General features: G+C 37.9%; 1 non-coding gene and 2 pseudogenes across 1 annotated transcript; 2 read left to right on the forward strand and 1 right to left on the reverse strand.

The window, feature by feature from the left end:
- The window catches only part of LOC150056837 (sperm motility kinase 3A-like), a 17,316-nt pseudogene extending 13,080 nt beyond the window's left edge, over positions 1-4,236 (forward strand).
- Positions 4,237-17,766: 13,530 nt separating this feature from the next.
- On the forward strand, positions 17,767-17,891 carry LOC150056838 (U2 spliceosomal RNA; annotated as a pseudogene).
- Positions 17,892-26,119: 8,228 nt separating this feature from the next.
- Positions 26,120-26,227, reverse strand: LOC150056839 (U6 spliceosomal RNA). Its single transcript, XR_016537199.1, has one exon. It is a non-coding gene; the product is annotated as a U6 spliceosomal RNA (small nuclear RNA).
- Positions 26,228-72,089: the final 45,862 nt, after the last annotated feature.

The raw sequence follows: 72,089 nt of genomic DNA on the forward strand, positions 1-72,089 counted from the left end.
CATGTATGGATGGGGAACAGTTTAAGTGAATCCTGGCATTGCCATATATTGATCTATGTCTTAACTGCTCTAAGCTCAGTTCCCTCATTGTTGCCTTTCTCATTATGCCATTAGGATGAGTAAGGGAATACACAAAAAAAGTAGCAAAAAAGCTACCATATAGTATTCAAATATAGCCCAACTACTAGCATTGGTGTATGATAAAGACCATAAAATCAAGTTTCATTTAAATGCTCATGTATTTTATTTTCTGGAAGGATTTTATTTAATAATGGGGTATTTTATAAAGGATTAAGATTAAATGAAAAGCTAGATGTGATACTCCACACCTGTAATCCTAGCTATTCTGGAGGCCAAGCTCAGGAGATCATGAGTTCATGACCAGCTTGGCAGAACTATGGCACTCTATCTGAAAGGCAAACAATAAAGACTAGAGGTGTGCCTCAAGTGGTAGCACACTTGCCCAGTAAGGCAGAGGTCCCAAGTTCAATACCCAGTACTTAAAGAAAGAGTTAAAGCCCAAAGCCTTGCAGTATGGCCAGGAGGGATCACTACTACACTGTTGGTAGGATTGTAAACTCGTTTAACCACTCTGGAAAGCAGTGTGGAGGTTCCTCAAAAGACTAAACATAGAGCTCCCCTATGATGCATCATTCCCAGTCCCATTTACCCAAATGTCCAGAAACAAGGGCATACTGAAGCTACTAGCACAACCATGTTTGTTGCAGCATTATTTACCATAGCTAAGATATGGAACCAATGCAGATACCCCTCAGTGGATGATTGGATCAAGAAGATGTGGTATTTATACACAATGGAATTCTATGCTGCCATCGGAAAGAATGGCAATGCTCCATTTGTAAGGAAATGGAAAGACTTGGAAAAACTCATATTAAGTGAAGTAAGCCAGACCCAAAGAACCATAGGCTCAATGGCTTCCCTCATTTGTAATAATTAGTACACATCTAGGACTCTCCTATCACATAAGATTAACTATAAGAGGTAAAAAAGAGAAAAGAAATAACTTTACATAATACATTAAGAACAGCAATAACAAGTGGGTGGCTCATGCCTGTAATCCTAGCTACACAAGAAGATGAGTTCTGATGATCCCAGTTCAAAGCCAGCCCAAATGGTAAAGTCCATGAGAGTTTTACCTCCAATTAACCACACAAAGCCAGAAGTGGAGCTGTGGCTTAAGTGGCAGAGTGCTAGCCCAAAAAGCTCAGAGGTAGTGCCAAGGTCTAAAGTTTAAGCCCTAGGATTGCCCCCCCCAAAACAACAACAAACAAACAAACAAAACCTAGATATACAAGGACATATAGAATGAGGCTAAATGAAAGGACCTCCAGAATATAGAAACAAGAGCCTAAATATGTGATTGTTGTTCTTAATGTACTATGTTATCTCTCATCTCTTTTGCTGTTCCTTGGTTATCTCATATTGTTACAGTATCTTACCTTTGTTACAGTAACTTACCTTGCTATCTGATATATTGTATATATGTTTATTTGAAATAGGATAGGGAAGGGGGAAAACAAGATGAGGGGAGGGGGTGAGGGGGAAATAGGGACAAAAACATGAAAAGGGGTAGCAGTGATTGTTAAGCAATGCACCTTCTATCTGGCGAATATAATGTAACCCTTCTATTAATTACAATAAAACACTAGAAAAAAGAACCTGAGACATTTATCTCCAATTAACCTCTAGAAAATGGGAAGTGGGGCTTGGCTCAAGGGTAGGGTGGTAGCTCAGGGACTGCGCCCAGGCTGAGTTCAAGCCCCATGACCAACAAAAACAAAAGAAGAGGAAGAAGAGGAAGAAGAAGAAGAGGAAGAAGAAAAAAGAAGTTTGAAAGTTAAAAGCAGAAAATATTAAAGTAAAAAGTAGAGATAAATAGAATTTACATATACAATGTGCTTGTTCTAATCAAGAAAAATATGGTATAAATTTAAATAAATAAGACACAATAGATCTATAAGAAGCAAGAAATTAAAAATGATAAGAGAAAAAAAATGTCCACCTCATTCTTTATCCAGCAACTGGAGCAGTCTTTCTTCTGGAATATTTTAACTGCCACCTCGTTGCCTGTGAGGTGGTGGTGGGTCAGCTTCACTTGTCCATAGCCATCTTTGTCAATGAGCTCTTTCATTTGGTATTGTTCGATGATCTCTCTTTTCCATGAGCTTGAGGAGACTTTGTATTCTGGCATCCTTCTGCTACAATGGCCAGTAGCAAGTCTACCTAAAAAGTAACTGTTGGAAAAGGTGTTATACAGCACAAACATATCATCAGCTTGTACCTGGTGATGGAGAAGGAAGAGTACATGTATCTCATCATGGAACTGGTTCCTAGGGGACACCTCCTGGGGATGATCAGAAAATCCCAGCGCCTGTGTGAATAGAAAGCCAGGAGACTCTTCAAACAAATTGTAAGTGCTACTTACTTCCCCCATTAGAATAGAATTGCACATGAGACCTTAAGCCCAACAACATCCTGTTGGATGCCAAAGGCAACATCGAGGTCAGTGACTTTGAGCTAAGCATCTGCTTCTCCCCGGGGCAGTTGCTGACCAATGTATGTGGTGCTGTGCTATTCCATCCCCCTGCGAAAAAATATGATGCCTGCAAGGTGGATGTCTGGAGCTTAGGCGTCCTTTTATATTTTATTACAATGGGAAAATTCCCTTTTGAGGGGAGGCATGTGACCCAGGTATGGTCAATAGTCCTCAAGACCAAGTATGTTGTTCCATATTACCTGTCAGCAAAAGGAGAAGATGTAATATCGCAACTGTTAACTGCAGACCCAAGGCAGAGGCCTAATATTGAACAGATAATGGAGCACCAGTAGCTCAAAGCAGTTGAGGAATGCTCCTTGTGCCCTGATGAGCTGTTACCCAGTAAGCTGGACCCCATCATTCTTAAAGTAATGTGTGACATGGGGTACCACATATGTGAGATCCAGAGATCTATTTGGGGCAGAACATTCAATGAGGCCATAGGCACATACCTTTTGATTAAAGTAAACTTAAAACAGAAAAAAAAGATAAGAGAACAGTTTCCACAACTCTTCAATAATCTATTTGGAAATCTTGATGAAATATACATATGTATTTTTTCAGAAAATACATAAATTTAAAAAAATAACCATAATAGAAATTAGTAATGTTGTCAAGGATTAATCCCCTATCCACATTTCACATGGCAAATGGTAGGTTTGGGGGAAAATATGTAGAATGAACTTTGCTTATCTCAATGAACTATGATGGAACACATAAAACTATGCACAATTTTATATAGTGCTTCCATTACAGGTGGCTAGCCTAATCCACCACTAAAACTTAGCCAAGATAGCAAGCAAAACTAAAACTAAAGAATGTAACATCATAAATAAAAATGATCAAATCCACCAGAGCATTAAAAAGTATATTAGGCTTTCTTTTTAAAAGCTCTTATTGTAGAAATACAGCGATAGTATAATTTAGCACACTGGTGGGATTAAAGGGAAAAAAACCTCCTTTATTATAATAAAGATTAGGAATGCCTTTGATAAAATTAAACTCTTTTAAATTAAAAAACTCAAAGCTAGAAATAGAAAGATACTGTCATAATATGACAGCATAAAAATTTAAGCCAGCATTATTTTATAATAGTAAAAAAATAAAGAAATTTAGATAATAACCATAGTTGCTAATTTTCAATGTTGCTTTGGAAGACTAGTTAAAGGGAAGAAAAAGCATGTTACACTGCTTCAATCCAGTTTTATTTTTATATTTTGCTCAATTGTGAGGTTATTCTTTGGAATAAGTTTTTTTTCTGATAAGAGATGTAGATTTATAGCAGGAAGGGGAGATCTCTAACACCCCTACTTACCAGTCTCCAAACAAACCCTTTCAGCTCTCCCTTCACAATGTATTGTAACTCTCCTTACAACTCACCATCTACACTGCTGGAACTGTGGTCCACATCACCTTGTCATACAAACAGACTCCACCTTTGGCCCTCTTTCAGTTTCTGTTCACATAGTTGAATTTCAACAGGAAATATATAGCTACAGAAAACTCAAGTCACTCCTTGGTATAAAACATGACATCAGTATCGCATTTCATGTAAAGTAAATTCTCAAACCATTATTGTGGTGTGAATAACTGTAGTTTGCAAAGATGGCTACACAGTTTGTCACATCCCTTACACTTTTCTACAGCTAATCATTCTTCAATCAAGAAATGGAGTTTGACCAGTGGTGGTGGCTCACGCCTGTCATCCTAGCTACTCAGGAGACAGATCTGAGGATTGAAGTTCAAAGCCAGCCTGGGTACTAAAGAATGTGAGACTCTTATCTCCAATTAACCTCTAGAAAACTGGAAGTGGCTCACAGGGTAGGGTGGTAGCCTTGAGCGGAAGAGCTCAGGGACAACACCCAGGCCCAGAGTTCAATTCCCATGACAGACAAAAAAAAAAAAAAATGAAGTCTGTGTTTCTTCTTAGTAGACATGGCTAGACTTTTAGTCTGACAATTGCAAGAGTAGATTAGAGTACATACACATATTTGTGACTTCCAAAGCTAGGCCACAGACTTGGAAACCAGCCATCATCACTCTTTTAAGAAACCCAAGATACCTATAGAGAGATTGTGAAGAGCAAAATGATGCCCACAGCCCAAGTTTCCAGCTGCTACAGCAGATTACAGATCCATCAATGAAGTGGATGCTCTAGTCCCTTGTCAAGCTCCCCTTGAACTGCATATCACTGGGATAGACACAAGCCATGTCCACAAATTCCTGAGTAAACTATAGCTCTGTAGGCAATATAATTATCCCTAATATTTGAACACATCAGTTTAGCTTAACATTGGTGTCTAATGCCTATAATCATACATAATTAGGAGGCTGAGACTGGAGGATTGAGGTTTGAAGGTGGCCCATGCCACATGAGACTCTTTTATCATCAATAAACTAGTGGAAAGCCAGAGTGGAGGTGTGGCTCAAGTGGTAGAGTGTTAGTTGAGCAAGAAAAGAAAAGGCAAATGAAAATACAAGGCTCTGAGTTCAAGTCCCATTACAGGAGAAAGCAAGAGAGCAAGAAAGCAAGACAGGAAGGCAGGAAGGCAGGAAGGCAGGCAGGCAGGCAGGCAGGCAGGCAGGCAGGCAGGAAGGAAGGAAGGAAAGAAGGAAGGAAGGGAGAGAGAGAAAAGACACTAAAATTGAAGGCAGATAATTACCTAGAAACAGAAATTAATACATATAATCTATAAGATCCTTCATAAAACTGACAGTAACCTCTTTAATCTTACTTCTTCCACATTTTCTGTCATCTATTTTCCTCTAAATGTCATTTGAGTGTGTCAAGCATGCCCCAGCTCAGGGCCTGTGTTATCTATCTGGAATATATCCTCCAGGTCTTGTTCCATTACCTCCTCTAAGTATGAGCTCAAATATAATTTAATAAGTAAGAGCTTTCATTATTGCCCCAATTTTTTCATGAACTTATCATCAATGAGCATATTTTATTTAGTTTGGCCAATTGTAGATATCTCCCTATAAGAACAAAATCTACAGGAAACAATAGGATTTTTTTTGAGCACTAAGTTGTTCTACAAAACAAATAGTTGGGAATCAATACCTTCTTAACAAGTAATTGAATTTATTTCAAATTTTGCTTTCTTAAACATTACCATTCTCATCACAGTTTGAAGTCTGCCCACAGAGGACTGTCTGTGAGACTCTTATCTCCAATAGACTATCAGAAAACTGAAAGTGAAACTGTGGCGCAAGTGTGCCATCTTGGAGCATAAAAGCTCAGGGACAGGGATCAGGCCCTGAGCTTGCGCCCCAGGACTGGTACCAAGGGGAAAATAACTTTTCCTCTTTCTTACTCATTTTCTAATGTGACTAGTAGAAAATATAAGATCACATGAATGGCTCTCATTTTACTTCTATTAACTATAAGATAAATACTGAGAAAGGGAAGGGGGGAAACAAGATGATTGGGAGGGGGTAGGGGAGGGAAATGGGGACAAAAACATGAGAAGGGGTATCAATGTGTGAAAAGTAATGCACCTGCTATCTGGAAAATGTAACTAGACATTACCCTGACAATAAAAAAATAAAAAATAATTAATTAATTTTAAAAGGGTAAGTACTGATTTACCATGGTCTCAGGCAGACATGAAATAGAGCAAAAGATACATGATAGAAATCAATGTCCAAATGGACCCAAATTTCCAAAAGACTGTATAGAAGAGAAGTTATCAGGATAACAAAGCATGTCAGTGTTCAATGGGAACATTTTCTGTCTTAGTGAAGGAATAATTGTAAAGAACTATGTGTGCAGACTCCCAAATAGGCATGTCACAACCACCATGGAAGTCCTTTGTTTTTTGTTTTTTTTCCATATATTTTTATTGTAATTAATAGAAGGATTACATTATATTTGCCAGATAGAAGGTGCATTAATTCACATACATTGATACCCTTTCTCATGTTTTGGTCCCTATTTCCCCCCTCCCCACTCCCACCCCTCATCTTGTTTTCCCCCTTCCCTATCCAATTTCAAATAAGCAAATACAAATGTATCCAATATATCAGATAACAAAGTAAGATACTGTAACAATATGAGATAATCAAGGGACAGCAAAAGAGATGAGAGATAACATAGTACATTAAGGACAACGTTCACTCATTATATGGCTTTTGTTTCTATATCCTGGAGGTCCTTTCATTTAGCGTCATACTATATGGCCTTGAGACAAAAGCCAACACACTGAAAACTTTACAAGAAGGAATAGGAGATACACTAGGCCTCCTTGGCACAGGTCGAAACTTTCTTAATAAGGACCAAGAATCACAACAAATCAGAGAAAGTCTGGATAAGTGGCACTGCATTAAACTGCAGAGCTTTTGTATGGCAAGGACATTGCTAGTAAATTAATTAGGAAGCCTACAGAATGGGAGAAGATCTTCACCAACCACACAACGGATAAAGGCCTCATATCTAAAATATATCAACAGGTCAAAAAATTGAATCACTCCAAAACTAATCTCCAAAGAAACAACCATCCCATTAAAAGATGGGCTAAAGACTCAAAGAGAGTCTTCTCTGAAGAAGAAACAAAAATGGCCTTTAGACACATGAAGAAATGCTCAACATCTCTGGCCATAAAAGAAATGCAAATCAAAACAACTTTGAGATCCTACTTCACTCCAGTTAGAATGGCCAGGATCAAGAAAACTAATAACAACAGATGCTGGAGGGGATGTGGCCAGGAGGGATCACTACTACACTATTGGTGGGAGTATTAATTCATTCAACCACTATGGAAAGCAGTATGGCAGTTCCTCAAAAGACTAAACATAGAGCTTCCCTATGACCCAGCTATTCTACTACTAGGCATTTACCCAATTGTCCAGAAACAAGGACATACTAAATCCACTTGTACAACAATGTTCATTGCAGCACTATTTACCATAGCAAAGATATGGAACCAACCTAGATGTCCCTCAGTTGATGAGTGGATCAACAAGATGTGGTATTTGTACACAATGGAATTCTATGCTGCTGTCAGAAAGAATGACATCGCCCCATTTGTTAGCAAATGGAAAGACTTAGAAAAAATCATATTAAGTAAAGTAAGCCAGACTCAAAGGAACATAGGCTCAATGGTTTCCCTCCTTTGTCATAATCAGTAGAAACCTTGGTCTCTCCTAGCAGAGATTTGCAATAGAGCAAAACCTGGGTACAGATGGAAGTCCTTTGTATCCATCCTAAATCCATCTCCTCCCCAACTCCAACCTGCCCCATCTTCCATGGGTAACTACCTTCCAGGAGCATATGGTTATTACTCTTCCTTTGAATATTTTTCAGTTTTCTTACGTGTATATATATCTCCGCAACATATTGTCATTTTTCATGCATTTGAACTTTATATACAGAAAAGCACCTTGTAGATCGCTCTGGCAGATTAAAAAAACTTCCCATTCTCCATCTCTGTTTGGTATATGCACATTCATTAGATGGGTAGGTTATACACAGCTGATTGAAGATTTCCTGGAAAAATCTATCTGCTAGATGTACTCAGCAATCTCAAAGACCTTGTTTATCACACAAGCACATGATCTTGGATGCCAATTTCCCTAGCCCAAACTACATTTATTAAGTTTCAGATGAGGCAAAAGATCTTTATAGTTTCTCATGAAAGCTTTTCTCCCTACTTGCCTGTCAAGTACTGTGACAGCTTCCGTTCCTATCTTTCAGGAAGGAATAGATGGCACAGATTATACAGTGGCTCTTGCTTGTACATTGTATTTTTCATCAAAGATTATATTTTATAAAGTTTCCAGAGTGAAGAGAAAGTTGACTTTTTTAGTCTTTTTTCTCCCTCTATTTTTCCACCTACTTTTCCTGCCTAGCATCGAGTGTCTCTTCTGTGTTCCATGGGTCCAAAAACTGTCTTTCCATTTAGCTCTAATACCTACTGTTTTGTGTTTTACAATTGTATTACATATCTTGTGAATATAGATAATTAGACCATAGAAATAATCTCAATCTTTCCCTTGAATACTGAGAAGTAAAGTATCAATTAGAAGCAGTTGATTGGAACAAAGATATTTCTTTCTATTCTTCATGTAAGTAATTGATGGGAAGGAAAAGATAACAAGATAAATGAATTAAAATGACCAGAATTTACTTATATATTATTATGTGCTCTTTTTAAAACAGATATTTTGAAAAAACAATTTGTCTTTAACAGTAAGCTATGAAGGTCAATGAGTCTGGGGCTAAAGAGATAATAGATAATAGAATAACAACCACTTGACAAATTCTATCATTATAGCTCAAAAGATCTGCTCTTTCTAGCTTTTTTTTTTAATGGTTAGAGAGTTATTTAACTAAAGAGCTTCTGGAATAGAACTGAAAAGGATTCCAGATTTCATTCCGATTCTTTGCTTATTTGGTGATTGAGGCTCTGCAAAAGGGATTTTTTTTTTGTTCTTAGCTTTCTTGTTAAGTCAAGTTGTCATTCTAAAATTAATCTGTTCGGTCAAAGGATAGTAAATGCAAAAAATTTTTATGAAAAAAAAAGGATTGTGTGAACCTCACAAGTGGTTAGACTGCCAATCAAGGAGCAAAAGTACGACTGTATTTTGCATGAATATGTCATCTTCTTACATAATTATAAGTGAAATTATCATTGGGAAAACATGTTTCTGTAAAAGTGAATTCAGAGGCATGACTAACACTTAAAAGGTGAAAAATTAAGGCTGACCAAAGGATATATGACTGTAGTCTAAACTAAGTAACTAAAGATGGCAGGAGGAAGGTGGTAATCCAGTCAAAGGATGGGCTTACAAAAAGGATGAGACCCTATTTGGAAAAGCAAAGAAACAACCTGAAAACAAAGAACAGGATGCATAGTTCAATTAGAAGACTGCTGGCCTATCAAGTAATGCCAAAATCAAAGTTTTAAAAGGTGCAAAGTTTAAAAAAAAGTAGTGAAATGGAAAGAGAATAGAGATTTATTATAAATGAAGTTTTGTCACCAGACCCAGGAAGAATGCATTGACAAATGTATTTGCTTGATTACTGATTTCTTAAAAGACTGAAGTACCTGCTTTCATTTTGTTTTAAAGATATTTTTCAAAAGTTCAAAAGGAGCTCTTCAATTTCACTTTTCCAGTTTGTACTTCAAATGGAGAAGAAAGAATTGCTGATTCTGGCATTCGATTACAATAGAAATCTTTCTCACTATTTTATATTCCAAGTCTCTACTGACATGCAAACTCCAAGGATTTCTGAGCTTCTGACTGCACTAGTCTTTTTTTTAAAGTAAAATCTTCACTTGTCCCCATGTTGATGATAAGTACAAAATAGGATAATTTCTTTCTTGGATAGGAAAGTCTCACTCTGAATGGGAGCTGGTCAGAAGTCTTTTCTAGGAACCCCTTTCTGCAGTTGTTCTCAATGGTTCCTCAAGCACCCTTAGCAGTGCCCTTGCAGCGGCTTCCCTCTCTATTGTCAGTAATAGCTGACAATAAGTGATAATAGTATTCTCTTGTAGCCAAATCTGTTAAGATCACCACTGTTTTTAATTTCCTCATTCAGCCAAGAATGAGTAGAACCCTCTCAGTGTTTTTCATAGCACTCCATACACAGAGCCCTTTACTCTGTTGAGCCCACCAAGACCATGTACTTCTTATAAATAAATCTACTGTTTTTTTGAAGTTAGTTATAAACTATAATATAGATGATGTTGTAAGCTATCATACTCTTAATGGCTGACATTCATTGGCTTTTCCCCACTTGTTTTTTCCTAGATCCCACAGCTCTGTTTTATCTTGGAGTGAGTTTCTAGACTTCCCCAAGTTGTCCCAGCAAGGCCCAGGCATGTAGAGTTCTTCACTTCCTGTACAAGTGGCAGACCTCACATGACTGGAGTATTTGGCAAACAAGTTACAGTTCCCTTCAGACATTCCTTCACAGGGCTCAGGAACAAGATGTACCTGAGTCTCACAATCATCAGGTGTTCATAGTTCCACAAGATAGGTATGCAAAACAAATTTTTATATATTATGACAAGACTTTATGTGCATATATATAACTCTGCAATATTTGCACATGCATGTAAGTACATAGAAAATATTTAGTGTTTGGATTTATATGTCTCTCATTATGCATGTGCATAATGTTAAACCTGTTGATATAACAAATGCAACTCCTACAAGGGTCTAATGTGCTCCTTCTCCCCTCCCCCCACCTTTTTGAACTGATCTGAGTACTTTCCTAAGTCATAATACTAGGCAGTTAACATGATATTATAGGCCAATTTTAGAGCAAAGAGACTTATGGATCATTGTTTTCTGATCAAATAATGTAAAACCTCTTTAGAAAAGTCTTCATCTTTGCTCAGATAAAATACAGAAAGTCTCTTTCTCAAACTTTCTCTCTTTTGAAGGATAAGGCTGAAACAAATAGAAAAGTGTGGTTCAACTGATTGTGGAGGCAGGAAGGAGACTGGGCTGGATACAGATGTTACCTTAATGTCTCTTGCCCTGTATCCCTGCTGTGGAGGCTAAGGCTTATATAGGTTCAGGGTTAATCATTCAATTTGATGTCTAGCTGTATTCTCCAAACTCATGGTTCTCCTCACCTTTTTATTGATATGTTTGTGATTTCAAATTTGTTCCTGTCGTCTCTTGAATTGGCATTAATTTCCCACACAAAACCAACTCCAATCAAATGTCTCCATGTTGGTTGTTACTACACAAACTTAAAGTTCTCTTTTGGGTATAGACTAAGTCCCAGCACCACATAGTACTATATGATTACATCACTCTGCAAGGGGATTTCCTCTCAGATTCCAGTGAGAAGCTCGGCAGAAGCCTTTCTTCTCTGAGTGCTTTCCACAGTGTATTTCAAGGGTTTTTCCTCACCTCTTGAACTTCCACATACAGAGAAGAAGAACCTAAGATCATTTACCTTTCTGTCTCATCTTACTTTTATAATTGAGGAGAGGAGAGGAGTAGTGTTGGGAGGGATGGGGGAAAATGATCAAAGAGGTAACATGAATAAAGATGTGTTGTATTCATATATTGATTTCTTGAATGGTAACTCCTTTGTACAACCACTTAATAAAAGGGGGGGAACAAAACAAATGGTTTTCTCTTGAACAGTATATTTAGTTTGAAATGTTCCCCCGACAATGCTGGAGTTGCAAAGCATCATTCACTACTGCAGCCCTTCCTCCCATCATAGGGCAGATATTGATTGAGTCCCTACTATATTCTAGCTACTCATTTAGATGCTTGGGATTCATTAGGAAGGTTTAAATCCACTTGTTCATGGAAGCTACATTGAGCTGTGAGACTTGTACCAGGGTGGCTTTAGCTTCAATATCTACTGAGTAATCTAACTTTATCAATACTTGAAGAAGGGAAGGGTATTGAGTTACCATAGACTCAAGATGCAAGGTGAGCTTACGTTCTTTAAGCTACTAGGGGATAAAAAGGAACACATTGAATCTTATAAAGCATGTATTTTACCAGAGACTTGAAAAAATAGTATTTGCTATGTATTTATTGCTTAAGCATCCAGTATTAATATTAGTATTTATCAAACAATGCTTCCAACTTCTCCCATCTACTTACTATCCAATAACAAATTATAGCTGGTAATAAAACCTGGAATTTACCACTGAAATGAATACAAACACTCTAAAATATATATTTAACTTAATAATACTCCAATATACATTCTTCAAAATTATTTTGGGAATTGAAATAATTTCTGGGACTGTCTGAATAGCTTTAAGTATGTAGTTGCATCTATAGTTATAACAACATTCAGTATCAAGTAATTTTTTCATAAATATGAGAATGACATCCAGGCTTGGTGAAAAACAACAGTAGAACTGTAGATAACTCTCTATAAGGCCCTTTCCGTTTCATACAGTTATATACATGCTGTTATTTTATCCAGTCACTCAATGATTTGTGGGAGAAGTGAGGCAATGGTAAGTTCCCTTAACCTCAGGCAATATGGTTATTGTACAGTGAACTATGGAAAATGAACAATTGGAAAATGAACACTCAGTATTATTCCATCATTGAATTGCCATGTCACCTTGAGCAGGCTTTTTACTCTCTGCTCCTTAATCATTTACCATCTGTTAGATGGGAATACTTCCTCCATGGTTTTATAAAGATTAGATAATAACTATAAAGTACTTTCTGGAAAAATGTCTCTTGGCAGAGGTGTAAGCAAGGGTAGATAATAGTTTATTATTAACTGACAGAATGGAATCAAACTATCCAAATCATGGGCAGCAAGAATCCTTAAGAGACCCAGAGCACTCGATTGTGCACAACAGGTGACAATTTCACCTCATGGGCCCTGAACTTTCCATGTCACAGGGATCGAGTCTTGCAGCAGAAACCAAGTAAGAAAAGAAAATAACTTGAAAATGCGTCCTTCAGCATCAGTACTTAAACTTCTTTGGGAAATAGAGCAATTAAATATATTTGAAGGGAAATAGATTTGGAGTGAGTCCTCCTACATCTAGCCAGCGTTTCCAGAATGGATGAACAGCCAGGTTAGAAGATACTAAGAACAATGCCGAGTCAGGACACTATACTTGAAAGTCTGGAAATTTTGCTCCAAAGCTGATGAGTCTTCAGTGTGATTTTCCAACAGCAGTGCTTTGAAGGAAGGATAGCTCCCTTGAAGGGGATTAGGTCATTGAATTAGAAACAAACTGGGGCTACCTGACCCACAAGTGAACTTAGATTAGGGAGTGAGACTCTAGATAAGATCACTTCACTGAGAGCCAACCAGGAAATCTCCACTGGAAAAATGAAGATACAGTATGCTTACAGGGCCAGTATACTAATTGGACTTTATATATTTCAAGAGAATCCCAATAAAAACATGATAATGCTCAAGAAGACAGAATCCTAGGAAGGTTTATGGATGCAGGTGTGTGCTGTAGGTGTGTTTTGCAAATTTTCCATGTGATTGTGTTTTCATTTGAAGATTCTGGATCCCTTCTCATTTAAAGGATTCTTTTGTAATGAGCAGAAACTTTTGGCAAAGAAAAAAATCACCAATCAATCAATTGGTTCTTCTAGGTGTAATGTTTGCTTAAAGTATGATACATACTGTCAGTAAGAAACTCTCTATACAAATATAGTCAATAATATTTAGATTGGCTTCTACTACATGAAAGGTGTGTGTTTTTATTTGTAAAATTTTAAAAAGTACCAAGGACATTAGCTCTCATTGAGCTCACAATTTAATATGGAAGAGATAGGCTCTGTATAATGAATGATGTGAAATCTAGCCTATTACCATATAATTTTATTCTAAAAATACAACCAAGAAAACGTCACTAGAGATTAGGTGATTTCGCTCTGGAATTCCTGTGCTGTGGAAGGTAGAGTCAGGAGGATCATGGTCTGAGGAAGACCTGCTTGGGTAAAAGCATGAGACTTCATCAGAAAAAAACACTAAAGCAAAAAGAGCTGGAGGCAGAGCTCAAATGTGAGGCCCTGAGTTATGTTTTTTGTTGTTGTTGTTTGTTTTTAAAGAAAGATTGCTAAGCACGGACTGCCAACTATTTCTTAGACATATAAGTTACAGCCGGAAGAATGAATAGGATTTTTAAGAAGTAGAAAAAGGAATTAAAGATGTTCAAGACAAAACACAAAATCTGTACGAGCCAAACCAGGTGATCATCAAGCCTATTTTGCCTTGCACACTGGAGAAGGGAGACAGAGCTGCTGGATTACAGATCTGGTGAAGGTCAGGGTGAGGCCACTGTGCTGTTCTTTCCCTTTATTATGTAGATAATGGAGGATCATTAAATGTCCTTAAGCATGGAAATGGATTCATTAGGTTTGTGTTTAAAAATAATTAAATGGCAATGTGGTGAATGAATCGCAAAGCAGAGAGTTTGTGAAGAGAGCAAATGAAGTTTTTATCCAGTTAATTGCAAAATGTTCAAGGAAACATGAGTACATTTATAAACACCCAAGCTGCTGAAGTTATTATTATGACGATTAATATTGCCAAGGAAAGACTTGAAATGATGAATATCTACATAACAGAGGTATCTAGAGTATTAGGTAACAGCAAATATATGAGGGAACTTTTAGGGTTAACGATGGTAGTAATACAAGTGAACCTTTAGTGAGTGGATATTATGTTCTAGGCACTATTGTGAAGTACTGCTGAATGCAGTCCTTTATTGAGTTCTTACAAACTTTTCAAGAAAGGCCAAGAATTTTAAATATCTAAGAGCAAGCAGAAATTTAATCCTCAGGTTTCTCAACTTGTGATTGATATGGAGGTCAGTTCAGTCAGGAGAATATCTTTTTCTGGATCTACTCTAGGTAAACTACAAAGAGAAATAAATTTCATGCAGCAATCTAGTAATGGCTGGAGTAAAACATCTGTAGTTACTGTTGTAAAAATGTCTTGTATCCACTAATTTTTCAGAATATTAGCAGATGATATACAAGAAAGGAGTCTAACATCAAATAAAATACTGTGATAAACAAAATAACCATGGTTTTCTACTTCAGCAGACTTAAGAGCCTTTAGCTCCCTCCCTCCCTCCCTCTCTCCCTCCCTCCCTCCCTTCCTTCCTTCTTTCCTTCTTTCCATATGTTTCTCCCTCTATCTTTAATGACATTAAAGTTTGAACTCAAGGCTTTGTGCTTACTAGGGAAATGCTCTATGAATAAAATGTAGAAAACATGCTTTCAAACCTTTTAGCTCTGGTTATTTTGAGATAGGGGATTCACTTTTCTTTTGTCTAGCTCTTCTAGATTTAGATTCTCCTTTATACTTCCTTCCCCAGCTAGGATGGCAGGCATTCATCATACCCAGCTGTTGGTCAAGATGGCATCTTTCAAACTTCTTGCCTGGACTGGTCTTGAACCATAATCCTTGTGATCTCTACTTTCCAAGTATCTAGGATTACAGGGATAAACCACCAGCACTCAAAGAGAAGATTACCTTTCCACCAGCATACAATTAGAAGATTAGTTTTCATTGAAAATCTCTAAGAAATGGTGATACATTTATGTGAAATTTCCCAGACTTGTCTGACCATAAATCTCATTTATAATTAAGCTTTTGTGGGTTTTGTGTTCCTAGAAGCTGCTGATGGAGACGCCCTACTGCAATAGTGTTGTGGATAAAAGGCCAACTTGATGTGGACATCTTGAATTCCATGTGTTCCACAGAAAGATGAGGAGTGGAAGGACATGGATTTGAGTTTTGAAAGATGGGCCAGAATTGTGCAAGTGCCTGAGATGATGTGGGATGGTAAAGATTTGGGCTTAGTGGCAATGGTTACGCTTCTTGAGGGGGAGAACAAAGAGAGGGAAAGACCAATGAGCATATTCTGGGGGCCACCTATATCCAACACCAGCTTGTGGCCAACTCAGATGATGTTTAAAGATACTGACATTTGAAATTTTGCTAAATGATGTTTATTTGCAAATTGTTAAGTTTTAACATATCGGCAAATAAAATTTGAGTCAGAGATAGTATTCTAATTCTTGTTTCTCTAGTACAGCAGGTGCATGAATTTGTAAAACTCTTAGGCTGGTTGATTTTATAAGACAGTTTTTAATATTTACCAGCGCAACTCAATCTTATATACAGAGATGTGGACCCATGGCTTCTGTTTCCAATGTCACTTACTGCTAATATAAATGTAAGGAAATAATATTATTTTCTAAAAGTGTTTTTTGAATTTTAAATAAAAGGTCCCTGATTAATGCATGGCTTTGAATGTTAAGTAAAAGGTCTCCTATTAATTCATGTCAACAGATATTTTTTCTGGAAACAAAGAGTTCCAGAAGGATCAACTTTAGCAGCAACATCTGTAAACCATTCTAAAGAGTTCCAATAAAAAATAAAATCATATAATATCCAACCAGAAATATCAAAAGCCAAATTGGATTCCACTCTGGAAAATGAGCTTCAAATTATGCTTTAAACCTACAGACTTTAAGAGGAAAAGGTAAAAAACCATCTTTAAAACATTGAAAAAATAAGCAGTTTGAAGCAAATGCATGCATGAGTCTCAGCTTTTATTTGAACATGTTTCCAATAAGACCGACATTAACCTGAAAAATGACAGGATTAAGGAGAGGAAAAGAAGGGTAACTATTTTTTAACATGTTTTTAGCCTTTCTCCAGTCCATCTCATAATCTTATCTGGATGACCATACCTAAAGCCCAACTCTATGTCCTATAACTTTTTCTGCCTGTAAAATCTTTATACTTCTCTCCCTCCTAGATCCTGAAGTTCCTACCCTGTAGAAGAACATTGGGGTCTTGCTGGTCTAGGCCTTTATGTAGGTTTCCAGTTTGATCTTGCGTTGCTCTGTTTCTTGACTGGATGTTTTCAGCCAATTCTACTGCTTACTTACCACACTCAACCCACACTGCCTTCCTCATGCTACCCCTTCTTCAATTCCTTTTCTTATCTGACCAGCTCCAAATAGAAATCTCTTCTTTGGCTTCTACATTAATGCACTAACTCCTAATAGAACCACCTTCTAACGTGTCACTCTTCTATAAGAAGGCTGTATGGTGTGGCAGGAATTGCTGAGCTGCCTTGGAGGTCAGCCAGACATACCCTCTCCATGTTTTATTAGCTCAGCAGCCTTGGAAAGTCTTTCAACCTGGCTAATCCTCAATTTCCTTATCTTTGAAATGGAGAAAACTGTCATGCGTAAGATTCTCCAGCACTCTGCTTGGCGCACAGACACTAAAAGACATGGCTCTCATTGTCAATGCAGCTTCATCTCATTTTTTCTTTGCAATATGCCCATGTCATCTCCTAACACTGGAGAAAACTTAGTTATCCAATTGTTAAAGTAATTAAAGGCATGATATACACAAAGCAAATTGAATAGTTCCTGGCATAGAGTATCTTTAGTAAAAAGCAAATCTATTATTATTATCATTTGAAAGTACAAACTTCCATTAAGTCATGGTTTTTGGGAGAATCATTCTTGACTACTGGCCATTGTTTAATGGATGCTCAACTATATTCATGAATGAGGTTTATAAAACTTCTGAATTAGGCAAACTTAAAGATAAGTATATGGAGTATGTATTATTTTGAAAATAACAAAATAAGCATTTGTAAATTTGACACTCCAAAGAGCATAAAGGACATAGCACACAAAAAAAACAAGTTCTAAGTTACATTTCAAAAAATAGTTGTGACTTACAAAATACCCCCACCAATTTAGCTTCTCAGTCTTTTAGCTAAGATCAAGTATAGTATGTATTTTTTATTCATTTAATATCTGATACATTCTCTCTGAGTATAATGTATTAAATGTATTTTTCGAAAAAGAGAGAGGAGCCTATTTTAAAGTCATGGAACTTAAAAAAATACGTAAAGACATGATATAACATTTGCCACTTTAGTGATTGTGAAGTGTACAGTTCAGTAGTGGTAAGTGCAGCCACACTATTATGACTAGAGCTCTATAGATCTCCAGGTCTTACACAATTCAAGTTCTATCCTCATTGAACGACAGCTTCCCAATTCACTCCCCTCCTCACCCCTTGGCCCTCACTGTTATATTTTCTGTTTCTAAGGGCAGGGGGATATTTTTAAAAAAGAAAGAAGAAACATTCTATCATAAATACCTCACTCACTGATTAGCATACAAGGTGAAACACAACAAAACTAGAGAACACAGAGCAGTTTCCAGCAGAGGCAGCCTGTCACATGTTGAGTTAATGAGACTGAAACTTGGAGCCGGCTGGTTCTTGGCTGGGAAGCCAGAGATGAATATCATATCCTGTCTAGGAAGCAAAAGGTGGAGCTGCACAACAAGAAGAGAGTCAGTCTCTGGGTATCAGAGGAGAAAAAGTTCCAGGAGCTGAATTAGGGGACATACCAGAGCCACAGTCTGAGAACACACATGAGTCACTGATGAGAAGACAGGGAGGAAGTGCAGGAAAGAGATGAAGAAAGAAGAGAAATTATCTTGATTTCTCGACTATATCTGACTGTCTTACACAACCTCTAATGGGCTTTGTGGGTAGTATATAAGAGTGCTGGGCAAGGGCTGGGAGTTTGGCCTAGTGGTAGAGTGCTTGCCTAGCATGCATGAAGACCCAGGTTCGATTCTTCAGTCCCACATAAATAAATAGAAAAACTAGAAATGGTGCTGTGGCTCCAGCGGTAGAGTGCTAGCCTTGTGGAAAGCATAAGGACAGTGCTGAGGCCCTGCGTTCAAGCCCCAGGACTGGCAAAAAACAAACAAAACAAATGAGGCTGCAGGGCAGCCTCGTTTCTTGGATAGTATATGAGGCTGCAGAGTCTGCAACCAGGTTGGCTGGAACTCTTCCTACTTGACAACTGATGCGTTGCAAGAATTGAAGTTCATAAATCTTTTCAATTAATTTCACTACTATAAACAAACTTTTGGAAGAATGGAGAGATGTTGGAAAATACACACACACACACACACACACACACACACACACACACACACACACACAAACAGCATTTGTCCAGGTCTTGCTCACTTTTAGATGAGTCAGGCTAACTAAGGGAAAAGAAAAGGTGCTTAAGGGGTGGGGGAAACTCAAGCTCCCAAATCTCTATACTGAAAATTGGAAGTCCTGGATTTACTTTTCCAGCTCCACCCAGTCTTTTTATACATGACCTTTGGCTGGTCTAATCTAATGGCCTCTGGCTCCCTTTAGAATCAATTTTCTTGCAATTTTCAAGGACTTGGTACATTAAGGAGATCCATTGATTAAAGCCAGATATTTTTCTTATCATTCTACGGTGACTGTGTGTCTTGATTCTCAAGATTGTTCCATGATCTTATTAAAGTTAAGATTCAATAGTGCATATATCTGAAAATTTAGGCTAATCCAAAGAATGAAACAATATGAAATCTAATCAATAAGTGAGGTACTTTAATAAATCAATTGCTTCACTATGAAATACTAGATAGCAAATTTCCTCCTTTGTCATGTTCATCTTTCTTAGAACATGGGAGTCTGTGTGTACAAGAGGAGAGAGGAATAGAGCAGATAATTGGATTGGCAGGTGGAGAAAAAAGCTCCCCCCTTCATTTCTCGTAGTAAGAAAGCATTAGAAACACAATGAAGAAGAGGCAATTCTTTTCTTCTTGGATCTTAGAGTCTAATGCTTATATTTTATCATGAAATAAAGCATGAACAATAATCCATAAATGAAACAAAATGCTAACAACCTATGAGAGTTATAATAGTATAATAAGAAGCCACAGTGCTATGCAAGGGGAGAGAGACAGAGACAAAGAGACACAGAAAGAGAACCAGAGAGAGAAATATGCCCCCAGAAATAGAGAATCCAATTTTAAGATAGAATTATTGTTTTTATCTTCCCAACTTTAATTTTTCTCCCCAGCCATGAGCATGATGCTCATATAGTGCAGCCAGTAGATCAAGGAGGGGAACTGAGATCACTCAACTTCCCATGACTCTTCTTCCTACCTCCTTCCCTAATGTCTTTGCCTTCTTGTCCCCTGCCTAGTTGCTCTTAGGTCTGCTTTACAGATTGAATTTTGACAAACAGGAACATCTGCTAGTCTTTGTTAAGACATTCCTGTTACATTACATATATTTTCTTGTGAACTTGTTTCTACTGCACTTTTACCCCTCATTGAGAATGGACTACAACCCATTTCAGCACCTAACACTGTGTTTGGCTCAAGACCAGTATCCTGTTTGAATAAATGAATGAGTTCTTGTCTAATTGGCTGTGCTATGAATGTCCCATGACAGAACATGATCCCCCTATCACCACTTGTGGAGGAGCCGGGACTTTACTCATAAGCCACCACACTTGGCAACTTTCATACTTGTTTACAACTTGGAGAAAAACTTGTGAGGATTTTTATCCTTGAATTTTCAGTTTATTCATATATTTCCCTTTTGCACAGAGGTTGTTTGTTGTTGTTGTTGTTGTAATGTATAGAGGGCTCAAGATAGTAGGTGCATTACTTCACACACATTGATACCCTTTCTCATGTTTTGTCCCATTTCTCTGCCCCACCCCCTCCCAATCATCTTGTTTTCCCCCATTCCCTTTCCTATTTCAAATAAACAAATGAATATAGAATATACCAGGTAACAAATTCAAATATAATAGCAAGAAGAGATTAACCAAAGGGCAAAAAAGAGAAGTAACATAGTACATTAAGAGCCACAATCACACAAGATAAGGCTCCATATCCTAGAGATCCTTTCATTTATACACAGAGGTTTTGTGATAAATATTAGCTCATAAAAACTACCAAGTGGCGGGCTGTTAGTTTAGCCTAGTGATAGAGTGCTTGCTGAGCATGCATTAAGACCCGGTTTGATTCCTTGGTACCACATACATAGAAAAAAAAGCAAGAAGTGGTACTATGGCTCAAGTGGTTGAGCACTATCCTTGAGAAAATGCCCAAGGACAGTGCTCAGGCCCTGAGTTCAAGTCCCAGGACTGGCAAGAAACAAAACAAAGCAAACAAAAAACAAAAACACTACCAAGTGGCTTTCAAATGCCAAGAAATAATTTGTCATGTAGTCTTTTACATAAAAAGTTTGTACTTTAAAAAATAGGAGTAGAAAAATATAGTTTCATAAGTCCCTTTGGTTATATATTTAGGAATGCTAGGAAAATGGGTTGGGTAAAAGCAACACTTGTTTCAGTAAGCATATACTGAGATTCTCCCACCTGGAAGCCATGTTAGATACAATGATAAGAATGACTTGCCAAAATGATTTCCTTCTCCATAAACACATTATTGCCTTTAATTTCTCGAGGCACATGCAAGTAATGACAATTTTCCTAAGTACACAAGACTCTTTGGTTATTTGTATAATAATCTTGTTGATAACTAAGTTACTAAGCTCTGGTGAGAGTTGCTTGAGCCCTAGCTAAGCCAATATTTAACTGCAGAATAAGAAAAACATAGCATTAGAAATTGAATTGTGTCAATTCATGACAACTAATCTCAGTGCTGTCATTTGAAGTGCTGTCTGCCTACACCACAGAAGAAAATACAGAAACACATTTTCCAAGAGAAAAGGAGCCTTGGAGATGAATGGAATACAGACTTTACCCAGATGATGCTTTTGTCTGGCTGTGTCTATCTGTTGCTTTGTTGTTTCTTTGTGATAACATGGTGGTCTACCTTATTAGTGGCATGCATTAATAAGTGTGAAAATTATAGAACACTGAACACTAGAGGGATGAAAACTAGGGTCAGAAAGGAGGTAAAACTAGGGAACGTATCCAGGCACTGGGATACATTTAGACAGTGAAGATAATGGGGTGGAGAAAGTAAGGCAGGATACAAAAGAGAATGCCAGGGCCGGGAGTGTGACCTAGTTTCAGAGTGATTGCCGAGCATGCACGAAGCTCTGGGTTTGATTTATTAGTACCACATACACAGATAAAGCTGGAAGTGGTTCTGTGGCTCAAGTGGTAGAGCACTAGCTTTGAGAAAACCCAAGGTCAGTGCCAAGGCCCTTAGTTCAAGCCCCATGACTGGCATTAAACCAATAAATAAAAAAAGAAAGAAAAAGATCAAGTTATCCAGGGAGCTGGTAATGCTAGCTACTCTGAAGGTTGAGATCTGAGGATTGCAGTTCAAGGCCAGCCTGGGACAAGAGTCTAAGGAAGACTCTTTCCCAAAAAAGCCAGAAGTAGATTTGTGGCTTAAATGGTAGAATACGGGTCCTGAGTGAAAACACTAAGGGTTAGCACCTAGCTTGGCTTGAGACGCTGTCTCAGAAATAACTAGTGAAAAACAAAGCTGGAGGACTTTCTCAAGTGGCAGAGTGCCAGCTTAGTAATCACAAGACCCTGAGTTCAAACTCTAGTAACTATAACCCTGCCTCACCCTCCCAGCACAAAAACAAAAAAAAGCAGTGGAGGAGAGACAAGAAATACAAATTTCCAAGTATCAGATTCTGTGATTAAATGCCTCCTATTGTCATAGCCAGTTGATAACATAGTCATAGGTCTGTTAACAAGGAGACAAGTCATAATTTTCAATATCTGTGAGCCATGCAAAATACAATGTCTTCCTTACTGCTATCTTTGCCTTGATCTCTGGCTTCCTTTAAGAAGCTTAATAAATAAGACAGCGGACAGCATTCTCTTGGCTGCTAGGGATGAGTCAAGATGGACCAACACACTCACACAGAAGGACAGCTGGCTGTCCCTGACTACCTACCATCATTTTAAATACTTATTTATCTCACCACTGAGTACAATATATCTCTCCATGTTGGTAGATTATCTCTACTAACTTTCAATATTGTACAATAATTTCCTAAATGGTCTTGTCCATACTTGTTACATTTATTCCTAGGTCTCTTATTTTTGTTATTAATATTATACTTTTAATTGAATTTTCTGGCTTGGAGACTATAAAGGAAAAATACTGTTTTGAATAAAAATTACTTACCCTTTAGCTACTCTGAACTCCCTTATTTGTTTTAGTTTCCTACAGGTTTCCTTGCCTTCTGTGAATTTAGAAAACTATCACCTATAGTGGTGAGTTTTTCTTCTTTTTTTCACATTTATGATTTGATTTTTATTGTACCAGATAACACAATATCCAGAGCATCCAGCTACTCAACACAATGAAATCAAATGTCATCAGGCCGTCTTCTCTCACCAATCTACTTCCATACTTTAACTGAAGGCTTTGAATTTTTCCAGCAATGAACAATGCCTCTTTGAAATTATTTGCAAAATCTTTGCTATCAAGATAAGGAAATCATCCTTACCCCGAATTTTCTATAAGCATTTATCTATTCAGAAGTTGACAAATTTGGGCCAGGAGAGTGTGGCCTACCGGTTGCACAAAGCCCAGGGTTCAATTCCTCGGTACCACACAATAGAAAAAGCTGGAAGTGGCACTGTGGCTTAAGTAGTAGAGCTCTTGCCTTGAGAAAGCTCAAAGACAGTGCCCAGGCCCTGAATTCAAGCCCCCAGTCTTACAAAAAAGATGTTACCAAATTTGATTTTCCCCACATCCTTTGGAGTACTATTAAGATTTGTCATCTTTTAATCTGTAATATGGAAAAATACCTTACTAGATTTGGCTTAATCTATTGAAGGTAAAGTTTGTATTTATGAGGAAAGAGGTAGAAATACATTTTTTCTTTCTCATATTATACTTTTCAGATTTAGATAACAAATTCCCTGGAACCTATACCAAGGTTTAGGTCATTTTCTCAGCATTTTCTGGGTGGGGTAATCTAATTCATGAATATTTGGTAGAATGTGTAAAATAATCTAACCAGTGACATGTAAATATGTATGCATGCATATATGTATGAATGTGTGTGTTTGTTTATGCTAAGAGTTGTACTTCTTGGGTATTTTGTGTTTTTCATGAGTTGCTGTTGACTTTTGGTAAATTATTTCTTCCCGGAAATTGCCTACTCAGTCAAGGATGTAGACTTATTAACACAGAATTATTGGTGGTATTTTTATATTATTTTCTATCTTGGCTGCATCTGAAGATATGTTCTTCCTTTATACTTCTAATATTGTTTGTTGTTTTTTCTCTATTTTTTTCCTTGGGAAACCGCACCAAAGATTTATCTATTTTATTAGCTTTTCAGAGAACAAGCTATTGATTTGGTGCTTTTCTGTACAGTAATAAATTTCTTTTTCAATTTTTGTTCATTTACTTCTTTTTTTAGTTGTTCTTTTTTAAACTTCTTGAGTTCATCACATAATTCATCTACTTTCAATCTGATATAACATTTAAAGCTAAAACTTTCATTATTGCTTTGGTTTCTTCCCTCAAATCTTGATATGTTCCATTTTTTAGTACTTTTTAACACTTTTTAATACTTCTCAGTTCTAGGTATTTTACATTATCCTATACATATATACCTTCTATCTATTGGTTTCCAAACATATCGATTTTAAAAAATTCAGGCATATTTTCATTCCCAATTCATAAGTTACATTTTTAATCAGAAACATAGTTCTTCCATACTTGGCTTGGATTCCAATTTGGGTGAGGGTAGTTTGAGTCTAGTCCAAATTTTATACATTCTCTATGTTTCTGGAAGGAAAGAGAAGAATCTTGTATACTTCCTGAAAGTATGGAAGGATGGAGTGTATGAAATCACTGCATAATGTGATTCATTAAACCATTGCTTAAAGTTGCTTTCCTTGTAAGCTCTCCTCATCCATTCTAATGTCAGTTCAAAACCTTTGCTCGCCAGAGTTAGCCAATAGCTGGTTACAAATGGTAAATCATTCACCATTATACATTAGCTTCAACACCCTGAACACTGCTGGGTTCTTATCCACCTGAAAGCTACTTTCCTTCTGTGAGCAAGCAGGAGACTTTCAGCTGCACATGAGAAATGGTATCACATATAGGGTCATTTTGTGACACTGAATAAATAAGTAATAAAATGTCCTCAATTTTCCAGAAACCATTTGAAAATTGTCTACTTTGATTAATAAATAGGAGCTGATAGCCCTGAAGACTCTTAATTTTGCAAAAAAAAAAAGTTTACTTTTATTTCTACTCATAGGAAATATTCTATAGTCACCTATTTGGAGAGAAATTTAAAACAAAATTGATGAAGTTATTCTTTGTTTAGGTTTTTTTGTTGTTGATTGCTTTCGTGCTGAAAGTGGTTTTAGAGATCAGCCAAGACTATTTAACAGACGAGGAAACTGAGTTCCAGGAAGAATCAAGAATTTGTCCTTAATCAATATCCCTGGTTCCTGGGGTAAAAAAAATCTTGAAATGGGATCCAGTGTTTTTCTTGCCTCATCAGTATCTTTTCTTAAATATTTTTGAATCGTTTCTAAAGATGAGGGTTTCTTTTTTCTCCAGCCCAAAGTTAACTTTTAAAGATCCTGATGAGCTTCAAGCTTGGCAGTGCTGTGAAGCCTGCAAATGAATAGGGGATGGGAATTTTCCATACTTCTGGGACTATAAGAGGCTGAAATTAATGACATATGCTCTTGCTAGAAATACTCAGATCCTGCCATTATGATGTAAAATGTTTCCATTCTTTGTTAGAAGATAAAACAGGCTTCTTTAGTAGAGGCAACTGTTAGATATGATGTAAGATAAACACATGGACCCTCGGTAAAAGCTATTGAAAGAGTATCTAATAATGACAAGCTTCAATACAAATACAAATTCAAAGTGTATGTTGATGGAGGCAAAATAATATCAAGCCTAATTACTGCTGGCCATCTAAGATTATATTTTTTATTAAAGAATTTATTAACATTGATTTTTACATCATATTTCAAATGATGTGTTTAACAAACAAGTATTTAAGAAGGGAATCTATACAATCACTGGCACTTTGCTTTTAGAACATAATTAAAATTAGGCTGAGGGTTTGTATGTCATAGATACATGTTAATCTATGTAATAAAACATTATGTCTATAGAGTCATAAGTTTTTATGTCTATGTAGTTGTGTTTATATTTCCAATACCATATCCATAGCATTGGGTACACAAATATTGAGTCCTCAGTCTTGTACTGTTTGGATCTAATAGCCACATAATAAGGATACCATGCACCTTTTGTTCCAAAACTCTGGAATGCTTTATGAATTTGCATGTCATCTTTGCGAAGGGGCCATGCTAATCTTCTCTGTATCATTCCAATTTTTAGTATATGTGCTGCTGAAGCGAGCAATAAGACTATATTTTGAGACATGATAAGAGCCAGTATGTTCTTTTCCTTGAGATGTTTTAGGCCTTTTCCCACCCTGACTATGGCTGGACTATAGACAGCAATAGTAGGAAGAAAAAGAATACAGGAGTTGAGCAGAAGGTGATCTGTATCAGGTGTGCCACACTGGGTAAGAGCACTCTAGGGTCGTTAAACAAAGAGGAGCTCCTAATGGGTTTTAGGTAGATAGGTAATTTAGTTAAATTAGAATTTTCAAACAACTATTCTAGCTGAAGTATAGGTAAGCAAGTAGCCGTGACTAGAAAAACTAGATGGGAAACTAATAAAAGTCTACAAGATTAAGAGAAAAGTGAGGAGGATCTAAACTGAAGCATAGAAAGGAGGATGGAATTAATGAGGGTTGGGAAATGTTAAGGCTTGACATGATTGATGAAAGAGAGACCTAAGCCTGCATTTGGTCCTGAATTACTTGGTGAATAGATAAATATGCAACTCACTAAACCAGGAAAGATGCTAGGAGCCTACTTGGGAGGAAAAAATATAGTTTATTGTTGACTTTTACTTCCTTTTGTTTATGACGATAGAGAAGAAACTGACCTAGAAATATGCACTGGAGCACTGAGCACAGAAGTGGGTTACGTGGGAGAAGGAATGAGATTCAGGTTAAGAGTGGAGAGGGATGAGGGTAAGGATAGAGCCCTAGCAAACTGTGAAACAGAGAGAAGTGTGGAGAGGAAGCCTAGTATGGGGAATTTAAAAGGCAGACAGAGCAGAGTGCCTATAATCCTAACTTGAGAGGCTGAGACCTAAGGATTGCAGTTTCATGCACAGGCAGGAGACACCCAGTCTCTGAGACACTTATTTCCATTAAACTAACAAAACAGAAATGAACTCAAGTGATAGAGCTCTATCATCAAGTAAGAAGCTCAGAGACAGTGCTTAGGCCCTGAGTTCAAGCCCCTGGACCAGCGCGCGCGCACACACACACACACACACACACACACACACACACAGAGGGAGAGAGAGAGCGAGAGAGAGAGAGAGAGAGAGAGAGAGAGAGAGAGAGAGAGAGAGAGACAGAGACAGAGACAGAGAGACAGAGACAGAGACAGAGAGAGAGAGAGAGGAGAGAGAGAGAGAGAAAGAAAAGGTGGAAAAAGAGACAATGATGTTCTAGAAACCAATAATGCAAAAGCATTTCAGGAATAAAATTAATAAAGTCAAGCAAAGCTGTTATTAAAGGTAGAGCGTTTATATGCTTACTTGAGAAAGTGTTTCGAGAAAGGATGGGAAGTTTGAGTTGAAATGATGAGAGTAATAAAATAATGAAGGTGAGCTTCTTGAAAGTAACAAGCTTTTGTGGTGAGCTACAAAAGGCAAGGAAAAATATTGTCAGAAAGCACATAGTTGATGATGAAAAACTCAAATTTCTGGTAGCAAGAGGAAATTGAGCCCACATCATAATCAGGACATGAAAACATGGACAAATACAGATTCTTATACAGGTAAATAAAAGAGCCTTTGTCTCAAGTACCAAGGTTACCCTTTATAATGATTGGAATATTTATTTTTTTCCAAGTTACTTTCTTTCCAAGTTCCTAGATTGAAGAAATGCTGACAAATTATGCTAAAAAAATAATTCTGAGCCAGGGCCAGGAGTTTAGCCTACTGATAGAGTGCTTGCCTAGGTTACATGAAGACCTGGGTTCGATTCCTCGGTACCAAATACATAGAAAAAACTCCAGAAATGTTGCTGTGGCTCAAGTGGTAGAGCTCTAGCCTTGAGAAAGCTCACGGACAGTGCCCAGGCCCTGAGTTCAAGGCCTAGAAACAAAAAGGTGACCTAATGCCAACAAATGTCCAAAGAGCATAAAGCTGCTGAGCTAACCACTCAAAGGGAAATCAAGGAGTTAAAGAAATCCACACATGATCTAAAACAAGAGATGCAAGGCATCAAAAATGAACCGTTAGAAGCAAGGGGGTTGAAGAATAAAGTAGAAAGCTTTGATAGCAGGTTAGACAATGCAGAAGAGAGAATTTCCGGGGTTAAAGATAATTTAGTTGTTAAAGAGAAAGAACAGAAAATGAGTCAATTCAAATCTAGGAAATAAGAGAAAATGCTTCAGAAGGTTCAAGATACAATTAGGAAGCCAAATTTAAGGCTAATTGGTATTGAGGAGAGTCTGGAGAAAGAGATCAATGGTATTGGAAATATACTTCAGGGAATCATCTCAGAGAACTTCCCAAATATCCAGAAGGGCAGGCCCATCCAGATACAAGAAGCCTTTAGAACCCCAAACAGATCTGACCAGAAAAGGACATCCCACCACCACATTATAATCCGAACTGGATCAATAAGACACCAAAGAAAGGATCCTAAAAGCAGCCAGGGAGAAGAGAACAATCACGTATAAAGGCAAACCAATCGGAACAACCCCAGATTTCTCAGCAGAGACCATGCAAGTAAGAAGAGACTGGAAGGATATATGCCATGCCCTGAAGTCCAATAACTACCAACCAAGAATACTGTACCCAGCTAAGCTGTCATTCATACCTGAGGGAACAATAAAAACATTCCATTCCAGGGAAAAGCTTCAACATTATGCAGCAACCAAACCAACATTACAGAAAATTCTCAAAGATGTTCTACACATAGAAAACCAACACAAATGTAATACAGAGAAAGAAATGGCACCTAAAACTCATAACATCTAAGTACCACAAGAACTGTCAAGACACAGGCCCTAATAAAAGCTTTTAAAAATGGTGGGAACTAATAAATATTTCTCAATGCTGACTCTCAATATCAATGGACTTCACTCTCCAATTAAATGACATAGACTATCTAGTTAGATCAAAAGCAAGATCCATCATTCTGCTGTCTTCAAGAGACACATCTTGCCCCAAAAAACAAACATTTTTTGAAAATGAGAGGTTGGAAGAAAGTATTTCAAGTTAATGGGCCCTATAAACAGGCTGGAGTTGCCATCCTCATATCAGATAAAATAGACTTTAAACTAAAATTAGTGAAAAAAGACAAAGAAGGTTACTACATAATACTAAAGGGATCTTTCCTCCGGGAGGACATAACCATCCTAAATATCTACATGCCTAATCCTGGAGCTTGGAACTTCATCAAGCAAACTTTACTTTCACTTAAACCATACATAGATCGAAACACAGTGATTATTGGTGACTTTAACACACCATTCTCACCTGTGGACAGATCAACAAGGCAAAAACTCAACAGAGAAACCTTAGATTTGAACAATTGTATAGACCAACTAGATCTAACAACACAATATCAGTTTTTTCAGCAGCACATATAACATTTTCCAAAATAGACCACATTTTAGGCCATAAAACAAACCTGGACAGATTCAGAAACACTGAAATTATTCCCTGCACTCTCTCAGACCACAAGGACATCAAATTGGGACTGAACACCCATCTCCACCAATGAAAACCCTGTAACTCATGGAGACTGAACAACACATTGTTGAATCACCAATGGGTCATTGAGGAGATCAGAAGAGAAACCCAACAGTTTATGAAATTTAACAAAAAGGAGCACCCAAAATACCAGCTCCTTTGGGACATGGCAAAGGCAGTACTCAGAGGAAAATTTATAGCTCTAAGTGCCTACAATAACAAATTGGAAAAATCACAAACCAACAATTTAATGTGTCGCCTTAAACTCCTAGAAAAAGAGCAACAAACCAACCCCCCTAATCCCAGTAGAAGGAAGCAAATTCTTAAAATCAAAGCAGAATTAAATGAATTGGAGTCCAAAAAAACTATAGAAAGAATCAACAAAACAAGGAGTTGGTTCTTTGAAAAAATTAACAAAATTGACAGACCCTTAGCAAATCTTGCCAAAAAAAGAAGGGAGCATACCATAATAAACAAAATCACAGATGAAATTGGTAATATCACGACGGAAATTACCAAGATCCAGAGTATCATGAGGGAATACTTCTCAAACCTTTACGCCAAAAATTTGAGAATCTAGAAGAAATGGATGAATTTCTAGCCAATATTAACATACCCACACTGAACCAAGAAGAACTAACCCAACTAAACAGGCCTATTTCAAGCACTGAAATTGAAAATGGCTATAAGAGACCTCCACCTAAGAGAAGCCCAGGGCCAGATGGATTAACAGCTGAATTCTATAAGGTCTTCAAAGCAGAGCTCACACCAATACTCCTCAAGTTCTTCAACAAAATTGAAAATGAAGGCTCTTTACCACACTCATTCTATGAAGCCAGTATAACCCTCATCTCCAAACCAGACAGAGCTTCATCAAAGAAAGAGAACTATAGACCCATTTCTTTGATGAATATCAGTGCAAAATTTCTCAACAAAATACTGGCCAACTGTGTACAACAACTCAACAAAAAAATTATACACTATGATCAAACAGGATTCATCACAGGGAGGCAAAGCTGGTTCAACATATGCAAATCAATTAATATAATTCAACACATCAACAGGAGCAAGGACAAAAATCACATGATTGTCTCAATAGATGCGGAAAAGGTATTTGACAAGATCCAACAACCCTTTATGTTAAAAGGTCTGGAGAAACTAGGAATCCACGGAACATTCCTCAGTATAATAAAGGCTGTGTATGACAAACCCACAGCTAGTATTATACTTAATGGAGAAAAACGAAAGCCATTCCCTCTAAAATCAGGAATGAGACAAGGATGTCCACTCTCCACTCCTCTTTAACATAGTATTAGAATTCCTAGCCAGTGCAATAAGGCAAGAAGCAAGCATAAAGGGGATCCAAATAGGGAAAGAGGAAGTAAAACTTTCCCTCTTTGCAGATGACATGATTCTGTATTTAAAGAATCCTATAGACTCCACTCCCAAGCTCCTTGAGCTGATTCAAAACTTTGGAAAGGTTGTAGGGTATAAAATTAACCCTCAAAAATCAACTGCCTTCCTCTACACCAACAGTGAGAGGAATGAGGCAACAATCAGGAAAGCAACTCCTTTCACAATAGCCTCAAAGAAAATAAAGTACCTAGGAATTAGCTTAACTAAGAGTGTGAAGGACCTTTTTGATGAAAACTTTAAAACCCTGAAAAATGAAATTAAAGCAGATCTGAGGAAATGGAAGAACCTCCCATGCTCCTGGACTGGAAGAATCAACATCGTGAAAATGACAATCTTTCCAAGGGCTATCTACAAATTCATTGCAATACCCATCAATATCCCAATGTCATTCTTTAAAGAAATAGAAGAGGCAATCAAAAATTTTATATGAAATAATAAAAGATGCCATATAGCAAAAACACTTCTTAGCAGAAAGAACAGCTCAGGAGGAATTTCAATACCAAACTTTAGACTCTATTACAGAGCTATAATTATCAAAACAGCTTGGTACTGGCACAAGAACAGGCCTGAAGACCAGTGGAATAGAATTGAGGACCCAGATATTAAACCACAGACCTATAGCCAGCTAATCTTTGACAAGGAAGCCAAAAAAATAGAATGGAAGAAAGATAGCCTCTTCAACAATTGGTGCTGGCAGAGCTGGTTAAGCACCTGCAGAAAACTAAAGTTGGATTCTTCTTTGTCACCCTGCACTAGAATTAACTCCAAATGGATCAAAGACCTCGAGATAAAAGCAGATACTGTGAAAACTTTACAAGAAGGAATAGAAGGTACACTAGGCCTCCTTGGCACAGGTCGAAACTTTCTTAATAAGGACCAAGAATCACAACAAATCAGAGAAAGGCTGGATAAGTGGGACTGCATTAAACTGCAGAGCTTTTGTATTGCAAAGGACATAGCTAGCTAGTAAATTAATTAGGAAGCATACAGAATGGGAGATATTCACCAACCATACAACGGACAAAGGCCTCATATCTAAAATATATCAACAGCTCAAAAAATCGAATCACTTCAAAACTAATCTCCCAAGAAACAACCATCCCATTAAAAGATGGGCCAAAGACTTAAAGATAGTCTTCTCTGAAGAAGAAATAAGAATGGTCTGTAGACACATGAAGAAATGCTCAACATCTCTGGTCATAAAAGAAATGCAAGTCTAAACAATTCTAAGATTCCATCTCACTCCAGTTAGAATGGCCAGGATCAAGAAATCTAATAACAACAGATGCTGGAGGGGATGTGGCCAGGAGGGATCACTACTACACTATTGGTGGGAGTATTAATTCATTCAACCACTATGGAAAGCAGTATGGCAGTTCCTCAAAAGACTAAACATAGAGCTCCCCTATGACCCAGCTATTCCACTACTAGGCATTTACCCAACCATCCAGAAACAAGGACATACTAAATCCACTAGCACAACAATGTTCATTGCAGCACTATTTACCATAGCAAAGATATGGAACCAACCCAGATGTCCCTCAGTTGATGAGTGGATCAACAAGATGTGGTATTTGTACACAATGGAATTTTATGCTGCTGTCAGAAAGAAGGACATTGCTCCATTTGTTAGGAAATGGAAAGACTTAGAAAAAAATCATATTAAGTGAAGTAAGCCAGACTCAAAGGAACTTAGGCTCAATGGTTTCCCTCATTTGTCATAATCAGCAGAAACCTTGGTCTCTCCTAGCAGAGATTTGCAATAGAGCAAAACCTAGATACGTAAGGCCATATAGCATGATGCTACATGAAAGGACCTCTAGGACATAGAAACAAAAGCCATATAATGAGTGATTGTTGTCCTTAATGTACTATGTTATCTCTCATCTCTTTTGCTGTCCCTTGGTTATCTCATATTGTTACAGTATCTCACTTTGTTATCTGATATATTGGATATATTTGTATTTGGTTATTTGAAATAGGATAGGGAAGGGGGGAAAAGAAGATGAGAGGTGGGGGTCGGGTGGAGGGAAATGGGGACCAAGACATGAGAAAGGGTATCAATGTATGTGAAGTAATACACTTTCTATCTGGCAAATATAATTGAACCCTTATATTAATTGCAACAAAAAATATATGGAAAAAAATTTCCATTCTATTTTTTTGGCTCCCTTATCAAAGATTTGGTGGCCATAGGTCTGTGGGTTAATATCTGGTATATCATGGGCATCTTTGTTAGGAAGGAAAAACTATCAAATCATTTAAAAATTTACCATAAAGCTTTTAAATCTTGGCTTATGTATCATTCTGGCATAGACTAGATACTCAAAGGTATTTGTGAAAGGACTGAATACATGATTACTTTGGATGGTAATTATTATTAGAATTATTAAAAACATACTGATGTTATTTTATAGAGCCCATTGGTTCTCCAAAATACTTATGACATTTTTTTCCTATAATGTTCAAGAAAGCTTGATGCTCTGTGGGATTATTTGTTGCCTTGAGTTCACGTTGAGTCTTTCTACAAAAGTTAAACATTAATTTGGTGACTTAAAACGTGTACAGTTCATGGACTTTGCGTTCTTCAGTCCTTTGACCCAACAGGGGAGTAGCCTGGAATTTGAGCCCTCAGCAGTGGCCCTTCTTACCTCTAACATGTAACCCCTAAGTCCCATAATCTCATCACTTATCCCCAGGGCGCAACTTAATGTGTGTGTGTTTATGAACGGATCTGTAATAAGCCCACAGGAGCTCAGCAGTTTAAAATCTGAAATAAATAACACCCATGGCCAAGAGGTGTCTGTGCGATGGGCTTCCTACTATTTTCATAAACCTCCAACCCCCACCTGCTGACTTCAGACCTCCTCTCTCTGGGCTTCAGGACAGCCAGATGGTCTTCACCCTCTGTACTCCAAACCAGAGATCTGAGCCCCAGGAAAGTGAAATAGGAGCATGATGTTTCAGTGTTCACTGCCAAGGGAGCTCCATGGGGATCCAGAAGCCTGGGAATTCCTCCCTAGGGAAAGACAGCAGGAGCTTCCCAGCCAGATTCACCTCCCACCACAGGGAGGTTGTTTTTAATTGTTCTTTGAAGAGTCTTTCCAAGTATTTCCAGCCTTCTCCTCCTCCTACTCAGGGTTGGCTTTGCTGGACCCTAGGGTCTTATGGCTGATGCTGAAACTTTGGGTAGAGGCCTCTTACGTTTTCACTCTCTCTTCCAGGGACAGTACCTAACCAGTTCCAGATCTGGGGATGAAAATGGAGGTCTTGACCATGTCAAGCTTCTAGCTGTGAAGCACTTATCATGGTCAAAAATATCCCCGGGGAATTTGTGCAGATGACATCCTTCTTTTCCCCTTCTGTACTGGCAATGAGCATGCATTAGGTAGCTTTTGGTTAGTCCATCCATTTAGATGGCTTGAAAATTTCAACCACATAGATATTTGATGAAAAGGCCTGGGAGTTTGGCCTAGTGGTTAAAGTGTTTGCCTAGCATGCATGAAGACCCGGGTTCGATTCCTCGATACCACATACATAGAAAAAAGCTGGAAGTGGTGCTGAGGCTCAAGTGGTAGAGCTCTAGCCTTGAGAAAGTCCAAGGACAGTGCTCAGGCCCTGAGTTCAAGCCCAAGACTGGCAAAAAAAAAAAAAAGATATTTGATGAAAAGTGGTAGCTGGTCCCATGATGCTACCTTTTCCTCACCCTTATATTTCAATTCAATTATAGTCCCAGAACTAGAATCTCTAATCAGCACTAACATGACCACCTTCAATCCCATAACAATATTTTAATACTGTTATTTATTACCATTTTCCAGATTAGAAAGCTGAGCGTCACACAGGTAGAAAAGGGAAGAGATTTTTAGTTTGACTTATCCAACCTAACTTCTGTGGCTGTTATCTGCAGAATTCTGTGATAGTACAGAAGTTCCTAGAAGGATCATGGCTGACTCCATTGTTTCAGTAAACAGATGATTTATCTGAATAAATGGCCTGTTAAGTTTTGGTTGAATTTTGAGGCTTCTATAAATTTTCATGAAGGATAAAAATAGTTTCTTCAGTAGGAGTAACATTTATTATTTATTTTAACTTTCATTTTGAAATAGGGTCAGTCTTTAAAAAATAGTTGTGGGCCAGGAGTTTGGCCTAGTGGCAGAGTGCTTGCCTAGCATGCACAAAGACCCAGGTTCAATTCCTCAGTACCACATACATAGAAAAAGCCAGAAGTGATACTGTGGCTAAAGTGGCAGAATGCTAGCTTTGAGGAAAAAGCCCAAGGACAGTATACAGGCCCTGAATTCAAGCCCCAGGACTGGCAAAAAATAAAATAAAAAATTGTTGTGCGGGCTGGAAGTTTGGCCTAATGGTAGAGTGCTTGCCTAGCATGAATGAAGACCCACGTTTGATTCCTTGGTACCACATACATAGAAAAAGCCAGAAATGATGCTGTGGCTCAAGTGGTAGAGCTCTAGCCTCAAGAAAGCCAGAGAACAGCACCTAGGCCCTGAGTTCAAGCCCCAGCACTGACAAAAAAAAAAAAAAAACAGCCATGAAAGAGACAGAGAGTTCCCCTGTATGCCCTTCTCACAGTTTTCCTAAATGTTAGATTCTTATGCAGCCATAGTGTAATTGATGACATCGCAAGACCAAGTTTGACCTTGATTGTATTAACTAACTTACAGAACGTATTCAAATTCTGTCAGCTGCCTTGCTGATGTTCTCTTTTGGGGTACAGAATTAAGGGAGCCAAGCAGCATTTGGTCATGATGATTCCTTCATCTGCTTCCATCTGAGACAGTTCTTCATTGTCTATTTTCTATTGGGGCTTTGCCAATTTTACTACTACCAACCAATTATTTAATAAAAAAAATCCTTCATTTTCAGCCTGTCAAATGTTAAGTATTCTCTTCAGATTCTGGTTATATGCCACAGGAGGAATGTTGTGTTTTTCATAATGTCAAGAAGTACATGAGGTTAAGATGTTTGCCTATTGCTGATGCTAATTTTGACCACCTGGTTAAGGTGTCATTCCTCAGTTTGCTCACTAAAAAATTAGCCTTTTCCTTATAGTTATTAAGTATCTATCTTTAAACTCAACACACCTATCATTTATTTCTCTATCACCTAATCTCTATGAACCTCAAGGACTTCATACATTAAAAAAGATTCATGGTGACAAATATAAATTACAAAAAACATAATCTATATGAGTGTCTTGTAATTTCTGAAGTTATATCATCCACTAAATGTCTCTAATGCTGAATCAAATAAAAAATGAGAAGCCACAGGCTGACAGATTACCCAGTATTAAGTTATATGGTTCCAGGTTTCCACTGAAATCACTTGAAAGAGAGATTTAGGAATTTGTCTGTAGTCAGCCATACAAGGGAATTTCTAGGCTATGACTTATTTTTCCTAGACCTCCCAGAGTCTTTTTGATAATTCCAAGGTTTCTGCTAATTTTTGTTTCACTGGAACTCTCTTCCAAATTAATATAAATAAGGAAGAAATCATAGTAAGTTTGGGGATTTGGGATTATCCGACATAGTGTAACACTGTGATTTCTCTTTAGTTTTACAACTCTAATAAGCATATCCTGTCTCATTAAAACAGCAGTACAAAGCAGTTATATTCTTTTATATTTCCAATGAATATCCATATGACTTTTTAGTGGGAAGTCTAGCATCTCACTCTGGAGACCTTCCCAGGAAAGCATTGACTTCCCACACACATACAGACGCTTTGTTAAGTTTAAGTTCAAGATGTACAAGGCTCACTCAAGTCTCTTGAGGAAAAGACTTTGATCCTGCACTTCTGCTCGGCTATTTGAATTCACTGAATACCATTGTTAAAACCAGCTTTTCACCATGCCCACCCTGTAATGACCTTTAGTACCTAAACCAAAGAGTAAGTACCCCATGTTCAAATTCTCATCCTTAACTCCTAAAGGTAATATGAGAAGATCAATGCATCCAAAGAGAATTTTAATTTCAGCTACCATCCCCATTGCAAATCTGCTTCTTTCCAGAATAGTGCAACGATCACCACCCAATACGGCCCCTTCATATTGGTACAGTACCTTAGAAGCTCTTTAGATCTTTTCTTCTTCAGTTACAGAATTTACTCTATTCCTCTTTGTTTGCCCTAAGAAGTAAAGAACTAAGCAAGAGATGGAGATTGTTTCTCTTAAAAGTTAATGGATTCTGCCGGGCACAGTGGTTTATGCCTGTTATCTAAGCTTGCAGGTGGAGATAGTCACAGACACTAAATATGAACCATGTCAAAAATCTTCCTCCAACTTTAGACCTCTGGAAGCTAAAGATACTTTGGAAATAGTTTATTGTGACGTAATAAGAACGATGTGGATTGGGAGTTTGGCCTAGTGGTAGAGTGCTTGCCTAGCATGCACGAAGACCCGTGTCCAATTTCTCGGTATCACATACATAACAAAAAGTCAGAAATGGTGCTGTGGCTCAAGTGGTAGATCTTTAGCCTTGAGAAAACCCAAGTACAGTGTTAAGTCCTGAGCTCAAGTCTAGGACTGGCAAAAAATTAAAATAATAAGAACGATGTGTTCATTTTTCCTCATGGTATTTAAAATTCAGTGCAATAAGTTACAAAGTATTTGATTATGTTTAGTTAAAATTACACCCCCCAAATTTTACTCTGCTTAGGGATATTAAAACAAAGTTTAATTTACTTGACAAACCAATGTTCTGGTCTTTTTTTTTTTTTTTAAAAGGCCACTTACAAGTATACTCCAAAAAAGCAGAGGAAGAAGTTAGCTTTTTTAAGTGATTATTCTTATATTCAGAATAATATATTGCTTTGGAAGAAAATTATGTGGTTAGCATAATATGGGGAAAACCATTTACTTGTCATTTCCATTTATAAATATAAATGAAGGTGGAACGAGACACTTCCGTATTCTAACTTGGTGATACATCTGTGAGATTCTATCATTTCCTTCCAGAAGCCTGCCCTTCCATTGCTCATAGCTCTAGAATGACTTTGTTCATAACAGCTTCCCTAACTCAGCTCCAACATCTTCTCATTATCTTTTCAGATTATACCACACTAAGCAATAGACACTGCATGTTTTACTTGCCTTCATTCAGTCTCGTTGACTGAATTATAATCACCTAAACTAAAGATCAAATCTGGTGCCTCTTCATATAGCTCATTTGCCTGACACAGTGCTTAGCAACAAGAAGTATTCCATAAAGTACTTTCTGAAGCCAGGTAGAAAGAATGTATACACATTTATAGAGAAGCTAATATACATAATATCTTTCCTTATACTATAGCTGAACTAATACCAGGCCAGATTAGGAAATTAGGAATGCCTGGAAATGTAAACTTTCCTATCTGAAATCAGAAAACTAAGTAGGCAGCAAAATACTGGATTATGATTTTATGCTTTCAGTGAGTTCTGGTATGAATGCTTAGGCAGGAAATGTACATTCCTTTTGAAGGACATAGTTTTAACTAGAGATCTCCATCTAGATTATTCTTTTTTTAATTTTTTTTTTTGCCAGTCCTGGGTTTGAGCTCAGGGCCTGAGCACTGTCCTTGGACTTTCTCAAAGCTAGAGCTCTACCACTTGAGTCTCAGTACTATTTCCGGCTCTTTTCTATGTATGTGGTACCAAGGAATCGAACCTGCTAGGCAAGCACTCTACTACTAGGCCAAACTATTGGCCCCTCAATTATTCTTAAAATGTGTTTTTTTTTAGGCTGATCAAAAATTAGTGTCTATTCTATTTTGAAACAATTTCTCAGAGTAAGAGTATATGGAGAGTACTAGGTAAGCATTATTTTGGAAAAATCTAAACTGGGAGTGATGGAGCATGTCCATAACTCCAGCTATTCTGGAGGCAGAAGCAAAAGGATCACAATTTCAAGGGCTGCCCCAGTCAAAAGTAGCTAGGCTGTGTCTCAAAAGCGAAAAAAGGGGCCAAGAGCATGGCCTAGTGGTAGAATGCTTGCCTAACATGCACAAAGACCCAGGTTCAATTCCTATGAACCACATAGATAGAAAAAGCCGGAAGTGGGAGGGGGTGGAGAGAGGGAAAAGGGGATAAAAAGCATGAGAAAGGGGTATCAAAGTTCAGGAAGTAATGTACCCATTACCTGAAAAATGTAACTCTAATCCTGACATTATCCTGACAGTAACACACACCACACACACACACACACACACACACACACACACACACACACAAAGTAAAAGCTGGAAGTGGATCTGTGAGAAAGCCCAAGGACAGGACTCAGGCCCTGAGTTCAAGCCCAGGACTGGGAAATAAAAACATACATATGGGGCCGGGAGTTTGGCTTAGTGGTAGAGTGCTTGCCTAGCATGCACGAAGACCCGGGTTTGATTCCTCAGTACCACATATATAGCAAAAAGCTGGAAGTGGTGCTGAGGCTCAAGTGGCAGAGTGTTATCCTTGAGAAAGTCCAAGGACAGTGCTCAAGCCCTGAGCCCAAGCCCAGGACTGGCAAAAAAAAAAAAAGGAAAAAAATACATATATATATATACATAATATATAGTATAATATATTTTATGTAATATATATTATGTATTAAATACATACATTGCTACATATAATGTATTAAAAGCCATGAAGATGATGTAGGTTTTATCTCAAAGATGAGTTTTCCAGTATTCTCCAACATTTGGAAAATATCACAGGAGGAGAAATGTGAAAAATGTTTGCCATGATTGGTTTGCAAACTCATTCTTAAAATAATCACCATGTGGAAGTTCCAATTTACCACCACATTCTCTGGGTTCTAGAGAGGTGAAATTCAAAATTTTTTTCAGCCATCCACTTCATGCAGCCATTTTTTCAATAAGCTTATTTTTGTGTTTCCAATATAAACGACTCAACCAAAAGATCTTTCTTTCAGGAAATTTCCATATAGTAATGGTAGTTTGTTTCTGCTTCATGTTTTAAACATAGGGCTGCTGCATAAAAATTTTCTGTCAAGTGAACAAGTTCAATAGGAAATTAAAGACATTTTCTTTAGAGAGGAAAAAAATGTATGACAGTTGTTATAAATAAATATGCAAATGTGCTTCATATTGCCAAGATTTTCCAAAGAAAGCTTCAGTTTGCTCAAACAATAGGCTACCTCCCAGATCTTCCAGCTACAGGAACTTGTGGTCTTTTGTAAATATTAGCAGAACAGACCTATTCACAAGGCTGTATACCTGATCATCTGATCTAAAACATACAATGGGCTCTTGCCACTTCTGGGAAAGACCAGTCTAAATTCTTTTTATACAGCGTGTACATAATGAAAATCAACAGAGACTCATTTGTGTTCTTCCACATTTTAATCAACAACTCACTTAGTTAAAGTCCATTCATTGGCAATGCATGATATGTACCAGCTCATAAGAAAATGAATGCAAAACTATTGTTCATATGCATTCTCATTATGAGTAGACAATGACTACTGGAATTATTGGTTTAGTTCATTTTACTACTCATACTCTCAGAAAGGGTGTTTATGCAACCATTTGGTCATTTAGATATCAATTACAGCCAATCATTTTCTTTTTTTACTGAAAGCCATTTTAGTTTTTGCTGTATGAACAAGTTTTAAATGTATTTAATCTGTTTCTTGTCTGTGCCAATGACTGTTTTATGTATTTGCTCAATAAGTACTAAAATTTTTGAATTTATCATATATATTTTTAAGTGCTGGAACTAGGAACTGTTGGCTCATGTTTATAATACTTCCTATTCAGGAGGCTATCTGAAGATCAAGGTTCAAAGACACCCTCAACATGAAAGTCTGTAAAATGTTTGTCTCCAATTATTCAACAAAACACAAAAGCCAAAACTGGAGATGTGATTCAAGTGGTAGAGTGCCCACTTTGAAGTCTCTGAGTACTGGAACACAAAAAAGTGCTATAATATGTTCTGAATGACCTCCAAAGGAACATAATTACAGTGATGTCAGATTTTTGACTGTTTTCAGCTTTATGTTCTGAAATGCAACCATAGTGAAGTACAACACTATTGTAGTTGTATTATTAAATACAACTATAATGAAGAAAAGCAGGTAATGTGTTATACAAAGTGTGATATTTATATAGCATCAATGTGTTATATACACCTTCCACTAGGTTTCATGTGAATCTCATTATATTTTAAGTATTGTTCTTAGCCTTATGTGCTTCATACATAATATATTTACTTTGCACATATATGCTTGTAGATCAGTGTGTTCTATATACCTCTAAATTTCATATAAATCTATATATATTTTGTGCCCTCTATGTTGATCATTTGTACAAACCTATAAATTTGTAAAATGAAAAAATCACACTCAGGAATAGTCTTTCAGAAAAAAGGTTAAGTCTGGTGAATGGGTGACAAGCTTGTTCAGTTATATTCTGGGTAGGTTAGAACTTCAAAGGATATATCCCGTAGAAGACCAGCATTTCAGAAAATCATAACATTCAGTCTTGCTATGGTTTTTCTTGGCCCGATAATATTAAACAAATGAAAATAATTTTCCTTCCTCTAGATAGTATGGTTGATACCAATGTAAAGAAGTATGATTTAGGTCATTGAGCTAATTGAGGAAATGTCATGACAATCAAAATTATAATGAACAGCTTCATTTCGACTCCTCCTCAGGAAATCTTTCTGGTTGCTCTTGTTTCTATTAGAGTGGATATTATGCCTACAAATTACATCCAATTGAAATAGAATTGACTCACCCACAGCAAGTATTGTGTGAGCAGACCCAGGAAGATGTGCCCTCAGAGGAATAGCCAAGAACTATTTTATTTTTCTTTCCCATTTCTGCTATGAGTTCCAGGGAGATAATCTTGGAACTTACTTTAAAACTAAATTTTTTTAAAATTCCTACTAATTACATATAACTCTTAAGTTGCTTCATGATTTATTTATGTTTGCTGTGGGGCAAAACAATTCTGATGGTTTTGATATCTTTATCTCATGACTTATGTTCCCACAGATAACAGTGTGATTAAATTTTTCCCTTCACATGGTCATTGCTATATAGAATTGAAAAGTGGGCACATAATACCATTATGGATGCTTCCTTGTGTCAGACACAAGTATCTCTTCTCTAAGACTTACAGAGGGTATGGTACACAATCAGTGCACAATTCCTTCTGTGGGTATAGATTTTGAACACAATGTTTCACATGTTCAATGAATTGGGAGCTGAGCCAATATCTTCTATAAGGCGTTTTATGAATGATGGCTTTCTAAATGAATCTCTGGCACTTGTGTTCTTGTGGGAATGCGTTTCTTTCTCTTAACTACTAGACTCTTACATGACCATTCTCACCTCAAATCAAATTAAGTCACCTTACAGTTCATATGGTCCTCCTTGCCTGTGGCAATTCAAGCAAAGTAGATTAGCATATTCATTGGCTTGATGGCATACAGCCATATAAAAACAAAACAATTTTTCACCTGCCAAAAATGTTCCAAAAGATACTAGTGTACTAGTATGTTAATTCTATAGAACATAAATGAATACAAGATACAAAAATAAATGTTACATTATGCCTAATGTCAAAATGTTAAAGCCATTTCCTTTAAAATCAGGAATGTGACAAAGATACCCACTCTCTCCACTCCTCTTTAATAAAGTATTAGAATTCCTAGCCAGAGCAATAAGGCAAGAAGCAAGCATAAAGGGGATCCAAATAGAGAAAGAAGAAGTGAAACTTTCCCTCTTTGTAGATGACACGATTTTGTATGTAAAGAACCCTATAGACTCCACTCCCAAGTTGCTTGAGCTGATTCAAAACTTTGGCAAGGTAGGAGGGTATAAAATTAACCCTCAAGAATCAACCGACTTCTTATATGCCAACAATGAGAGGACTGAGGTAGCAATCAGGAAAGCAACTCCTTTGGCAATAGCCTCAAAGAAAATACAGTACTTAAGAATTAACTAAGAATGTAAAGGACATTTATGATGAAAAGTTAAAAACCTGAAAAAGGAAATTAAAGAAGAACTGAGGAAGTGGAAAAACCTACCATGCTCCTAGATTGGATGAATTAACATCGTGAAAATGGCAATCTTGCCAAGGGCCATCTACAAATTCAACGTAATACCCATTAATATCCCCATGTCATTCTTTAAGGAAATAGAAGAGGCAATCCAAAATTTCATATGGAATAATAAAAGACCCCATATATCAAAAACAATTCTTAGCAGAAAGAACAACACAGGAGGAATATAAATACCAAACTCTAGACTCTATTACAGAGATATAATTATCAAAACAGCTTGGTACTAGCACAAGAACAGGCCTGAGGACCAATGGAATAGAACTGAAGACCCAGAAATCAACATACAGACCTATGGTCACCTAATCTTGGATAAGGGAGCCAAAAAAATAGAATGGAAGAAAGACAGCCTCTTCAACAAATAGTGCTGGCAGAACTGGTTAAGTGCTTGCAGAAAACTAAAGTTGGATTCTTCTATGTCACCCTGCATCAGGATTAACTCCAAATGGATCAAAGACATTGAGGTAAAAGCAGATACACTGAAAACTTTACAAGAAGGAATAGGAGATACACTAGGTCTCCTTGGCACAGGTCAAAACCTTCTTAATAAGGACCCAGAAACACAACAAATCAGAGAAAGCCTGGATAAGTGGGACTGCATTAAACTGCAGAGCTTCTGTTTGGCAAAGGACATAGTTAGCAAACTAACTAGAAAGCCTACAGAGTGGGAGAAGATCTTCACTAACCATACAAAAGACAAAGGCCTCATATCTAAAATATATTAACAGCTCAAAAACTAGAATCACTCCCAAACTAATCTCCAAAGAAACAACCATCCCATTAAAAGATGGGCCAAAGACTTAAAGAGAGTCTTCTCTGAAGAAGAAATAAGAATGGCCTATAGACACATGAAGAAATGGTCGACATCTCTGGCCATAAAAGAAATGCAAATCAAAACAACTTTGAGATTCCACCTCACTCCAGTTAGAATGACCAGGATCAGGAAATCTACTAACAACAGATGCTGGCGGGGATATGGCCAGGAGGGATCACTACTACACTGTTGGTGGGAGTATTAATTCATTCAACCACTATGGAAAGCAGTATGGCAGTTCCTCAAAAGACTAAACATAGAGCTTCTCTATGACCTAGCAATTCCACTCCTTGGCATTTACCCAATCATCCAGAAACAAGGACATACTAAATCCAATAGTCCAATGATGTTCATTGCAGCACTGTTTAATCATAGCAAAGATATGGAACCAACCCAGATGACCCTCAGTTGATGAGTAGATCAACAAGATGTGACATTTATACACAATGGAATTCTATGCTTCCACCAAAAAGAATGACAACAGCCCATTTGTAAGGAAATGGAAAGACTTGGAAAAAATCATAGTAAGTGAAGTAAGCCAGACACAAAGGAACATAGGCTCAATGGTTTCCCTCAATTGTAATAATTAGTGCACATCTAGGACTCTCCTAGCAGAGGATTACAATAGCTCAAAACCTATACATAAGGTCATATAGGATGAGGCTAAATGAAATGAACTCTAGGATATGGAAAGAAGAGCTTTATCTTGTGTGATTGTTGTTTTTTGTTTAAAGTTTTATTTATTCATAAATGATTGTTGTTCTTAATGTACTGTTTTATTTTTCTTCTCCATTGTTGCCCTTTGGTTAATCTCGTATTGTTGCTACATCTGATTTTGTCACCTGGTATACTGTATATACATTTATTTGTTTATTTGAAATAGGAAAGGGAAGGGGGAAAACAAGATAAGGGGAGAGGGTGGGGTGAGAGAAATGGGGACAAAAACATGAGAAGGGGTATCAATGTGTGAAAAGTAATGCACCTACTTCCTGGTGAATATAACTGTAACCCCTCTATACATTATGTCGACAATAAATAAATAAATAAATAAATAAATGCTAAAGCAACAGATATTTTCCCAATGAGAAATACCATTTTTTTGGCCTAAGACAGTTCTCTAACAACATATATGGCAAAACTTTTCTTACAGAAAATTATCTTTAAGAACTTCTCTCTTGTTATGTTACTATAGGAATAAAATCTCAAACTACTTATGTTACTCCCCAAACAGGTTGGAGCTTGAATTCCATGTCATAAAACTCTAAACCCATAGAAAACCATAAGGTTTCGAACTACACAAATCTGACAGCTTTGAGGACTGAATCAAGAAAGCTAGTCTTGACAATTTTAATTCATGCAGTATTACAACTAAGGAGACTATTGGTGATTTATGAGGGGCATGTTTGTGGACTGGGTTTGGAATTTTTGCACGAAAGGTGAATTTGTGCCCAGATTGCTTGTATCTTCAAAGGCCTATGGGTTTGGCTGTAGGTACATGAAGCATTTCTCTTGGAAATAAATGAAAGAATCTGCTATGCCTTAAGAGCATGCTTTCACTGTTGATTTGTTTTGCTACATAGATTTGAGATTTTAAGTTGTTTTCTGTGTGCCATTCACGTATATTGACAGTGGAAGCATCATCTCACTTCTTCAGAAGCTTCTGGAGAGCAGAGATTATCTCTATGGAACTCATACTAAAGACATTTAAGCTTCTTTTTTTTAACTTTTTAAAGAGATAAAAGGCCTAATTCAGGGACAGACCCTCCATTCAAGTATGATCTCAAATGTATTGTGAGCTTTTATTTCTTTTTAAACAGTAAAGAGTTTCCATCTCTGGAATGGCTACTGGATTATTCTCTTCAAAGAAAAGCATGCAGAAACATTTCTTTTGTGACTCCTAAAATAAAAAATAGAACTGAGTGGGAGAAGACAACTCTCCATGGTCAATTTATCCAGACATTACAAAATTCTATGTGAGCAAGTACGATGCCTAAGTATATGCGGACTGCACAGTTACTAAAGATGCAGTAAGCAGATAATCACCAGACCTAGGCAAGCAGTATTCCTGTCTCCAGTCTTGTATGTACCTCCCTTCCAGCCCCACCCTCCTCTTACCTGGGGCCTACCCTTCCATGTACCATCATCACTTTCCTGCATTTGAATCATACAAGAGAGATCTATGGATTTGTGACTGCCCCTTGTATCCTCAAATGTGCTATAACTGCTCTAGGCTGAAGTATCCACTGTGCCATAATAACATAGTGCTTTGTGGAAAGACTGTAGATCAGATGACCTTTCATGATGCCCTTCAAATCAATGGGCACAGCAATGATTTCCTGCCTGCTGGTTCCATCTGTAACTAGCAAGAATTCTGAACAGAGAAGAGTTCCGTGGCCTGTTTTTGAAGAACTATGTTACCATGTGAAGTATAGAAGAAACCTTTCTGTCCTAACCTTCAGAACGAGTAAGACAAAGAGAATGACAATTTGGCTCAAGCACAACATTAAAGTGGGCATCCCAAAGTGCAATGACTAAAATAAATAATATTTAATGGAATGCTCTATAAACACAAGCAATAAAAAGGTGTACAAAATTATATTGAATTTGTACAAATAAGAGTTAGGTGTGCAAAATAACCAGGATTCAAAGCATGACAAATTTCTAGATTGAGGGCAAGGTTCAAGAAGTAAAGCACCTGAATAACAAGTGTGAGGCCCTAAATTCAAATCCTAATACAGATGAAATAAACCAAAATTAAAGGAAGACAGGATCAATATTATTCTTTTTCTCTTTTGGCCTTAAGTGCTACTACAACTTGGCATGGCAAAACTACCATAGTATCTTAATTTTTTTGTTCATTCTGGATTTTCTAGAATTAACTTTAACTTAAAAATACCTCATTACAAACTTGGTAATGCAGCCCAAGGAGCTATTTTAAAGCCCTGAGTTCTTATTTTTTCCATATATGTTTTATCGTAATTAGTAGAAGGGTTACAATATAATGACTAGATAGAAGGTGCATTACTTCACATACATTGATACCCTTTCTCATGTCTTGGTCTCCATTTCCCTCCCCACACCCCTGCCCATCATCTTATTTCCCCCCCCCCATTCTCTAGCCTATTTCAAATAACCAAATACACATATATACAATATATCAACAAGGTGAAATACTGTAACAATATGAGATAACCAAGGGACAGCAAAAGAGATGAGAGATAACATAGTACATTAAGGACAACAATCACTCATTATATGACTTTTGTTCCTTTCATTTAGCGTCATACTATATGGCCTTGTGTTTCTAGGTTTTGTTCTATTGTAAATCTCTGTAGGAGAGCCCAAGGTTTCTACTGATTATGACAAATGAAGGAAACCCTTGAGCCTATGTTCCTTTGAGTTTGAAAAGCCCTGAGTTCTATACCCAATATCACCAAAAACTTCATTAAAGTATTGTTTATTGTGATTACTGAGATTTTGTTACCCCCTTCAATAAATGATTCCTTCAGCTTACCCTGGGCACAATCCCTACTACAAGACTGGTGATGATAAATGGGAAAAAGAAGGGGGAAAATTATTCTTAGGGGATCAAGATGATGAATATAGTTTCCAATAATGTCAGATGATTAAGATCAAAATTTCCTGGAATGATAAAGTGACACAGAGCCAGAAGTCAAATTACAGGACAAGGATTTAGTTAGACATTTAGGTACTCTCACAGCCATAAGAGGCATTGATTCAAGAGACAATAGAAAATCATATCGAACAGTAAGTACAAAAAAATTAGGACCAGGCATTCGGCCTATTGGTAGAGTGCTTGTCTTAGCATGCACGAAGATCCAAGGTCAATTCCTCAGTACCAAAGCTGGAAATTGTGCTGTGGCTCAAGTGGTAAAGCACTAGCCTTGAGAAAGCCTAAAGACAGTGCTCAGGCCTTGAGTTCAAGCCCTAGGACTGGCAAAAAGAAAAAGTACAAGTAAGACCTAATCTGAGGAACTGCCATGAGTTCTAAATGACACATCTTTCTTGGGTAGGCTATCATACTCAAAGTACACAGTCGGGAAGTGAGGTTGTTTAACTTGTCTAGAGACTTTTCTGAAGTAGAGATCATTCAGTTCACTAGGAGAACTTAATTTCAGTAGAATTGAAGTGAGAATTGGCATGTCAACAAGTTCTCAGACATACTGATATTTTTGGTTCAAGGATTACAGGTAGATTCACTGGGATAGAAAAAAAATACCATTCATACTTGAGCAGTTTTCGAGTTTGTGTAATAATATAACCTATGGGAGGAATCAAATACTTTTACTTTATATACTATTAAGGAAGAAATAAAACCAATTAGTTATTTCATCTCTTCTCCAAGACTAGCTGTCAATAGCAAGGAAGAAAGCTATATGAAATCAAGTATTCAAGAGTGGTGGAATTGTAAACTGGAGATTTTCTTTCCAGTCCAATGGTACTGTCCATTAAAGCAAAATAATCCCCTATATGAAACAAATAATGTGAACCTTTGACATTTTGAGTATAACAAGAATCTTAAACTTGGTGTCCTAGCAAAAAAAAAAGGGGGGGTTGAGGAGAACTGGTGATTTAAAACCTCATAAGGAGAGTGACCGTACCTCAGAGCTCACAAAGAAAGAAGCCTCTTCCTTCTGGAAGAACTGAGAGCTACGTCCTTTGCATTTGGAGAAATCAGAACTAGCAGAAGAACTCTGTTCATCACTGAGTGAGCAGAAGAGTGAAGGATGGTACTGCTTTGTATCTTCTTGCACTCTGCAAATCTCGATTCTCCTAAATCAATCCTACTTCTTTAAGTTCAAGAAAACTATTCACCAGAAGACCTGGTTGGGAACTTATTGGTTTACAGAAGAATAGATAGAACCCATTCCACATGAAGAATTTGCTGAGAAGCTATCAGGTTCCATTCCTGCTGCTTTCAATACGGGGTGGTACAACCTGTTTCCCACAAAGAGTGAGTCAGCTGAGAATTATATAACTGCTTGAAGCCTGTCAAGCAAATTACCAGCAAGTGACAATGTTGTCTTATGGTTCTCAGCATAAGTCAGCTTTGAGGCAGGCTGCACGAGCCTCATTTCTAGCCTTACAAACTATGTAGCAGGAAAACATTCACAGGGCAATGAAACGAGTGACTCAGCAGAAGATTCAAAAGCAAGTGTGGTGGACAGTGAAGTTACAGATCAAGTGAGAGAGCAAAGCCCTAAGTTCAAAAAAAAAAGAAGAAGAGGAGGAGGAGGAGGAGCAAAGTGTACTGATACTGTGGTCTGAATATTATTACCCCCTTTGCATTTCACGCATGGAAATATAATCATTGGTGTGATTATGTTAGAAGATGGAAGCCTTTGGAAAGTGCCCATATAAAGGTGTTCCCTTATGACGAGGTACCTTAAAACAAAGTGCCCTTTTAAAAGAACCCCAGAAAACAGCTTTATCTGTCTGCCATGTGAGGACATAGCAAACAACAGCATCTGGCAACTAGAACATGGGCTTTCATAGATCCGAATCTTCTGGTGTCTTGGTCTTGGGATTCCTTACTCCAGAACTTTAAGAAACACATTGCTGTTTGTTTGATAAGCTACGGAGATTATAGTGTTTTGTTATAGCTCCCCAAATGGACAAAGACAGAAGTTAAGGAGCAAGCCATCTCCACATTCTGGGAATTAGTACCTGCAAACTGCACTCATAGATCAAATCAGGTCCACCATTATTTATGTAAATCAAGTGTTACAAACACTAGTTTGTTTACGTGATTCCTAGAGAAATTTCCAAACATTATTGGCCGAATTGATTAATTTGACAAAAACTATATATATAGCCACAAAGCTGGCCATATTTACTATCGGGCACTATATGAAGTTCATCATTCTTCTCTCTAGAAACACAGGGTGGAATTCACTAGGCGCTTAAATGATGGCGTAAAGATGTAAATTCAATTTACATCTTAAAGTTAGGGTGCCTTAATAATGTCTGGTCATGGTTAGATGGTGAGCAGTTTTGAGAGAAAATAACTAATATTCCTAATGTAACATAATGGCTCCGCCTCATAGTGCCTTATAGCCTGATTTCGAAAGTTCCGATTTTAGTAATCATTTCCAGATTTTAGATTTTCCTATAATTGTTGGTAGATTCCAGACTGACTGAATTACTGTGATGGGTATGCACAGATATCCCATAAAGTAATGAGTTTCTTTCAGACTTTGTCTTGGCATTAATTATAGGTAGATAAAATGAAGAAACTGGTGATTTCACCCCCTTAGTTCCATGCCATTTCTTTCCTCAGAAATCTTGTTGGGTGCTGGTGACTCATGCCTGTAACTCAAGCTACTCAGGACACTGAGATCAGAAGATCCTCATTCAAAGCCAGCCCAGGCAGGAAAGTCCATGATTCTCATCTCCTATATATCAATAATATATAGGGGCTGTGGGCTCAAGTGTTAGATCACCAGCATGAAAGCTAAGAGATAGTACGTAGGCCCCACGTTCATGCCCCTGTGCTAGAATACACACAGCAACTATCTCTTCCAGTCAACACATGCCTCCCTAAGAAAACATCTTAAAACCACTCCCAGTAAAATAAAAATAATCTATCAAAGTCCTACAGCTATTAGTAAGGATATTATATAACCTTTTCTTTCATTCTTCTTCTTATTGTACTGAGGATGTAAAGACGCAGAAAAACATAAAACCAATTTGGCCAATAACTTCCTCCCCTAAGAGAAAAATTTTGTGCTTAATCTAAACCCTTACAATCCCACATTGAAATTGCCCAAGATGCTTAGCCAAGTGAAGATTCTCAAGTCTCATCTCTGACTTCTTGAATCAGAATATCACAGGTAATTCTAACCCCTGGTGATTCTGGATTGTGTGACCTTGGCGGGGGGGCGGGGGGGGGGGAGAAACACAGTAGAATATTGTATTCAATTGTCTGTTGGCCTTCTCCATCGGTTCTCATGGGGCTGGGCTGTGAGAGCAGACTGGATCTCATCCAGCCTCTCATTTTGTTCAGTCCGATTTGACTGAGTTGCCAGTGACCTGATGAATTTCTCACGTCTCTCTCTGATGGGTCCTGGAATTGGTTTAATGCTTCAGAGTCTACAAGTCATGTTTCCATTTATTTTCACATTAACTGCACAGAACAATATTATGAGGTAATTATTAGTATATTTCAGGACAGTTACTCGGGTTTCTTAATTTTAAAATGAGGACTTCCATAAATTCTGTATCAAAAGGTCATAGGAATTAAATGAGATAATGCACTTCAAGTTCACAGCATGCAGGAAGAGGATAGTAAATGTCAAAAATTGGTGTTCATTTCAAATGAGAATATGAGAGTTCAGAAGCTTCAATCAGCAGATCTATTACAAAACTGTCTACTGATGGTAAAAGCAAGGTTTGAAACCAAATATATGAGACTTTCTTCTACCCACAGGTTGACATACCATGGAACAAATAAAACTTAGGTTTCACAGGCCTTCATTTGTAGGAACCTCTTCCAAGATTCTCTTTTTGGGGAAAGGAGGTGGTACTAGGGCTTGGACTCAGGACTTTCAGCTCTTGCTTGATTTTGTTTTTCACTAGTGGTGCCCTACCACTTAAGCCATACTTTCACCTTAAGTCTTTTGCTGGTTAATTGTAGATACGGATTTTTACAGACTTATCTGCCTAGATTGCTTTGAACTTTGGTCCTCAGTCCTCCACCTCCTGAACAGTTAGGGTAATAGGCTAGAGATTCCTAGAAGGACCCAGTAATATGTTCACATGGTAATAACCTTTTTGCAAAGGTTAGATGATTTAATTGCAACTGGACAGTCCTGCTGTCGTATTTTGTCATTCTCCTCCATATTACCCCCTTCCCCATCCTACTTTGGTATTGGAGTGGTCATGGCAGTGTAGGGTTCTGGTGAAGGGGAAACTGGAGAGATTTGTATTTAGCTTAGATGGAAAGGATAGTTTCAAGTGGTTTGCAGCCACTGCAGTGTATGCTCACGCACATTACTACTAGCAGTCTTGATATAGGATTGATTCTATGATTAGTTCCACGGATCATTTTCGCATCGCACATGGCATCTTGACATACAGACCCACCAATCTGCTCCTGCTGTCTGGAGGGGAGCTGCAGAGCACACTCAGCTTTGGAAACAAACCCACCCCACCGTGACATAAAACCAGCCATGAACTGTGTGGAACCAGAAGCCGGCCTGTGGCAAATTCTTAGCCATCATGAACAAGTAAAGTGATAAACAAACAGTTGTTTCTTCTCAGAAATATACTAGTCATTTACAGTGTTTGCAATTACAAATGTTCCATAGACATTTCTCTTTTCTCCTCCTCTTCCTCCCTTTCCTCCTCCTCCTCCTCCTCCTCCTTGTCCTCCTTTTCCTCCTCCTCCTCCTTCTTCTCCCATTCTCTCTTTTTTGCATCAACAAGGCAAAATTTACTTCTCTGGAAGGTTGTACCATCAACTAAACATCTGACAAGCAAGCACAGAGAGCCGATAGGCTGCTCCCCTATTTATACTTAAGGCAGCATGTTCACAATCTGTTCCTGACTGGCTAGTTTGGACAGGGTCAAATGCTACTAACTTAAGGTGACTATTAAAAGATGTGGAAATAAGATTAACAGTATACTTAACATCTCAAAACATACCCACACCCTCGCAATCTGAGGTATATTAATTCCCAACCAAAAACCTGATTAAGACAAAATCTTGCATTTCAAAAATCCTTCTTTATCCCAAAGAAGCTCCTCTTCGGGGCCCTGGAGCTTGAGCCCTGGGTGCTGGCCCTAAACTCTTCAACGCAAGGGTGGTTGCACTACCAGTTGAGCCTCAGCTTCTACTTCCAGAAACTTCCTAGTGGTTGATTGGAGATAAGAGTCTCGCAGACATTTGTGCCAGGGATGGCTTTGAACTGTGATCCTCAGATCTCAGCCTCCTGAGAAGCTAAGATTACAGGTGTGAACCACTACCACCACTACTACCGATGCCCAGAGCTGTTGCTGCTGCTGCTGCTGCTGCTCCTCCTCCTCCTCTTCCTCTTCTCCTTCATCTTGTAATTTGTAACAAATTACACATATTCCACAGACATGTTTTTCTTTCTCTCTTGTTGCTATTTTCTTGTCTAAAAATTGCACTAAATAACCTTTAGGAAAGTCACAAAGATACGTGGTACTGATACAAGTAAGTAGGAAATATGTGCTTAATTACATGCTTTCCTTCCCAGATCCTGCTGTAGTTGGAATATTCCACATTTCATAAATACCAGTGGCACCTGAGATGCTGGCACCTTTGAGAAGCGGGGCATCCTGGAGGATGCCTTGGTCCCTATCACTCGTAAATGAGAACTGGGGGGGCCCAGATCCTTCCTCTTTTGTTTTTTTCACCCAAGCATTTGTTTTATCAGGAGTGTGAAGGCAGCCCTTTAAGACTGGGCAACCCAGGACTTTACCTGGAATTCCTGCTGTCACCACTGCTTACCACTAACTGACCACTAGATGGACATAGAATCAGATGCACTCTTCATGCCCCAACTTAGGGACATGTACACTGTTTTGGTACAGTCGTCACTGTGTGGACAAAAAGGAACACGCACACTCACACCACTCCTGCTGTTGACAAGACAACTAGCATCTGGTTTGCCCATTTCTATATGGAGATCTGGAGATTAGAGATGTTTCATTTGCAGCTATTGAGCCTCTTATCTTGCACCTTATTTTCAGCGAGATAATTTAGGTCACCATTGTTGATGAAATCAACAAAACTGGCACTAAATTCTCCCTTACCTAAACTTAATTATGCAACCCAGAGTTGAACTATATATTTTCATGTAACCATTTTTAGCTCTGTTACTGGAACACCATGGTGAAATCAGATGGTAGAGTTTGCAGTATGCCATGTCATTTGGACCTTTGCCTGTCTCTGTAGAGAAAATAGGAATATCTTAGGAGCTGAACTTTGGTTCAGCCTAACTACCACTACTAAGTTCTAAAACCTCACACTGAGCCAAGCCCTTGCACCCAAGCTGATTGAACAAAATAACTAACAAGGTGAATGTTGCAATAGAACATTCAATGGTGCACTGGCCAGGCCAAGAAAATCTAATTCCAAGTCATCTAAAATGCTGCACAGGAGCAGGGAGAAAAAAAGAGCCAGAGAAATATTTCCAGAACATTTCCATTTAAAAGCACGATGAAACTTGTTGACTGAGAGAACGACGATATCTAGGGCATGCATTTGACAATCTGGCACAGGTGACGATACTGACAAACACCCGCAAGAAACTAGCACAACATTATCTGCAAATTGGTTGTGATTGAACACTTCATGTCATCAAGGGAATAGAGGCAATGAAAGAAAAGCCTTACTCCTCGGCAAAGAAAAGAATCGCTGTCGGAAAGGGACTAGGAAATAAAAGAGAAAAATGTCTGAGGAGAGATCGCTGTGTGTTCTGTAAAGTGCAGATTGTAAGAGGAAAAGGGAAACACAGCTTGATTCCGAGACTCTATTCAGTGTAATTTTGTGGAAGCTGTTTCTCCAAGGAGCGAGATTGAACCCTAATCAGCTTGCATCGTCTTGCAGATGGCACTAAGTGTGCCTTGATCTGGTTTTTAAGAGAGGATGGGATGATGCCTTGCTATGAGCAAAGAAATACACTCGAGATTTGATCAAAGGATTTTGCCAATACATATTTATAACTCGAACACTATCAAAATGGTTTGGCGGGCTTTCCCTGTACCCACCCTCTGCCGGGCACCTGTTGGCTCCTGATTTCTGAGATGATATCCTACTTCTGTGGAATTCTGGTTACTGAGGGGGCTGAATGGCTTTTTTTTTTTAAAAAAAAAAGAAATCAAGAGATCCTTAATGCTTGTTGAAGGGATAAAAATTAAAAAACTACATTCTTGTATTTAAAGGTGACAAAAGATGTCTTGGAAGCTGAGGAGGAAGACAGGTCGATTTGTTCAGTAGAAAGCAAGGAGCCAGAGTTCCAATGATGTCTGCATACAACAGGATGGTGGGAAGGAGGCTGCCACATTTGGTCCTGAGCAACACTTCTAGCTTCACCAGATCCTTCAGTAGTTTTTCTTATAACCACAGTAATTTGTTTACATAAAACATGCCACTATGCCAGCGATGGAGTTGTAATTACTGAGGAGATGCTAGGAGAAAAGATTCCTGAGACAAGATTCCTGGCCATTGCACTCATTCATTTATTTATCCAAGTACCTATTAAATAGCTACGAAGGCTCATTGGGCATTGTGTTAAGATCTTAAGGAGATACAAGTGAATAATAAAAAATAATGCCCCATCAATCAGCTTTATAACTTCATGGGGATAATTTATTCCAATAGTACTTGATGAGAGCTATGGTGCATTTGAATCCTTAATCCAGATTTAATCCTCAAGGAGAAACAAAGAAAAAGCATAGGCTTAAAAAGTAATTATGACCCAATAGGCAAAAGATGGGAAAGGAATCAGAATCAGAGAACAGAGGCAAAAGGTCAAAGGCAAGACAAAGAAGTGAGGTGTTAGAAAAGAGAATTCATGATGATTGAAGGTAGTAAAATTGGCCACAGAGCCAACATGGATTGCACACATGGGGCCATAAGATGGGTTGGAATGGGAGAGAGGATATCAAGAAGCTCCTTATCCTCTTTTCTAGAATCTAGTCTAACCGGGCTCCATGTTGCCTAGGTTGGCAGGAAATAGTCTCTGCCCTCAAGGAGCTTGAATCAGTAGCAAATTCTCAGGGGCCAGGATCTATGTCAAATCACCAAATAGATAATCCATGAGCTGGAAGATGTCCCAGAATGATACTTGGGGCTGATTCAGAAATGCTGGCTTGCAAAGGAAGGATAATCTCATTTCTTTTGTGTACACGATTTTAGCTGATACACAGTGATTATGTGCATGTATTTAACACACTGAGAAAGATGTTTGAATTCCTTGCATTCTACCAATATTAAAAATGAAGGGCGCTAAGTAGCAGGGGCTCATGCCTGTGATTTTTAGCTTCTCAGAGGCTGAGACCTGGAGAATGGTAGTTTGAAGCTTAGGCAAAAAAAAAAAAAAAAAGTATATGAGGGTTGGGAAAGTGACTTATGGTAGAGTGCTTACCTAGCATGCAAAAAGCTCTGGTTTCAATTCCTGAGTACCACAGAAACAGAAAAAAGCCAGAAGTGGTGATGATGATGTTCAAGTGGTACAGTGCTAGCCTTGAGCTAAAGAAGCTCAGGGACAGTGCCCAGGCCCTGAGTTCAAGCCCAGGACTGGCAAAAAGAAATGTATATATATGAGACTCTTTTCCCAAGTAAAATATCAGACTGTAGGCAATTGCTCTCAAGTGGTAAAACACTAGCTATAAGCAAGTAAGCCAAATGAGAGTGAGAGGTCATGAGTTCAAGCCCTGGTGTTCATTCTCTCTCTCTCTCTCTCTCTCTCTCTCTCTCTCTCTCTCTCTCTCTCTCTCTCTCTCTCTCTCTCTCTCTCTCTTCTCCCTATCTCTCTCTCACACAAACACAAATAAAACAAAGAAAGATTTATCTAAAGAAATTATTAACTTGAATAAATTCTTGGTTTATAGAAATATTAAATTATATCATAATTATATAATAAATATTTTAAAAACATTTGGACACTAATATTACAGATCAAGCTTATTATCATTCATAATTTTGATAGAATGGCAAGGGATTTTTGATGAGGTTGTTTGAAGAACAACAATGTGTAGATATCCTTTTTTATAAATTGCATTTTATCCTGGGGTGATGTTATAGAGAGGCTACAGTTATATTTGTCAGGTAGTAGGTACATTGCTTCTTGAACATTGACACCCTACCCATGTTTTTCTTCCACTTTCCCTCCCCCTCTTCCCTGCCAATCATCTTGTTTTCCTCCTTTCCTTCCCTACTTCCAAAAAACAAATAAGCTGGGGCTGGGAGTTTGGCCTAGTGGTTAAAGTGCTTGCCTAGCATGCATGAAGACCCGGGTTCGATTCCTCGGTACCACATACATAGAAAAAAGCCGGAAGTGGTGCTGAGGCTCAAGTGGTAGAGCTCTAGCCTTGAGAAAGTCCAAGGACAGTGCTCAGGCCCTGAGCTCAAGCCCAGGACTGGCAAAAAAAAAAAATAAGCATATATACAGTACACCAGGTACAAAAGTCAGATACAATAACAACATGAGCTATGAGGGGAAAAAAGAGAGAAGAAATAACTTCACATAGTATACTGAGAACAATGCTCACCAGAAAAACCTCTGGTTTGCATATCCTGGAGTTCAGGCTGGGAGTGCGGCCTAGTGGTAGAGTGCTCGCCTAGAATGCATGAAGCCCTAGGTTTGATTCTGTGGTACCACATACACAGAAAGAGCTGCAAGTGGCCCTGTGGTTCAAGTGCAGAGCACTAGCCTTGAGCAAAAAGTGTCCACGGATAGTGCTCAGGCCCTGAGTTCAAGACCCAGGAAAAAAAAAATATTCCATATCCTTCAGTTCATTTTGTTTAGCCTCGTCCTATATGGCCATATGTACATAGCTTCGTATCTATTGTGATCCTCTGCTAGGAGAATCCTAGACCTGTACTAATTATTACAAATGAGGGAAACCATGGAGCCTGTGTTTCTTTGGGTCTGGCTTACTTCACTTAATATGATTTTTTCCAAATCTTTCCATTTTCTTACAAATGGGATGATGTCCTTCTTTCTGATGGTAGCATAGAATTCCATTGTGTATAAGTACCACATCTTGATCCAGTCATCTAATGAGGGGCATTTGAGTTGGTTCCATATCTTAGCTATGGTAAATAGTGCTGCAATGAACATTGTTGTGCTAGTAGTTTTAGTATGTCCTTGTTTCTGGACGTTTAGCTAAATGCCCAGGAGTGGAATTGTTGGGTCATAGGGGAGCTCTATGTTTAGTCTTTTGAGGAACCTCCACACTGCTTTCTAGAGTGGTTGAACAAGTTTACACTCTCATTAACAGTGTAGTAGTGATCCCTCCTGGCCACATCCCTGCCAGCATCTGTTGTTATTAGAAGTGGGTAGATTGCTGTTCCAACACAAACTAGAGTTCAGACTTGTTGATCTTCAGAATAAAGCTTTTGGGTTTTGTTTTTTTCAGTCCTGGGGCTTGAACTCAGGGCCCGAGCACTGTCCTCGGGCTTTCTCAAGGCTAGTGTTCTACCACTTCTTGCTTTTTCTGTGTATATGGTACCCAGGAATCAAACCCAGGGCATTGTCAAGCACTTTACCACCAGGCGATGCCTTCCAGCCCCCAGAGTATGAGTTCTTTGAACAAAGAGTTACAATTACAACCACATAAAGTTATGATACAATAATAATAACAACTTTGAAACCTCACTAATGTTGGGGTGAGGAGTTCCCAATCTCTAATGATAAGACCCACAGACGATTGCAAGAATACCTCAAATATGAGTTTACCAAGCAATGCCACCCAATTTTAAAAGTAGCCTATACAAATCTTCGTGCTCTCTTAAAAATATATTTATGTAGGTTTGTATTTTAATAATTAAACAATGTTTAAAAGTTATTAAAAGCCAGGTGTCAGCGGCTCATGCCTGTAATCTTATCTACTCAAGAGGCTGAGATCTGAGTGCAGTTCAAAGCCAGCCTGGGCACAAAAGTCTGTGAGACTCTTATCTCCAATAAACCAACAGAAAACCAAAAGTGGTAGTGTGGTTCATTATGGTAGAATGGTAGTCTTGATCTGAAGAGTTCAAGAACAGTTCCCAGGTCCAGAGTTCAAGCCCCATGACCGACCAAAAAAATGTTATTAAAGATATGGCACACTTTTGGCTATACTTTTATTGGGGGGGGGCAATACTAGAGTTTGAACTTAGGATCTGGGAAGGTGTTCTTTCACTGAAGTCATGCCCCCAAGCCCTTTGCCTTTATCATTTGGATAGGATGTTACATTCTTGCCATATCCAGCCTTAGACTCTGATCCATATAGTTTATGCCTCTGTAATGAGGTTGCAAACATTTGCTACCATGTATGGGTTATTAGTCTTCTCATTAATCTTTTTTCCTGAGATTGTTTCCAATCATGATCCTTTCAAATTCTACTTCCTGATTAGTTGAGAATTCAGTGACCATACCAGGCCTAGTTCATATGTTTTTAGCATATTCTAAAAGTACACTTGTGAGATACAAGAATTTAGACAGAGAATATAAATTAAGCCAGGTAGAATTCAAACTGGTCTGTGTAAAAGGCCTATGTGTTTCCATCCACCTCCACAAAGCCCTGCTAAAATCGATGGGCTGTTCACCAAGAGAATGTATAACCTAGTTGCCAAGAAGTGAAAAATTGTATCTTCTTCTCAATTGCAGTACCTTTCCTTGATCCAGCTATCAGATAATGTTGTCCCTTTTCTGTATTGCAAGATGCCTTCATGCTGCTTTAAAAGATGTAATTATTCATATGACTCAGTGCAAGCTATCTCAAATTCCTTTTGGAAGTAGGTGTGGCATGAATAATAACAAACTAATTAACTTGCAATATTGTACCAGGAAAAAATAGGTCCCTTTATAAAGGAAGACATCTTTAAAAACTTACTGATATGTGTTTTGAGTAATGTTTCCCAATAGGCCTAAGTCCTTGCCAGAAGGAGGAACAAAAATTTCAATGTCAAGAAAACAAAATTAATTCAGCCCTTTGTGACCATTTCATAAATGATTCTTGGTGCTCAGAAACAAAGACAAATTAGAATCACCTGCTATGTCCTCCATCTCCATTTGCTTAGAAAATGGTGGTATTGGTGAGATATAGCCATATTCATAATTTCACTTGTGTTTTTATTTTACAGAAGCAGAGGATAGAGAGCAATAAAAATTTTATGGCAAGTAGAGAATGAACCAAAAAATGTTGCCTCATGAAAGAGACATCTCAGATGTATTGGAGGATTCGCTGTAATTTACTTGCAAAGAAAGGAGGTTACCCCAGGAAAAAGAACCAGTCAAAGAAAGACACTGTCCCAATCTCTTTTCATTCCTGTGGCATTTTATTAGCTCTTCCTCCTTGACCTGTCCCTAAAAATGAGGGTTACTCAGGACTCTATCCAACACTCACTTATCAGTTCCCACTACAAAGCAGTCTGAAGCAATTCCATCCACACCCATGATTCTTATCTTTCTGCTGATGACAACTAAATATGTATCTGGAGCCCCAATCTCTGCATAACTTCAGATGAATAGAATCAAGCACTTTGCAACATCTCTTCTTTCCTATCTCTCAGACACCTCAGACTCAACATGTTCAGAACTGAATCTCCTCAGACAATTCCTCTAGTTTTTTTTTTTTGTTTTGTTTTGGCTACAGGTGTTTACATCAAAAACCAATACTCATCCATGACCCATCCCTTTTGTTTACCCACAACCCTAATAACTTGCCAGGTGCTGCTATGGCCTCCTCTGAAGTTGTTCATGAGCAAGCAATAGAGACAGAGGGAGAGGACAAATTTTTGAACAACTTCAGAGACAGCCATAATACCTGGCAGGAGAAGGAGCTGTGGATAAACAAAAGGGAGGTGACTTTTCCTCTCCCCCTGTCTCCCTTGTGTCTGCCTTCCTCTCAGTCACAAGCTCCATGTCCCAAATGATTGAGTAGTTGTTAGCCAGTAGAAGAGGAGGGTGAGCAGGAAGGAATGAGACACTCTAAAGTGGTGCATACTGAGAAGAAGGCCAAGAGACTAAACTTCAGCAGTTCTAATCAATTTAGTTAGTGTTTGGAATCTATAACTAGGCAAGTAGAGCATCACCAGCACGTCTAGAAAATAAAAGCTGTTCTATCTGACAAATATAATGAAACCCTTCTATTAATTGCAATAAAATATATTAAAAAACAAAACAAGAAAATATAAGCTCGTCATAAGACCAGCTGTAATGATAGTAGTCTCTTCTTTCCTTGCCTGCCTGCCACCCTTCCTTCCTTCCTTCCTTCCTTCCTTCTTTCCTTCCTTCCTTCCTTCCTTCCTTCCTCCCTTCCTTCCTTCCTTCCTTTCTTCTTTCCTTCCATTCTTTTGTTCTTTGTTTTTCTTTCTTCCTTTTTCCCTCTCTTTCCTCCCTCCCTTTCTTTTTATCTCTTCCTTTCCTTCTTTTTGTTGGTACTAGGTCTTGAACTCAGTCCCTCACACTCTCACTGTCTGTTTTTCTCAAAGCTGTTGCTCTACCACTTGAGCCACACCTCTACCTCTGACTCCTTACTGGATAATTGGAGATGAGAGTCTCACAGATTTGTCTGCTCAGGCTGGCTTTGAACCATAATCTAGGGACTTCTAAAAGCTCACTTTATAACAAAAGGGTATTCTTCTATATGGCACATGCTACAAAGAAAGGTTTTTCTTGGTTTTATACTGGTGTGCATTTGTGTGAGCAGATTTGTGTGCATGTCCTATGGTTATCTTTCCTTTCCCAGACAGAGTAATCTTCCCTGGCTGGTCTAGTACCTGAGCCTTTAGAAATCTCTGAATGGACCAGGGCAAAAAAGTCCAGGGCTCTCAGTTTGTAGGCAGATGAGGGCTCACCACCACATGCTGTCATTCATGCAGAGCTTAGCATTTCAGGAAAAAACAGCTATAATCTTTTAAAAAAAACAACCCAAAAGGTTTTCAAATACAATGTAAATCCAGTTAACTGAATTTTTGGATTCGTTTAGTAGAATTTATTTTGCTTGAGTTGGTCTATTTTCAGAACGGCCATTGTGCCAAGGACAAGTTGATCAAGTGACTTCTCCTTAGTGTATTGGTAGTCTACTCTGAGGACACTGCCAGGTATCGACAGCATCATCAAGTTCAGGGCAACCCAAGCCTCAGCTCGCAGGCTGAGACCACTGTGCTTTGAATACAGGCCCCTTGGGATGCCAAGCTCTATGCAGACGGGGTAGATTAGGCATTGAAAACAGGTATTAGTAAAGACAATCATGATTAAGAACATTAATGCTAAAACAAAAAGGTGGGAATGAAAGATAACATTTTTTAGTCCCTTAACTCTTCCTACTTCTGTAAATAGATGCGATATAAACGTTTCTATCTAAGTAATATTACAATATACCATTCTGCATCATGCATTTGTACTGAACACTTGTTTTTCCTGTTTATCATATAGAACAATATTCTCTAAAAAAACCAAACTTCTACACTGACAGACAATATAATACATCAATTAGTCTCTAGCAAATTAAATATCAAAAAGAACGAACACATCAAGATGCATCATATACTCATCATCTGACTTGTTAAATCCAAACCCCTTTGTACAACTTCTTAAAATAATAATAGAAAGAACACAAATCAAGAAAAGATAGATTGCAGGCATGTAATCCCAGCACTTGTGAGGTGGAGGGACATAGGAAGATCACAGTTCAAAGCCAGACTATGTGCACAGAGAAACCCTTTGTCTGTCTATCTGTCTGCCTGCCTGTCTGTCTGTCTATCTAGCTAGCTAGCTAGCTAGCTAGCTATCAACTCTATCAATGAAGTAACTGGGTAGAAAATTTCCAATTGCAATTTAGGGAAACCTACTTCTCTAAAAATAAAATCAAATGCTAAAATAAGTAGATGTTTTCCAAGAAACTTCAAAAAGTATATGAAGATGTCACAGAATTAGGGATGCAGTTGTAGTTTATAAACTCATTGTGCAATTGACCCACTTGCAAGAGTTGTCACAAAGGCAAACAAGATATTATACTACCAGTAAACTTATTGTGTTTTGTCTAATAAATGCCTAGAACTGAATAAATATATTACTTTTTGGCATAAATGAATCTACAGAATGAGTCAGAATTAGCTTTGAGATCTAGTTTTGAGAAGTGCTATCTTCTACGGCCCTACATTCCCCATCTCCTGTCATAGCCTTGTCTCTAAGTTGCACTTTAAACATGTCTTTGTTCACTTAACCCTATTGTCATTAAGTGCAGAAATAACTTATTTTTATGGCCACCCATATGCTTTTCTACCACCAGAACTAAAGGTAGGAAATCAACCCTTGGTTTTTATCAACATTCCATCTATTATATATATACATCCATACATAGTTATATATATTTGTGTGGGTCATGGGGCTTGAACTCAGCCTGGGCACTCACTGTCCCTGAGCTCTTCAGCTCAAGGCTACCACCCTACCCCTGGGCCTGGGCATTGTCCCAGAGCTCTTCAGCTCAACGCTACTGCACTACCCTTGAGCCAAGCCTCACTTCCCCATTTTCTAGGGGTTAATTTGAAATAAGAGTCTCAGGTACTTTTGTGCCTAGGCTGGCTTTGAACCTTGATTCTCAGATCTCAGTCTCCTTAGTAGCTAGGATTACAGTCGTGAGCCACCTAGCTTGGCTAGCCAGGTATTACATTATCTTGAGGGTTGGGAATAGTATAAGGACATTGCATTTACCCAGTTTATAGTTAATTACTTATAAATTAATAAGCTATAAAACTGTAATTGTGTGAAGGTTGGTCCTAGTGCCTGAGCTCAGGGCCTGGCCATTGTCCTTGAGCTCTTTTGCTCAAGGCTAGTGCTTTACCACTTTGAACCACGGTAACATTTCTGGTTTTCTGGTGGGTAATTGGAGTTAAGACTCTCATTAATTTTTCTACCTGAGTTTAGTTTTGAACCACAATCCTCAGACCTGAGCCTCCTGAGTATTTAGTATTACAGGTATGAGTCACCAGCAACTGGCTTGTAAAGTTTTTAAAAATTTAAAGCTGATGCCATCAGGTAGCTCAATGAACTTTCTCTTTAGCTCTCTGAGTGGGTAATATTTTTGAATGCATAAGATTTTAGCTTGTCTATATTTCCTAATGTAGCTCCTGATGCCCTAAGGTGTTTGGGAGAGATATCGCTTGTGCTCTGTTAGGACACTTAGCATGATGTTTGTTTCGTCTGAGCCTTGCACAGTAAGAAAAACGCTGGGACTATTCTAGAAAAAAGAACTTCAGTATGGAAGTAGAAATAAAGATTTCATCAGATGAGGAAGAAGAAAATATTTCAAGTGGTCAGAGACCTTCATCAATAAAACAAAGAGGAAAAACATGTACATCCCACTATTTCAAATGGCACTGTGTTTTATTATGTGGTTTAATTAATAGAGAGGACTGGAAATCAAGACAGCCTGGTTCTCTTCCCATCATTTGAATGATTCACATTGCTCTTTCTGACTTGGGCATTTTAAGACAATTGACTGCAACTTGATCAAAATATACTCCATGTGCAGTGGTTTAAGAGCATGGCTCTGTAACCACCATTAGAGAACAAGCAATCTAAGTAAGTCATTACATTCTAAAGTACTTCTTAATTCAGAAATCAAGGAACTAAATGTAGGCAGTAGATTTAAAAGTCCATGATGATATCAGCTTAAATGAGGTTTCTGAAGTTATGTTACAAAAACTTCTGCTGTATTTTGTTACTCAACAACTACTTGGGAAACTGGAACCCATAGTAGGAGAAGCACGAAAGGGTGCTTAGAGCCAGGAAATTGGTGGCTAATGTTTATAATCCTGGTTGTTTGGGAGGTTGAGACAGGGAGGGTCATGGGTAGAGTTATGGTTTAAGGTTTGGGTAAAAAAAAATTCCCACACTTCTTGTAAACCAGTAGCTGTAGGCAGTAATGCATGCCTGATATACCAGCTTTAGGAGAAGCCAAATTATGGTTCAGGCATGCACCAAGCAGTGAATAAGACTCGATCTTGTATAACCAGTGCAAAAATGGCAAGACTCAGTAGTAGAGTACATGTCTAACAAGTGTTAGGCCTTAAGTTCACGTACTGAAAAACAAAAACAAACAAACAAAAAACAGAACATGGTGGAGGCACTGTCATTCCGATGTCTTGCTCCAGGTGAAGTCAATTTCATTATTTTTTTTAAAGAAATTTTCAGGCCAATTCCTTCTGTTCTTGTCTCTGTGATTGAAGCACTCAGCAGAGGAAGGGATAACAGATGCTGGCAGGGATGTGGCCAGGAGGGATCACTACTACACTGTTGGTGGGAATGCAAACGTGTTCAACCACTATGGAAAGCAGTATGGTGGTTCCTCAAGAGACTAAACATTGAGCTCCCCTATGACCCAGCAATTCCACTTCTGGGCATTTACCAAAAGACCACAATCCAGGCTTCACTGATGCCACCAGCACAATCATATTTGTTGCAGCATTATTTACCATAGCTAAATATGGAACCAACCCAGATGCCCTTCAGTAGGTGAATGGATCAAGAAAAAGTGGTATACATATACAATGAAATTCTATTCATCCATCAGAAAGTCTGCTGTTGCCCCATTCATAAGGAAATGGAAATACTTGGGGGAAAATTACACTAAGTGAGGTAAGCCCCAAAGAAACACAGGTTGCATGATTTCCCTCATTTGCAATAATTAGAATGTGCCTATACATCTACAAGTAAACCCAATGGATAGTGAGACCAAAGGACAATATTCTTTTTTAAAAACAATTTTATTGTAATTAATAGAAGGGTTAAATTATATTTGTTAGATAGAAGGTGCATTACTTCACAAAATTGATACCCCTTCTTGTGTTTTTGTTCCCATTTCCCTCCCCGCCACCTCCTCTCCTTACCTTGTTTTCCCCCTTCCCTTTCCTATTTCAAATATTGTGTGTATATACACACAATATACCAGATAACAACGTAATATACGGTAACAATTTGAGAATAACCAAGGGACAACAAAAGAAAGGAGAAATAACATAGTACATTAAGAACAACAGTCACCCCTTATATGGCTCTTGTTTCCATGTCCTGGAGGTCCTTTCATTTAGCCTCATCCTATATGACCTTATGTATCTAGGTATTGTAATCCTCTGTTAGGAGAGTCTTAGATGTGTACCAATTATTACATTGAGCCTATGTTCCTTTGGGTCTGGCTTACTTCACTTAATATGATTTTTTTCCAAATCTTTCCATTTCCTTACAAATGGGATGTTGTCATTCTTTCTAATGGCAGCACAGAATTCCATTGTGTATAAGTACCACATCTTCTTGATCCAATCATCTACTGAGGGGCATGTGGGTTGGTTCCATATCTTTGCTATGGTAAATAGTGCTGCAATGAACATCATTGTGCTAGTGGATTTACTATGTCCTTGTTTCTGAACATTTTGGTAAATGCCAAGGAGCTGAATTGCTGGGTCATAGGGGAGCTCTATGTTAGTTTTTTGAGGAACTGCTATACTGCTTTCCATAGTGGTTTAATGAGTTTATACTAAAACCAACAGTGTAGTAGTGATCCCTCCTGGCCACATCCCCTCCAGCATCTGTTGTTATTAGATTTCTTGATCATGGCCATTCTAACTGGAGTGAGGTGGAATCTTAGAGTTGTTTTGATTTGCATTTATTTTATGGCCAGAGATGTCAACCATTTATTCATGTGTCTATAGGCCATTCTTATTTCTTCTTCAGAGAAAACTGTTTAAGTCTTTGGCCCATCATTCAATGGGATGGTTGTTTCTTTGAAGATTAGCTTTGGAGAGATTTCAATTTTTTAGCTGTAGGTATATTTTAGACATGAGGCCTTTGTCTGTTGTATGACTACAACAGAAAGCCTACTTTGCAGGCTTTCTATAGCTTGCTAACTATGTCCTTTGCCATACAGAAGCTCCACAGTTTAATGCAGTCCCATTTATCCAAACTTTCTTTAATTTGTTGTGTTTCTGGGTCTTAATAATGAAAGTTTCAACCTATGCCAAGGAGACCTTGTGAATCTCCTATTCCTTCTTGTAAAGTTTTCAGGGTATCTGCTTTTACCACGAGGTCTTTGATCCATTTATTGTTAATCCCGGGTCCAAGTTTGGTTTTCTGCAAGTGTTTAATCAGTTCTGGCAGCAGCACTTATTGAAGAGGATTTCTTCTATTCTATTTTTTGTTTCCCTTATCCAAGGTTAGATGGACATAGGTCTACTGGTTTATTTCTGGGTCTTTAGTTCTATTCCATTGGTCCTCAGGCTTGTTCTTGTGCCAGTACCAAGCTGTTTCGGTTACTATAACTCTGTAATAGAGTCTAAAGTTTGGTATTGAAATCAAAGGAGAATATTCCTAGAAGAGGATCACAAGGATTCAATAACTATGTTCATATGAACATACAAAATGATGCTTATCAAATGAACTCCAAGAAATGGAAACAAGAGATTTTATTTTTAAAAATTGTACTGTTTTGGTCCACCTCCCCTTTGTTTGATTCTGTTTTGCTGTTGTATTTGACTTCTATACCCATTGCAGTGTACATGAGTCTATCTGATTTGGGGAGTGTAAGGGGAAGCACAGAAATGGAAGGATAATGGGTGAACCAATTCAGCAATGCTACTCACTAGATGCTATGTTGGAAATGAACTATATAACTTATGGAGGAGGGAAGGGGTGGAAACTGGAAGAGAATGAGTAGGTGACACTTAAATAGGAAATGCACTAATTACTTGACTTATGTAACTGTAACCTCTTTGTATATCACCTTTACAATAAAAATTAAAAGAACTAAAAACAAAAAACAACAAAAGGTAGAAAAGATAGAGGAGTTGTCAGGATCAGATCACCAGAAACCTCCAACCATGACTTGGTCTTCTATCATCTCCAAATGACATTTTTTCACTGTCTAAACCTGGAGATCTTCACATATTGTGAGATCTCTTCAGATATTTAAAATAAAAACAAAGAAAAATGTTGGTTAAAACCTAACCAGAATCTCTGAAGTGACAGCCTTTCTAGCAATGTTTTTTTAAGAGTTCCACATGAAATTCTCACACATGCAACTCGCACATACCTCAGGAACAGAGCTGGGATCAGAGCTTTGAGAGAGGGATCAGACACATCCCAGGCTTTGCTTCTAAGGCATCTATCTCTGGGATGATACAATCAATCCCTTAGGAGTTCCTAGTCCTCCAGGGTTGGCTAGTACAACTGTGGGACCAGAGGAAATATAGACATGAGTCCTATTGTCATTCTCTCTCTCTGCTACTAAGGCTGTGGTGGAAAGTATTACCTGACATTTCTAATTAAAATCCAATACCACATGAAGCCAAATGAGTGTCTTCTTGAAACTGTAGTAGTTTTATCCATTTGCTTTCAAACTCCCACTTACAGATGCTGCTCTCTGCTGCCTCCATTCTATGCTCCATTCACTAGCATATCATCATCCTTGAATATGGCTAACCCATTTTACAGATGACAAAGTAGAGACAATTCAGATTACATTAGTCATCAAGACAAAAGTCTATTTGCAAAGTGTACAGAGAGAGTTTTAAAGCAGAGCTTTTCAGATATGTAGTCTATAGGTTTTTTTTTTCTGCTATTCAGGACATCTGTCCTCAGAATATAGTTTCTGGGTGACTTGAGCAGTCAAGCATCCAGTTTAGACAGGAACTTCATGATACTAAACTTATTTCTTATTCATAAAGATGGAGCTAAGCTTTCAGACATCTTTGTTAGACACCTATAATCCTAACTACTCAGGAGACTGAGATCTGAGGATCATGGGTTGAAGCAGCCTGAGCAAGAAAGTACTTGTGACCTTATCTCCAACTGATCACTAAAACTCCAGAAGTGGAACTATGTCTCAAGTGAGGTAGAGTGTTAGCCTTGAGCCAAAAAGCTCAAGGACAGTGCTCAGGCCCTGAGTTCAAGTACCTGGACTAGCACTAAATAAATAGTTTGGTTTTTTTTTTCTTGGTATTTTTGATGGGGGTTGGAGAATCTTCTTTTTGGAGGGAAAATCTTATTAGATTTATAATTGAAGTTTTCAAAATTGAGTTTCAATGCTGATACCAATTGTCTCGCATGAGTGGTTATTTTCTTCCTGAACTTGGTGTCTAGGGAAAACTCAATGGAGGAAGGTGAATGGTAACTTCTAGGATTCTTTGAAAAAGAAAAATTGCTTCAGTCCATCTACTCTCTGAAAAAAAAATTAGATAAATAGAACAAGAAAGCCCTGGAAATGTGTAAAGAAAATTAAGGTTGCTGGCTGTTCTCTGTGCTTTCATTAATTAAAGATTGATTTGAAGTCTCAAACTCTTTTAAATGGATGGAGTTAAACTTAATTCTCCTCTTAACCTGAATTACTTTAATTAGGTGAGAATGGAAGTTTTGACTGAGGCCAATCAAGGGATGATTTTGGAATTAAAGCAATCTTGAGTAAGAGAAATTTACAATCAGAACAGAGATAAAGGTAAAGATGAAGAATTAGCTTTTTTATCCCTTAGATGTCACCTAGATAAGCAACTCCCAGATTTGTGTTTTGTAGCTTCAACAGCTCTGATTATTGCATGTAGGACACTTTAGAGCCTACTAACTGGGTATTTTATTAAATATGAACGTCATTAAATAAAATTCATAGAGATGAGCAGACAAGATTTAATGGCTTGGTTGCTTCTTTAGCCAGAGCTATTGTAGTAGGATTGGGTTCCAAGTGGGTTGTCCTGAGAATACCCCATGTTGGTCAGGGTGACAGAAGACCTAGAATATGTCACTTGTAGCACTTCTTTCCATCTTTGGTGCTGGGAATTAAACCCTGGATCCCAAGTTCCTAACTTGAAAGGCATATGCTCTACTTCAAATATTTTTGTTTACTCTAGCTTGTAACAGAAATATTTTTATTTCCTGAAACACATTACATGGAAAAGGTGATGAGAAATTCTTAGTATACAAAGAAATTAGCAATATGAAAGCCCAAAGTTAAAATATCTATAAGGGCTGAAAAGTTTTAAATTCCCAGTATTTCCCCTGTACAACCTATCCTTACTGCCAGAAACTTGAGAAATTCTTTTACTCTTTTAACAAAATATCCAATCTATCTGTAGGTAGGCATAAAATATCCAATCCATCTGCAGGTAGGGTTGCCATAAAAAAAGAAAAAAGTAAATGGAATCCTGTATTTAATACTATAGAGATTATATTGTATATACATATACACAGACACACATATATATGTATATATATGTATATATATGTATATATATAAAGGCCGAGATATGAAGATCACAGTTTGAAACAAGCCCAGATGACAGGCAAATCTGTTAAGCTCATCTCCAATTCACCAACAAAATGCTAAAAGTGGAGCTATGTCTCAAGTGGTAGAGCACTAGCCTTGAACAAAAATCTCAGGGAGAATGCCCCAGACCCCACCACAAGTTCAGTTTAAATTCAATTCAAACCCCAGGACCGACACACACACATGTGTGCATACACACACACACACACACACACACACACACACACACACACACACACTGAGGTTCAATACACATTTGTGTATCTAACAAACATGAATATTTGACAATTGCAACAATTACCAATATTTATTTAGCACTGAAGAAATAGAATGTCTTTAAATATTCACGTGAATACTTATCCTAAGAAATAAACATAAAAGCAACTATTTAAGAAGGAGCATCAAGGTCTACACTGAGCAGAAAGCACGGCATTCTAGGATTACAATTATAATTCTACTTTTACCAAATCGAGCCTTTACAGTATTGTTAGTGCTAAGTGCCTTTCCCTTGGAGGTTATATAAAAGAATGATGGCATATTGAATGACCTTTAATTATTCAGTTTTCTTCTAAGGATAGTGATCTGTATTCTAGCTCCACTGTGGGTAAGAGACTAAATAAGAGAAACTCAAAAGCAAATAGCAGCCAAAGAACAAATCACCTGAAAAACACAAGCACCTGATCCATTTCCTTCGGACAATGCCTCTCTACTCTGCTTGTATCTATTCATCACGCCACTCCCACCCTTGCTTTTGAAATAAACAAGTCTAATAACACTAGATGTAAATGACAAATTGGAATTTTAAATTTCTACAGGCTGTAAACACTGTCACTAAGAAGCCTGAGGAAACCAGTGAGGAAAGTATCACTTTCCGAAAATATAGTCGGTACAAACTGAGGGCCCTGCAATAAGGAGAAACAACATGGCAGCCCCACAGCTGCCATTGGTGTAGATGTCTAATTGTAGTGGAATGAATATGACTATAGCTCAATGTTCCAGACTAACACAGCGAGCCCTGTTCTGGGGCCTCTATCTCACACAATGCTAAAAAGATGCTTTGCTGTGGTCTCTAGACCATGGGAAGAATGAGTGATACATAGGATGAACCAAGTAAAAACAGTACTCTGATTTAACAAGTGGCTATCAGATGGTCTTTTGTTTTTGTTACCTGGTGGTAAACTGAATTTTTATGACCTATTTTGCCTTATTATTTTAAACAAATTGTACAAAGAGATTTCAATTCAATATGTCAGTTTGTGGATAAACTACATCTTGATCAATACCTTTTCATCATTTTTTCCCACCCAGCCTCTCCCTAAATGGAATATTTTTTGGCCTTCAACTGTCAAATGCTTTAAGAATTTGGTTGACATGTTTTTTCATGCGTAGTGCACTGTAACCTAACAATATGTCAATAAACTGTGACCTACTCTTGAGGACCAATCACAAGTAAGCAAGAAAGTTGCAACCAGTCAGACATCTCTATACTCTAGTTCTACTGATTATAGATACATCCTGCCATGGCACCAGCAAAGCATTCTAAACCATTTTTGGGGGGGTCTTGGTACCCAACTAGTACCATAACAACGCCTAGAATCAGTTAAGATCTATGAAACTGGATTATATGTGACCTCTCTCAACATTAGTCACCTTCCAGGAAGGGCAGACATAGAGATGTGTTGGGGAGTTGGGAGGGTGCTTTGTTTACACTATTCCCACTTAGGGGCTCCTACCCCACATCCAACCTCTTAGAAAAGCAACAATGAATTTTTTTTGCCAGTCCTGGGCTTGAACTCAAGGCCTGAGCACTGTCCTTGGACTTTCCCAAGACTAGAGCTCTATCATTTGAGCCTCAGCACCACTTCTGGCTTTTTTTTTCTATGTATGTGGTAGTGAAGAATCAAAACCCCGTCTTTGTGCATGGTAGGCAAGCACTTTACCACTAGGCCAAACTTCCAGCCCCCAATTTTTTTGAACAGGAGAAATACTGAAGGAGATTTTGCTAAGGCCATATACAGATAGTGAAGTAAGGCAAGTGGAGAATTTATAAAGAAGCTGTACAAGAACAGTGTTTTCAAGTTCAATCTAAGGTCAATAGAGTTTGCTAGATATGAGAAACATGG

This window comes from Megascapheus bottae, chromosome 11 (assembly GCF_031878675.1).
Source record: "Megascapheus bottae isolate mThoBot1 chromosome 11, mThoBot2.hap1, whole genome shotgun sequence".
Classification (NCBI taxonomy): domain Eukaryota; kingdom Metazoa; phylum Chordata; class Mammalia; order Rodentia; family Geomyidae; genus Megascapheus; species Megascapheus bottae.